This window comes from Phalaenopsis equestris, unplaced genomic scaffold, assembly GCF_001263595.1.
Source record: "Phalaenopsis equestris unplaced genomic scaffold, ASM126359v1 Scaffold000164, whole genome shotgun sequence".
Classification (NCBI taxonomy): Eukaryota; Viridiplantae; Streptophyta; class Magnoliopsida; order Asparagales; family Orchidaceae; genus Phalaenopsis; species Phalaenopsis equestris.
The window spans coordinates 204474-265538 of NW_018164606.1; the positions used below are offsets into that span (position 1 = coordinate 204474).

At 34.3% G+C, this 61065-nt stretch overlaps 2 protein-coding genes across 3 annotated transcripts in view; both read left to right on the plus strand.

The window, feature by feature from the left end:
* The first annotated feature begins 6662 nt into the window (after window positions 1-6662).
* On the plus strand, window positions 6663-39455 carry LOC110022031 (serotonin N-acetyltransferase 1, chloroplastic). 2 transcript variants are annotated; one of them, XR_002293722.1, is made up of 9 exons: window positions 6663-6802; window positions 11161-11240; window positions 13799-13859; window positions 16818-17004; window positions 20027-20120; window positions 20317-20417; window positions 20833-20926; window positions 38799-38949; window positions 39216-39455. XR_002293722.1 is itself a non-coding variant. In XM_020720805.1 (8 exons), exons 1-8 carry the CDS (start codon window positions 6768-6770, stop codon window positions 38873-38875), a joined length of 729 nt encoding a protein of 242 aa, XP_020576464.1. In that variant the 5' UTR covers window positions 6663-6767; the 3' UTR covers window positions 38876-39091. The 2 variants fall into 2 exon arrangements, 1 of the variants encoding a protein (XP_020576464.1); XM_020720805.1 differs by lacking the exon at window positions 39216-39455 and having other exon boundaries at window positions 38799-39091.
* A 13159-nt stretch (window positions 39456-52614) lies between these two features.
* LOC110022033 (probable LRR receptor-like serine/threonine-protein kinase At1g06840) overlaps window positions 52615-61065 on the plus strand; it is a gene marked incomplete at its 3' end in the record, with an annotated part of 57008 nt that continues 48557 nt past the window's right edge. Inside the window, 3 exon segments of the mRNA XM_020720807.1 lie at window positions 52615-52855; window positions 53542-53701; window positions 56471-56618. Of these exon segments, the coding sequence (XP_020576466.1) occupies window positions 53602-53701; window positions 56471-56618 (248 nt within the window).

Sequence of the window (61065 nt, forward strand, 5' to 3'; positions counted from 1 at the left end):
TAACATATTTTAACAAATCAATGATTGAAAGTAAATTAAGATTGAAGTGAAAAGATCATCACAACTTCTTTAACATTCTCATGGCACAACCAATTCAAATCACCATTTCACAAAATCTCAATACAAGGAGAAAGACAGAGAAAACTACTCAGAACTCATGGAGAAGATACGACAAAACTTAGAATTTATATATAAAAGCAAAGTCATACAAACTTTAATAAGTAAATACCACTTATCTCTAATTCCTCCCAAAGCAAACTTCTCGAAGTTCCTCTGATTCTCTTCCTTTCTTTACAACACACAAAATTCTCCTTTGATGCGGTAAGGAGGAAGAAATATCTCACTTTCCTTCCACTCTTACAATCTCTCAAAGAATTCCTCACAATACTAACCCTAAATTACACTCTCTACACTCTAATGGACACACGTGGACACTCCCCTCTCGGCCTCCAAATTGCTTCTTTTAAAGTTGTAGAAGAGTTTTCAAGAGTTGCCCAAGCGTCCCTTCAAAAATCGTCCACATTCAATACATCTGTTGAGAGAACTGACGTGCTCGCTGACGTGCTCGCCATCGGCTCGCTGTCGGCGGCCTCGATGGCACCGTCGACGGCCTTCTAGAATATTTAATTTTGGACTCTCAGAAAAAACCTATTGTCGGCGCCGTCGAGCTCGCCGTCGGCGCCCAAGATCAAATCTTCATATTTTGGTCCTTTTTGTTCCAAATTCGCCTCTTTTTGCTCCAAATTCGCTCCTTTTTGCATCTTTTTGCTCCAATGATCATAACTCAACATACCTGCAACAAAACATCAAAAATACCTTTCTTTAAAGTGCAATATCATCAAAATCAGTGTAAAATAGGTATAAAAATCTTAACATATTTTCCTTTGGTCAGCTAGCTCTTCTGCAGGTTTGGGATTCCCTTCCCTTATCTTTACTATCTACAAAGGATCTGAAGTTTAATATGAGACTTGTGACGAGAAAATTAAGCCACTAAAGCCTATTGGAAAGGCTAATATGGACACATAGGGAAGACCTTAAGGTAAGGCTGCTAATATTTCATCTACTTCTACTTCTAAGCCTTCTACTCTAAGTGTTATTGCTCCACCTCTTGGTATTTAGGAAGAGCTTTAAGATCAAGCACTAGAATTTCAATCTGATATGTTCTTCAATGTTAGCTTCATGATAATGAAGATCATTGGAACCGCTTAGAACAATATATGAGAAGAAAGAGTGATTATGAAGCTAATTTCAACACTTCCTTAGTGAACTTTTTTGCGTGGTGATCATCGAACTTGATCATTGTAAATCTAAATTAGGGAAAATGAAGTTACGAACTTGATTGTTGTAAATTTATAATAGCAGTTCATCGATAATAGTTATAGTCTAGCTATAATGAATATAGTTCTCGGTAATAGCAGGATTCAAGGGCGGAGTCAATTGCAATGGAGGCAGTAGTTTGTCATGAATTTTGTAGAAGGTGGTTATAGTCCCAGATTATCGTATTGACAATAGTTGAAATCCATGGTAGCAGTTGGTCGCCTGGATCACAGATGACTGCTTCAAGAGCATTGATTGACCACAGACGCCGTAGTAGGAAGCTATAGGAGCTATGAGCCTAATAGGTTATAGTTAGTCATGTAAATCATATTGGTGAGCTATGATGTTGTTTTTAGGCTACAGAAACTGGAGTTGGGAGTTGCTGAGTTTTGAGCCACATAGGTTGTAATTGATTATGAAGGTCATTGGGATAAGTTGTGATGATGTTCATAGGCTGCAAGTGCCAAAGTTGGGAGTTGTACGAGTTGTGGACCATGTAGGTCATATTTGGCCAAGTGAGTCGTAGTGGTAATTTATGATGATGTTCATAAGTCATGGGGCCTGGAGTTGGGAGCTACATGAACTGTGTAGACTATGTTGGTCGTAGTGGTCAGCTGTGATGATGTACGTAGGCCGTAGGAGTCAGAGTCAGAAGTTGCATGAGATATGAGCAGCATATGTTGTAGTTGATCGTGTAGGTCATAATGGTGAGCTATGATAATTTATGTAGGTCATAATAGTTGCAGTCGAGAGCTACACAAGTTGTAGACTATGTAGGCCATAATAGTGAGCTATGATGATGTTCGTAGGTCACATAGGCTAGAGTTGAGAGCTGCACAAACCGTAGACCAAGTAGGTGTAGGCTAGAAGGCGAGAGTTAGAAGCTCCATTTAACATGGACCGGGTATGTCGTAGTTTGTCATGTGGGCCACAATTACGAGCTATGATCATGTCATATGGTTGTAAAGGTCAGAGTCGAGAGTTGCACGAGCTATGAACCACGTAAGTCGTAGTTGGTCGCGTAAACCATATTGGTGGGTTGTGATGATGTCTATGGGTTGCAAATGCCAGAGTTGAGAGATGCACAAGCTTTGGGCCACATAGATCGTAGTTGGTCACATAGGCCTTAGTGGTGAGCTATGATGGTGTCCGTAGACCTTGGAGACCAAAATTAAGAGATGAACAAGCTGTGAGCCACATATGTTGTAATTGGTCACATAGGATGTAATGGTGAACTGTATTGATGTCTATAGATTGCACGGGTTAGAGTTAGAAGCTGCATGAGTCATGGAACATGTAGCCATAGTTGTTCACGTAAGCCAAAGCAGTGAGCTAAAATAAGAGAGTTTTATGAGTCCCAAGAAAGTCACAATCATCGGGCTGCAATGTTACACCTTGTTTGGGAGGCATCCTTGCATCGTATGTGGGGTGCATTGTTACACCATTTTCTGGAGGCATCATCACACTATATGTGTTGTTGCACCTTCTTCGGTAGGCGTGTTTGCACCGTAAGTGGGGTGCCTTGTTACACCGTCTTTGGGAGGCACCGTTGCACTATATGTGGGGTGCATTGTTACACTGTTTTTAGAAGGCATTGTCTTACTATATGTGAAGTGCATTATTACACTGTCATTAGGGCGTGTCGTTGCGCTGTATTTGGGATACATTGTTGCACCATCTTTGAGAACCATATCACACCGTATATAGGGTGTGTTGTTATATCGTCATAGGGGTGTGTCGTTGCAGCATATTCAGAATGCATTGTTACACTGCCTTTGAAAGACACTGTCAAATTGTATGTGGGGCGTGTTATTACGTCATCATCAGGATGTTTCGTTGCATCTTATGTATGGTGCATCGTCACACTATCATTGGGAGGCATCATCACACAATATATAGGATGTGTTGTTCTACCATCATTGGGGCGTATTGTTGCATCGAGCACCTTGTTACATCATATTCGGTAGGCATCCTTGTATCGTATGTGGGCGTGTTGTTACACTATCATTTGGGTGTGTTGTTGCACTGTATTTGTGGTGCATTGTTACACGGTATACTAGACGACTTATTCCTCTGTTGAATGCTCTATTGTTCCGCAACATATGTTGTGATTTCACAATGCACAGTGTGACTCCACGAGGAACTTTGTTTCAAGGAGCAGGTGGTGGCAGATGGTGTCTGATAGTAATAGGCATGTGGTGGTCAGAGTTGCCCGAAAGCGGCGACCTATCATTGGGTCCATCTTGTTGAGTTAGTCAATTTCACTGTAAGTTTGCTGAAATCGGAATTTTGGATGACTTCTAATCATTGATCGAACATTACTTCCTAAAAAATGCTCCAAAATTCATGTTAATCTTCCCGAGAATTGTGTCGAATAATGAAAATTTGTTGATGACATATCAGAGCACGCTTAGTTAATAGAAGTTAACAAAAATTACATTTAAAAACTAATGCAATTTATGAAAATTGTAGTAGTTAAAAACAAACATTAATTTTAAATCATAAAAATATTTTTAAAAATGTCTTAAAAGTCTTACATTTTATTTTTAAAATCGATCTACTCTAGCATGAATATCCATATAATATTTAATATAAATATTTATGAGTTAAACTAAGAAAAATCCAATCAATGATTTCAACAAATTTATAATTAAAGTAACATCTTCGATAGTATAAACTACCAAAAAGTGAAACTGATCAATATGATGTTAAACGAGCTCAAATTAAACACTTGAATATAATTCAAAGCATCATAACATGAATTGAAGCTCCAAATAATCTTCGGTTTCAGGTGCTTCACTCAAAATGAATATGCTAATAAGATAAATTTAAAAAGCCTAAATTTATTCTATTTTTGGATAATTTAATATTTAAATATTTAAAGAATAATTTAAATAATTTAAATACATAAATTATGATCTACGAAATTAATATAAACATACAATAAAATATTTTAAGTTGTTTGTCTAAAATATATTAAAATGCCACTCTCATAAACTATGAATGTACCCTGATTTCACCGCATGAATGGACCCAAACTTATTTAAAATTAGGGTCATATTATTTTTTTTCAAAGGGAAAGTCAAAAAAAAAGGAAAAAAAAAAAAAACCAATGATGTGTTCTTTTTCATTTTTTAAATTTCTCAATTAAAAAATAAAATTTGAAAGGTGTGCTCTTTTAGGGGCATTTCGATATATACCATTTAATTATAATATATTTACATATCTAACACCTCAAATTTTATATAAAGATGGATAGTACCTAAATCTTTAATATCACATAAAAAATATTATTATTAACGTGTTTAGAGAACTGGATCGGACCGACTGGTTCGACCCTGAACCAATGGTTGGTCCGGTCCGAGATATATAAATGACCATTTTTGTCCTAGAATCATTGCGAACAGATCAGCGAATCAACCCGCAAATAAGAGAATCGATTTAACCTTTTTAAGAAATTGTATGTATTATTTTATTTTTTATCATCTTGGTTATAGTTCCCACGCGCGACCTTATAATTTAAGAAAAACAAAAGCATTGTCTCGCCCGTATTCCAAATCATGCTTACATATGCAGAACAATTTGGCTTTTTAACCCTCCTGAAATATTAGTTTTGCCTCTCTTGTAATATTAATTTGTCATTCATTATCCTAATCCACCTCACATTAGATCTAGGGAGACAGTTTGTCCCTAAGAGAAAAGCCGATTCTGCCCCTATAAGTATATTATATATAGAGAGTGTGAATTCGGGGGTAGAGAATAGAAATGAGGTTAGAGAGAGAGAGAGAGAGAAAGGGAGAGAGAGAAATATTACGGAATTTTTTTGGGAAAAGAATGGTTTTTTTTTTTTTTTTTTTTTTTTTTTTTTTAGTTTATTTAGAATCTTGGTTTGGGACAAGGAATACAAAACACTAAGAAACTAGGGTTTGTCTAGCTCTAATACAAGATAATACCGTTCTAGATCTCTTAAAAAGTGTTTAGGAAGCGAGTTTTGTAGGGAGGTGATTGTGGGATAACAAGAGAAAGACAATATGCAATTTCGACGATATTTGGACATGGATAAGCATCGTTTAGTGGTTGTCCCGGCTAAAAAAAACAAGGAAAGCTTTGAAACGATAGGCATGGAGCTTAAAGAGGTTCACCACATATTTTTGCACAAGCTACTAACACACCACTTGCAAAAAAAAGAGAATACAACACCCTTAAGGTAGAAATGGAGATTACGATATCCAAAATACTCAAAACAAAACAAAAGTCTATAAAACAATAAAGATCTATATAATTCTCTCAAAGAAAAAACATAACTAAAAATAGAAAAAATAGGAATGAAATAAAAAAGGAAAAAAAGGTATGCCGGAATTTGGAAATCGACGCTCCCCCCGTCTGAGCCACAATTCCGCATATTGTGGTATTACCGCGCTCAAGATTGCGGTATCGCTCACAGGACTGTAGCGGGATGCTCTCGGAATATAACGGGACACTCCTACGTTAGTTAGTTTCCTTATACTCCTTGTAGTCCTAAGTTATGAATCCATAACTCTTATATATTATTTAGTCAAAATTTTTCCCGAGATCACCATATAATTTCGCAAAAAATGAAACCTATTCAAATGATACAATCCAATGGTGAAGGTAAATAAGTAAATTTCTTAACATATGCATTCTTTGCAACAAGATCATGACCTACTATGAAATTAAGTAAAATTTTCATCTTTTTTTATTAACTACTTCATGCAAGCCAATGAACATACCCATACCCCACCTCTATTACAATATATAGATCCATTTAAACTACCCACAATAATTATCATTCTTCACCCTCAAGTGTGCATATAATAGCCACTCAAAAATATTTTATTTATTTTATTTACTTATTTATTTATATTATTATATTTTATTTTATAATTTAAATTATATTTAATTAGTTATTATATTTATTAATTATTACGTCATCCGATTCAACTTCGATCAAATTCATAAATCTTGAACCTTTCATTCTTATGATTGATGATCGATCCCGGTTTTCAAAATCTTAATTATTATTACAATTTGTAAGGAGAAATACATATTTTTAATGCAAACTTTATGATACTAAATTATTATAAATTTAAATATTAATTTTTTTATGTTGGACATGAAAATTCACAAGAATTATGTGATATGCGTATGATTTTCTTACTAGATATTTTGAAAATATGTGGGGCCAGTTTCACAGGATGTCATTAAAATGAAGAAAAAGATGGCAATTCGTCTCTATTCATTTTTTTTAATAAACACTTATGTTTTAAAATAAATAAAAAAAAATGAAAAAAACACACGCCCTTAATTTACGCATATTTTACTCCAAACCAAAATGCCCGGCCCGAACTAGCCGCGCATCCTTTTTTTTTTTTTTCTGTAGCTTTTGTTTTTCTGTCCCAGGACTGAAGCGGAGAATTACAGCGCAGGGGATGCTTTCCCTTACCTCGATGGCGTCTTCTTCCATGTAAAGTGCTCATCCTTGCCTTTTGTCACGAAGTTCCACAGTTTCTCTTCAATTATTCTTTGCTCTTTTGCTTATTTTGTTTTTTAATTTCAAACAATTTGAACTCATGAAGCTTATAATGTCGCTGTTCGGTGCTTGAAATCCATTCCGGAATCGACGTCATAAGTTTTTGTATGGGCACTGGCTCTGCTTGTTTGCTTTCGTTGCTAATCTTTAGAACAGAGTCGTCTGTAGCTCGGTGTACTTACATATTTGCATCAATATAGGATTTTTTTTTTTTTATTTTATCCCGTTTCCCGGATGCCTATCTTGGCGATAGGGCAATTGGGAAGTGATAATTCCTTATGGCTTTGTAATCGCATCCTTTTTTGTCTCAACTCGCTGGCTCTATGTTGAAATTTACTAATTCTTCAAGGTAGGGAGGAAAAAATTGGTGCATCATGCATCTTTTAGGTGCTGTTTTGTAGCGCTATTGATACTGTTATAGGGCTCATGGAAGGTGTGGTAGAACACCTAAAGGTGTAACAGAACACCTAAAGGCGTTAAGGGAAGTTGTAGGATGGGTAAGGGGTGTGGTAGGAAGGATGACAGTTAAACATTGGCGTGCACGGTGGCTGGACAGCGAGCTGGTGGTGGGAAAGCAATGGTTTCTGGTTGGAAATAGCAGGCGACAGCGAGCTGGATGCCTGCCTGGTTTAAAACTGCAAGCGAATAAGCGAGGGTGATCCATCACCTATTCCTAGGGAAGTCCACAGACGCAACATTTGTAGAAAGAATATGCTACAACACTCCAGAGATCAAAATCAGAAAAAAATTTCTCAAATTCATAAAATCAGCAAAAATTGAAATCCAAATAGCCATAATACAATATATCTAAAAGTCTCTTATACTGGAGTTAACCCAAATTACGACCGAACGAAAAATTTTATTTGTGAATTCAAAAGTGATTATGACGGATTCTCAACATAAAACAAGACAAACACATAAAAAACAAGTAACGATGACGACGATGTTGCAAAATAAACTTGAAAACGACATGAAACACATAAATGGCTCCTTAGAGGAGGGCGACAGGCCACAGAAGGAAGGAAGGAAGCGACGACGGTGCTAGAGGGTGGATGGCAATCTGTGGCAGCGACGCTGGATGGCGTAGAAGGGTTGTTGGTGTGGTGGGAGGAGGCTGGCGGCAAGTGTCTGTGGCTTAGAAGTGAGTAGGAGAGGTGGCGAGAGACTGGACAGCTGCAGGAAGTATCGGCGGGGGCGGGGGAGGGGGAGTGCTGGACAACAGGAGGGATCGGTGCCTGGGGCTGCACAACACAAAGAACATGCCCGAGAGGCGCTGACAGCAGCAAGAACTGGCATAGAAGGGCTGGTGGCAGCAAGGACATGCTCTGAGGGGGCTTGTGTCAGCAGGAGCAGGAATAGAAGGGGGCTGGAAGGATAACAACAGGAAGAGGGGCGGAAGGCTTGTGTGGTGTCTCGAAGGACCTGGAGGGTTGGACCCAGGCTGGATGGTAGCGTTATACTGGAAGGCTGGGGAGTAGGGGAGATGGCAGCGAGCAGGTGGAGGGGGATGTGGAAGGATAACTTTCTCCGTAGGATCGAGTTATAGCTGGAGTACCCCTCAAACCGTTGGAGAAAATCAACTCCTTGGACGAGTTGCAGCTAGAGCACCTCCTCACCTTTGGATACAATCCTAGAAGGGAAAACAACTGTCGACAGCAACCTGGACAAAAATTTGAAATTAGAAAGACCAAAAGAACATGTTCGAAAGGCACTGACAACAGCAAGAACTGGCCTAGAAGAGCTAGCGACAACAAGGACGGGATCTGAGGGGCTTGTGTCAGCGGGAACAAGAATAGAAGATGGCTGGAAGCACGGATAACAACAAGAAGAGGGGCGGAAGGCTTCTGTGGTGTCTCGAAGGAGCCCGGAGGGTTGGATGGTAGCGTAATACTGGAAGGTTGGGGCATAGGGGAGATGGCAGCGAGCAGGTGGATGCGGATGTGGAATGATAACTTTCCCCGTATGATTGAGTTATAGCTGGAGTACCCCTCGAACCGTTGGAGAAAATCAACACCTAGGACGACTTGCAGCTAGAGCACCTCCTCGTTGTTGGATGCAACCCTAGAAGGGAAAAAAGCTGTTGACGACAAGCTGGACAAAAATTTGAAATCAGGAAGACCAAACACTGCACCCAAAGACAACAAACAATATATTTATAATAGATATTAGTAGTTAGAATAGGAAGGAAATATAATTAGGAAGGGAATAGAAAAAGGCAAGGAAGGAATAGAAATAGAAAAGGAAGAGAAATATGTAAGGACTAGAAATAGGAAAGGAAGAGAAATAGGCAAGGACTATAAATAGGAAAGGAATGGGTGGCTACAAATTTAGAAAGAGAGGATTCTCTTTTTTTGGGTGTCAGCGGAACTGTAGCAACTATAGTACCACGTCTCGGTAAGCTCCTGCATCAGTCTCTTAATAGAAAATAATTTAATTATAAAATATGAAACCGGGAAAGAACCATAAAAGGAAGAAACTAAAGACGGAAACTTGCTAAAAATAAAAGAGAAAAAAAAAGGAAAATCGTCTTGTTATTCCCACGATTTCGGGAGTTGCAAGTTGTGGCTTGTGATATCATGGCAACTTCCTCATCCCACGTTAGCCTTTCTAATAATATTACTCTCAATTTATAGAGTTAGGGTAAATCCAACCAAATAGTTAAATGTGCACGCATAAATTCCGAGTTTCTTCTTGTTTTGCCTATAACTCTGAATCACTACATTCAATAGTTTGACGGATTTAATAAATCCGGATTCACAAGATCCAATTCACGTTAAATCTTGCTGGCAAACAAGCAACCCTCTAAAGTTCTCTTGTTTATACCGACCTTATGCTATTAAACTAACTAAAATGGATTTCATGTTTGGTAGAAAACTCTTAGATTGAGCTAGTGATCAACAAGATTAAATTTCATGAAGCATCAAATTGTTGACTTTGTATTCTACAAAATCATGTATAGACATGCCAATACTTATTAACTTGAAAATCTGCAAAAACAAAATAAGTAGACTTTTATTATATTCATGCCGTTTCTTTTTGGAGTACACTCAATGGTGCTGAGAGCTGAATCTATTATTTCGAACTTTATGACTTGGGGGCATTACCATCAGAATGCTAGTACTCATTGATGGATCATTCTCTCAATTGATTCATATTTTGTATCTTTTTTTTTAATTGATCCATTCTTGCGGTATTTGAAGAGGGTAACTTCCCTTCTATAGCATATTTTTTTTCTTAGCTCAATGCATTTTAAGTATGATGTTTAGATGGCTCTAGATTCATGACATGACATTCAAGGTTCGAATAAATTAACTGAAAGGGAGGGGAGTGATCGCCGCGTCAAAGACCTAGACAAGTAACAGTTCTTGGTAGGCTTTTATGATGATAGGCTTTTAGGAGATGAGAGGCAGGACGGGGCAGGGTGGGGGTGGAGAAGGGGGAAGATGGGTAAATTTGTGGGGTTTATACTACTATGTGAAAAGCTATAACAAAGCAAATATTACATTAGGTGCGGGCGAAATTGTTATATTTGGTGTTAGAGTTTGACTTCCAGTTTAAATCCTAAGGTGATAGTTTAAAGAGGGTGGGGGTGATTGCGAGAGCAAAAGTCTGGACAGGAAGTAGCTTTTTTTAGGATTTTATGATAACTGAGTTTTTGAAAAAAAGTGAATCAAAGCCCAATTGAGATGGGAGAAAAAATAATGGGGTTTGACCAAGTGCATGTGGTGCAGTAGTTAGATTTCTTTGGGAACTCTATAGTTAAGTGTGCTCATTTTCGCACTCTCAGAATGGGTGCTCACTTTCAAAATTGTATAAAGAAGCATAAAATTATGAGGTTTATATTTTTCTGAGGCATACTATATTAAAGTGTATACCTCATCTTGTATGTGCTGCGTCATTCCACATAACTTTATATTCATTTCATGCATCTATGCTATTTTTATCAGTTTTTGTAAAAAAAAAATATTTTTATTCAATATCTAGTATTTGTTTTAGTTTCTGCCTGTTAGCTTTGCTGTTGGGTTTGAGGTAGTCCATAGTGGTAACCAGTCTTTTGTGTTCTCTATAAGGACATTTGCATACATAGTACACAATTCTTATGTATTTACATATCTCACACCTAAGCTTTCATTTTTACGAACGTAACACTTTTGTGCTTTAAACCTATGCATGAAAAGGCACATTTTACTTTTAAAATGTGAAATACACCTTTTCATGCAGTATTACCTTCTCTATATTGTATTGTGTAGTCCATTTGATTTCGAATTTATGTGCTTTTTATCTTTCTTCAGAAGACTAATTCATCTTGTTGATTGGCATTTTCAAATATCTGAGCACGGACCACCTAAAGGTTACATTGGACGAAAGCCAGGTTGGCATTCTTTTGCTTCATAAACTATAATTTTCATTCTACGTTGTTTTACAGGGGCATTAAGTATCAAGGGTAATCATAAGAAATAAATTGGTTATAAACTTATCATAGCATTAGACTTAGTTATTCATATGGGGAGTAATTCATTTATGAGATTGTAACATTAGTCGGTAGGTTTAATTGGGAGAAAAAACCTAGCTACAAAACTGATAATAAGGCTAGTAACTTTAATTAAAGAACACTTTGGGGCATTTTAAAGGATCATTCATACCCCTAGCATAGCACAACCAATCAGTAGACATACGCACCTACAATTATCATTGGTGTAGGGATCCTATTCTTATGTGGCTATTGCTTGTATTTTCAGACAATAGCTTGAATATGCACAATTAATTCATTGCCCCAAAGGGTGTTTAAAGTGGGGAAAAATAAAAACCATAGTTAATTTTTAAAGTATATTTAGTATTATTCCTCGAGAATGAAGTACATATTATCTTTAAGGAAGATTTACTTATACACCACTTAATTCCTATGTATTTACATGTCTAACACCTATACTTCAATTTTTTCTTTTATGCCATCTTACATATGCATAAAAAGGCGTATTTCATTTTTTTGAAGTTAAAATGGTGGCATTTTTGATGTGATATGAAAGATTTAGGTGGTGTAAATGTAAAAAGTAAAGGCGTTTGATGTGTAAACGCATAAGAATTGGGTGGTATATACATGTAAATTCCACTATCTTTAAGCATTTATATTTACAAGCTTGATTGAGATCTTACATAAAGGATGGCTAAGAAAGTCTGGTCTAGGGCAGCAATTGCTTTTGGGATTTACATGAATCAGAAATTTAATTTCTTTAACTAAATTGGCTCATCTTTCTATACGTAAGTGCGGGCCTAGAGCATGATTAGGTGCTTTCATTACGATTTGTGTTCGTGAATTTGAATTATGAAACAAGTTTTTCTCCATTAAAAGGGCAAGATTGCATATATATCAAGCTCTTCCCAAAAATTTAATGCTAGGTTACTTCACAACTAAATTTGACTAATTTTTTTTACTCGAGGATGAGCCTAGAGCTTCATTAGCTGTCCATGGCTTCATGGCCTCACCTTTAGAATGTAAGGCCCGAACATAAAAGTGGATATTTTAGTCACTGTAAATATATTTTATGCTGACAAGGATAACTGCTCTAGCATATAGATCTAGTCCATAAAATTCCAAATAAAAATAACTAATGTCGTGGGCAAGTAAATTTTATTGGTCTATTCTTCTAACGATTCATTGAAAAACTCTCAGGCCAACATCTAGTTGAAAAACCATATTTTTTGGATGTTCTCACCTATAAGAGACGTTGTTAAAGCTGGGCGGGACCTGTTGATTCGACCAAGAACAGGTCATATTGCCTGTCCAATTAGCCTGTGAGAACATTTGCCCCAACATCAAACTGGCGATTCGACCGGTGAATTGTTAAACAAGTCCGATTTTGTAAATCCGTCCAGTTCATTTTGCATGAATATAATCACCGTGAATCAGTGATATAGTAGCTACAAACAAACCAAGCATGTTAAGCTTAAAATATAGTATTTTAATTTCTTTTAAATATTTTAAAAATTCTATACATGATGGAAAAACATGTTTAACAAACAAACTGAATAACCAACATGCCTAGCGACTAAGTGAGCTACTAGCTCCAACTATGAATCTCTTTCTTTTCAATTCAATTTTTACAATATTAACACTTTTATATTGTGAGATTAAATGTGCTATGTGAATGACTATAGAAATGGGAGATTGGGCTGGGGTGTGAGAATTGAGGTGTTGAAATAGACAAACATATTATAAAAATATTTATATCTATATATTTATTATTATTATATATAACATGTGACATTATTCTATATTATTTTAATTCATATTAACATGGTTTTAATATTTATTACATCATCGGGTTCAACCTTCGATTAAACCCCTATTCAACTCTAAAATTTTCAATTACTTCTTTTTATTCAATGTCTGGTCCAGTTTTCAAAACCTTGCCTAGAAGTTAAAATTTTGCGTTGCAAACAAAAATTACTTTGAACTCGCACGTTCTAAGCAAATCTTCTCTGTTCAGCAATCTGGAGTGTCCAACTTATATAATGAGAGGGCAAATATAAATATTTCAGAACTTGTTGTAAACTTCAGCCTTTTTTCTTTTTTTTGAATGGCAGAATTTTTTCTTAAAACAGACATCGTGAGCAATGAAGTGATGGAAGGTATCTGATCATGCAAGCAATTTATCTCATCACAATAATAGCACATAAAGTTTTCAAACTTAAGAATTCTATTAGTCTGTTCTTTTAACACTTAGTAAGTATTGATGTTTCTGTATCTGTGAACTATATGAAAAAGGAATCCTAATCAACCCTTGGCCTATTGTATGAACATGTTTTTTTTTAATTTTTAATGTTCTCATTTATTTAAATTCCAGCTTTCTTTCTTTCACAGAGTAGTTATGTCGCCCAATGATATTTTTTTTCTACTCAATAGTTCACACATTTTATTTTATTTTGTAGGAAAAAGAAAGGTTGAAGTTTGTCCACGGAGGGCTAGCTTATGGGATTCATTCAGATCCGGGTAACTGAAAAATGTACATTGACAATTTCATTGTTAATGCAATTCAATGATTGGATAAGAACTGTAATTCCTATTTTTTTCCAGCTTGTTTTTTAGTTCCTGGCTCTACTAAAAAAAAAACAATTTGACCATGTATTTTAGCATTTTACAGGTTATTATTTTGAATTTCAAGAAATTTAAAGGGCACATGTTTAGGTTCTGTTGCCATTTTTAAGAGAAAACTAAAATAAAATAATTTACAATGTTTTATTAGGAACACAGTTTTTCACATTTCCTACACTCTCAAGTGACATTGAAAGAGTTTATATTCTTTAGTGGTACATGTTACTACTTGCCTACCACGCCTTTCCATTCGAGAAGAGAAATAAATTCTTAGTTTTGCCGCTTCATAACAAGACTGACATTTCCAACGTGCTAGAAGCATGCATTCTCTAACTCTTTTCTTAAGACTAGAGAATTAATGCCTTGAAAAATCATAAAATCAAAATGTGTGATTTTAGAAGAAAAAACTCATTTGGTGAAATCTGCTGTTACGCTATAGCAAGAAATGGAGCATGCAAAATGCACTATGACCAAATGTGAATATGGCGGCACGTTTATCATTAACAATAGCAATATAAATTAACGAGCCATCATCTTTGTGTAGGGTAAGCATATATGGGCATAACACCTAATTCTTATTTATTTCCATAACTAACACCTATACTTTGCTTTTTTACATTTATACCAATCAAATTTTTCATATTACAGAAAATACCACTATTTTAAGTTTTTAAAAGTGAAATACACCTTTTCGTGCATAGGTAAGGTACCGTATGTGAAATTTGAAATTTAGGTGTTAGATTTGTAAATACATTCCTCTACTAATTGGTTAGTATAGGAGGTAATGTGCCATCTTATACAATATATGTTAAAGGCAACCAAGCACTCAATATGTGTGTAATTAAATGGTGTCAGTAGTCAATTTAGACATACCTATCTATCAGTGAATAATATTGTTGTGTCATTCTCTCATGTTAAACTGGGATATCAATAGGAGAGACTTCACCAACAGAATGGAGTCCATTGGCCCCTCTCTAGAGTCATCACTCAGAAAAGTAGGCATGCTTGCGAGGTTAGCTTGAATAAGGCATTAATAGATTATCACCGTTATATATATAACCAATCAAGCTCAAGCAAACAATAAGTTATTTTTTGTGGTTTATAAAACTACGTTAGGAAGGTTATCGAATTTGAAGAATGATTTATGTTAATTCTAATGTGTTTTCTTTCACATTGTATTCATTTCTTTATAAATAATGCGGGGCTTTATTGAGAACACACATTATCTTTGCCTTTAGCATTGGATAAATTTTGTTCATACCGTCCTGTCTTGTTGAGATTTTGGGATACCTTTACAGATTCTTGAGGAGGATATCATATTTAAGGTTACTTCTGATGTTGTCATTGGAACGAAGAAAATTTTGGTTGGATTTTAGATATTGAGCGAGTTAATCTGTAAATGAATTATTTTGTCACAAATCCTTTATGAACTTTTTTCTTCAGCTGGTGATCATTATTTGAATCTAAATTGGGTTTGATTTGGCATCCAATTGTTAGTGCTGCAATGCCTGTGAAAATTTTAGTCATGCATTTCTTAGTGTTCTGGGATTTCTATAGTTTTGCAAAGTTGCATACTCCTGTTACTCGTATGATTAAGCTGTTTATTTATGCTTGGGAAAATTTGGGCAATTGGGTTTGCTTTGGACGTCCATGGATTCTGATTTTACTCTTTGTACTTTGGTTTGGTTTTTTTTGGAAATTGTGACTTTAATTTCAGTATGATTATTTGGAAAATGCATGAGCAAATTTCGTCTATTATGAGCTTTGGTTTACTTAATAACAATTCATTTTGGGTGAATTTATGAGCTGTGGGTATTTCAGGGTTTTTATGATATCAAAGATTGATTTAGTCTGGTAAGTAAAGATGTGTGTGTGAATTTAAGCTTATTGCTGATGGTTGTGCTAAAGCTTATTTTGGGGAAGCGGCCTAGGGTGGGCAGGTTTGCATTTTTGAAGCAATATTTTGATTGAAGTTGATGCTTTGGTTGTTGGGAATGTCATCTAAGTAACAAATAACAATTTTTGAAAGGTTTTTATCTCATTATGAAGATTAACCGATTGTTGTCTCACTTTAATTTCTCATTTGGGTATAGTTGGCATGAAGGAAATTTTGGTACTGCTTGACTTTGCTAATGAACGTTGCAATTTGAAAACTCTTAGGTTAAGTCTGCTTCATAAATACACGGTTTACTGATTGGGATTATCAGATTGGGTAGTTGTGACTTCTCTTATTTTACGGGCTCATATTTTTGTGGTCTCGTTTTTTTTTAATTTTGTATTTTTATTCCTCTTTTTATTTTGCGCTCAAGGTACTTTTTTCCATCATGTTGAAGATACCGAGTATTATATCTCTTATTCTTGTGAATAAACTACTGCCGCCTCTACCCACCCATCTAGCGGATTTTTGTTTTTTAAAGTTTTTTGATGTTTCAAGATTAATAACTTCCTTTTCATCAGAAATTGCTCATTTGTTTTATAGTTTGATCGCATTGAAATCAACATTGTATGACTTATCCTAGAATGTCCTACATTTGATTTTGTAGAAAGTTTAATTTTGAACTGTAATGCTATGGCAACGTCACGTAATCATACTATAATAATTGGTTTTATTCCCTGAAAATCAATGAATAAAATGCATATTTTGGAGTCAACCCTCTACAACAATACTAAATCTACTTTTCAACGTGATTGAGGTTATGGTATGCATTCTCCACATTTATATATAGTTTACCACTTTACCATACACTTTAGCTTGTCTCATGCATATATTTGTCTGTATATATAACATCATCACGCAATAGCTTCTTGTGGCGTTTCTAACATACAAAATACCTCCCCTTTTTTCTAAATTTTCAGTTTCTTGAAGAATAATATATCCCAAGTGATTGAGCCCCCTTCAAGCGTAGCAGAGGAGGAAGAAGTGCCTCAGCAGCAAGAGGTGGTACTTCTTGAAAGGGCTCAAAGTGATGGAACTTCTGAGAAAATAATATTTTCTTCTGCCGCAGATGTTGATGTATATGAGCTACAGGCCTTATGTGATAAGGTAAAAATTATATAGCGTTACTTGAATGTAAAACCTGTGAATTGTCTCTTCCTTCTCAAATCAGCAAGAATATGCATGGTCTGAACTTTAAATGCTTCGTTTGCTCTTTTTTTTTCTCTTTAAGATATAGAAGGAAGTCATTCTATGTATTTTCAGTGATATTAACTGTAGTCATCTTATATCCTAAAAGATCCAACACCACAATCATTAACCTCATCCCATCCATTTGAGTAGGGTTTGAGTTCTACTTTTCAGTTCATTTATTGCGAGTGTTAATGTGATGTTAATTTTAGTTTACACAAGGTTTTTTTCCTTAAATTTTTGCCATGCTATGTTTAAATTGCATGTTCTTATATTCCATTCGTATTATTTGTTTGTCATCAGTTTACTGGTGAATTTATGACCCCTTATCATATATTCTCAGAGCGCTTAATTTTTTTTTACAATCTTATTTCAATTATGTTATAATCCATCTCTTGTTTAATTATAACTGTTTCTCACACTTTTCGTCCAATTTTATGATGAATATTGATAACAAAAATTTCCTTAATTGATTAATAATCCCTTATCCCAATCATCATATCAACGTGTAGGCTAATAGATGTAACTATACTCATGTCATCACCGTCATCATTATGGGCTTTGAAAATCCAAAGAGTATATTAGTTTCGTGAGTGCAGAAGTATTTTTATCCGAGATAATCTTGGTAAATATATGGAGTATCTTTGATATGTATAGCTACATTATGGTTCATCTATTGTAATAATTTCATCGATACATATAGCTCCTTATATATTTTCTTGGGAGTTATATTTATTTTGATTTGTCCATCCTAAAATATTTGGATTGGAACAAAATTTTTCGAAGTTACAACATTCAGCAAGAATAGCTGCAGTAGCTATGTTGCTATTAAGAATTTGTTGATTTTGAATTATTCTGAGACCTAATTCATGAATGTTAGAAGTACTTTCTGTGCTTTACAATTTTTTATTTCTAGATTGAATTATTTTGTTGAAGAGTTTAATTTTTTGCTAACTGGTTTTGGTTTAATTCCATAGATTAACGAATCCATTAGATATAATTTCAGAGTATAATCCTAATTCAAATTATTGTTTTAAAATCATATAAATTAATATAATTCATTCATTTGAATTTCCTAACGGAGATTTGATATGAAAAATTTGTTCATTTTGAAAGACTTCTAATTGTTTATTTTTTATATTTATTTGGAGTAATTCACAAATTCTGTTAAATTCTTTTTCGAGATAGAATTTATTCAATATTTAATTTGTCAGAAATATTTTCTCTAAGTTCTTCTAAGAGTAATTGCCTTTTTAACTCTTTTTCTTCTCTCATTTGAGATTCGTAAGAAGAAAAATTAGATGCATAAGTCCATGAAGATGTGCAGAAGAAATTAATATGTTTTGGACATATATATATGTAGCAGTCTGCTGATCGTCAGACTCTGATACCATTTTTGAGGCCTTTGATGATCTAGATGCTTTAGATAATTTTTTAACATTTGTTTTTTCTAATAATAAATTATATTTTAGTTTATATTTTAATTTTTCAATCTCTCTAATATCATTTTTAATTTTTTTCTTTAGATTTTTTATTCCTATTTCTAACTTATTTATATCATCTTCCATAGTTAACAAATTCTTCTTACTCATCTGTCTTTTATATGATTTAAAATAGTCGAGTTCATTATGCTTCCTATTAAGAGTTTAACATAATATTATTTTACTTTGATTCTTTCTATTCGAGGGTTTGACCTTAAAATCTCAGGTTCATTTTATACTTTTTTTCGTGGATTTTTGAAAAAAATTAGGGTTTGACAAGTTCATTCAAATCTTTAACAGACCACAACCTTTTATATATATATATATATATATATATACTTCAGAGATTCAAAGCAAAGCATTACTTCGTTTCTCACACTAAGCATAACTAGAAGAGGTAAAATCAAATTAACATGGTAATATTTAAACAAACTGTACTAACACACATAATAAACATAAACGCGCTCGCTTACACAAAAACTTAAAGAAGAACAAGAAGAACAAGAAGAAGAAATGCTAAATCCGCTCTGCCTCAAAGAAGATAAATGAGAGAAATATATAGACTAGAGAGAAATACATTTCCGTCACTGATGACACATTTGATAAGTGGAGGTAATAATTGATATACTAATATCAATCAAACCTTGCAAAATAAAAAATAACAGCTCTAAGCATTTGTAATATTTGCTATCAAAAGTTCTTTTATGACATCTTATCAGATGACAAAATATTATATCTAGATATGTATTTTTACAAATTACTTACCATACAATATTTTATGTTGATTATGTTGATTCTAGGACCATTTTTGGATGATTTGCTCATTTGTTTGATTAAAGATAATCATTTGAGTTATTTGTAGATTTAGAACAATAGTTTAAAATTGTTCTTTAGTTTATCTTTACAGATGAAAACATGTGTGCAAATATGTTTCGCAAATCAAAATTCATAAGATAAACAAATCATATTATTAAATATATCATTTATGTTGATTGACTTGACCTATAACTAACGAGGTTGGACAGCCTTGATAGAAAATGAAACATGGAATATGGTTTTGTCCTCCCTGACTAAATCGTGTAACCAGAGAAGTATGCCAGCATCAATGGAGTCACTAAGTAGAAGGAGCTGTCCACGCTTAGCTAAGTTACATTTTTTGGTTCTTTTGAAGCCAACTAGATAACCATATAATTCAAGGATTTGCCCATATTTTGATTGAAATTAATATGGATTCATAGAGTTTGTGGATGAAGGTAAATACTTTCACAGTAATAGTGTTAATTTCCTGCAACAAAAATTCAAAAAATACCAAACACACACAAATTCCTTCCTGTACCTTCTGCAGATTTGTAGCATATATTTTCCTTCAATTTCTGGTAAAAAGTTCAGGTCTTTCGGCATTTTTTTTTTCTGTAAATCGTATGCTGTAACAGTGTTGAAGTAAAACTTTGTCTGGATAGGTTGGATGGCCTCGTAGACCATTAACGAAAGTGGTAGCATCTTTGAGGAATAGCTACATGGTTGCTACCTTGCATTCAATAACTACATCTCATGGTTAGGATAATTCAACGCTCAGTCAATTTTTTGTAGTTATTTGCTAATGTTGAACTGTTTATCTTTTATCTTTGAAATTAGGAAAAACAAACAAATCTATTTATCTTATATTGTATTCATTCAGGACAATTTGTGTTTGCTACTCATTTTATAAAGCAAAGAACATCTTAGCATACTTATAAAAGCTTTCTAACAGAGGGAGAAGAGAGAAAACAACTCATAGGCATGGCTCGTGCCACATCTGATCATGCCTTTAATGCTACAATTTGGGATGTCCTCGTCGATCCTTCCTATCAGGTTAGAGAAATTTTGCTTGGTGCTTTATGGGCACTTAAACTTCTTGGTTAATTTAGCAAAATTTTGGCCATATTATTGTATTGTCTGTGAGCAAAAGATTTAGGACTTGTTTGTGATTAATTTTATATTTTATTTTTATTTTTTCCTATGTTTTTATAAACAGATTTTCTTAGTTTGTTCTTACATGTTCTAATTTTTTGCTCTAAAAATAAATTAATATTTTTCAGAAAATACTCAATACAACTTTCATTTCTAATTTTTTGTTTTAAAAATTAATCGTAATCAAACATGTTTTCTTTCAAATGAAAATATAAATATAATAAAATTTTAAAAAAAATAGAAAACATAGTTACATAAGACAATAGTGATCCCAGATCTTAATGTTTCACTCTTGTAAGATTTTGTTGTTCTATAGGGCCAGGGTCTTGGAAAGGCACTTGTTGAACAGATAATACGAGCATTACTACGGCAGGATATCGGCAACATCACATTATTTGCAGATAACAAAGGTGTGTCTATTCATTCCCTTCTCAGGATTAACTTTTAGATTCAATATATTTGAAGCATGATGAGATATGAAATTTACCTTTGTGTTGTTGGCATCACCATCATCTGCATTTAATGAACGATTGAGCATATGATTTATGGATTTGTAGTGGCTAATTAAATCATCCTGGGGGCTTTCATGATCACTTTTTTGTGTTTTAAAAATTAGTTTGGCCATTGATTAAGCATTTTTAAATTTATTATTAATAAACAGCCTTGATAGCATGCTACTTAGTTTGTGTAGAAGAAGTTACTTATATTTGATTTAACGTTTTGGTGTGATTTTATATTGAAAGTTTTTTTCTTTTTTTTTTTTTTGAAAATAATTGTTAATCAACGATGATTATTTGCCATCTTCTTAGATCACCTTTGCTTTCTCTTTTCTTCTATGCTACTTGGCTTGTAAAAGAGTGATTAAAAATTCACAAAGTTTGTTTTTCGATGGAGTTCTAGTGGTATAGATCTATACAACTGAGCTTGTTTTTTGTATTAATGACTTTGAAATTAAAATCTTCTTTTTCCAATTCTCTCAGTTTGTGCACATGCACATGTAAAGATATATGGTGTCACAACCCAACTTGAGAGCTTGGAATACCAATGTTGGATTAGTCAGTAGGATTATAATTTGATTTTCTTTTGTTAACATTATAACTAATAAGACAATGACATTTTCAATAAATTTTGTTCAAATATAAATCAAGCATAAATCAGTTTTGTCTCTTACATTCTAAACAAAATAACTGAAAACAAATACATATCATCTTTAAAAAACTATTCTCTTAGGCTGATATTATCGTGAATGCAAGTTCTCTTCTTTCAACCATTTAATTTAAAGATTTTTCCTTTTTTGAAAATGAATATCAACTAATGTGTTGAGTTAGAGAATAGAAATTCTATGCATATAAATCATCATGAGTAAATGTTTACAATTCTTTTTATCATGAACTTAATACATACATATTTGTAATCTATTCAAGAAGAGAAAAGAGTCACGACCCGACCTGATAGTTTAGAATTAACCGAATCAGAAATTGCGGTTGGATGATATGAAGTTTTTTTTTAATACAATAAAGCATCATAACTTCCAATAATTGAAAGAACCATTAAAAAAATCATTAAGTACACTAAACAATAATTAAATTCAACTAAAACAACAGCATAGTCTGAAGTTAAAGTAATATCGCAATCCAACCAACAACAGTACAACGTTACTCGAAAAGTAATAATATAAAAAGTTGGTACCATAATAAACAATCTACTACCTAATGTCGGAAGTCATTCTCTTTAAAACAAATAATAGACTAATAGTAATATATTATTATTATTATTAATTTTTATATATTATATGTTTATAGGATTTAATTTTTTAAAATATGATGATTTCCATTTTAAAAAATTTAATGAAATATACTTTATAATATTTAATTTTAGCGGTTGTGTCATTCGAATAAACTTACTGTCTTATTGAGGTGTTATTACTGTGTTATTGTAGTGTTATTTAGGTGTTGTTCGAGTGTTATTCCGGTGTTGCTTGAGGTAACCCGCGGTATTATTAGAGTGTTATTCTTGTGTTGTTTGAGGTAACCCGCAGTGTTGTTGGCGTATTTGTGCGGGGTGTTATTCAAGTTAATTTGCAGTATTATTGAGGTGTTATTGATGTATTATTGCGGTGTTATTTGAGATAAGTCGCGATATTATTGACGTGTTTTCGGTTGTGGTGTTATTCGAGTAAATTTGAGGTGTTATTGCCGCCAAAAACACGTAAATAACACAGCTGCCGCAAATAACATTTTGTTAGTCGAAGCATCGAGGTGGTTCAGGTCGGATCAGACGATTAAATTTGGGTGGTATTTATGTAATATATTTGTTTATATAAGTAATAAACTAATATTAATATATTATTATTATTAATTTCTTATATATTAGCAATTTATAGAATTTAATTTTTTTAATATGATAATTTTTTATTTAAAAAAATTTAATTAATTAAACTTTGTAATATTTAATTTTTGCAGCATGTATTGTAATATTTATGTGTTTTTCGAAGGACTTCGTGGGATTCAATAATGTTGATGGGAAAAGAAAACGACGAAAAGTTGCTTTTTGGAAGCTTGGGAGAGTTCGGGGCGGGTCACATGTTTTGAAAATGTTTTTTTTTTACCTGTGGGACCCATATTTACATGCAAATTTGCGTCTGATGTCCGAGCCGAATAATTGGAGTGATTTTTGCGTATGTTGTCTTGATACACTTGATTGCGACATATTTTTTTCTCTGTAACAGTCGGGAAAAAATATTACATCAGTACTATGCATGTAGAGTAACGTGCGTAGTTAATGAAATCACGTCACGACACTCCACGCGATAGAGAAAAAAAAACGGCGCAGTAACACTAGGAATATTCCTCCCCCTCCCCCCACCCCCCGTGTTATTTATGTGTTATTGTGTATTATTCATGTTGGTATTATAATAACACAATAACACATGAATAACACACAATAACACATGAATAACACAGGAGGGAATATTCTCCCATATTACCGCTTTATTTTTTTCCTTGTCAGGAATATTCTCCCGTGTTATTATAGTGTTATTGTGTGTTATTCATGTGTTATTGTGTCCTAAGAATATTCTTGGTGTTCCAATAACACAATAACACATCAGTAACACATGAATATTCTTCTTCATGGATGAATCATCATGATACAATCAAATCAAGATGGCTCCTGAAGATGCAACCCTCACAGCCTTTAGAACACCAATTAGAATTTTCTGCTACACAGTTACGTCATTTGGATTAAAGAACTCTGGAGCAACATATCAACGAGCAATGACGAAGATTTTTAACGACCTCATCTATAATTAAGTGGAATGTTACGTGGATGATTTGGTCATCAAAAGTAAATAGAAAATAAACCATTTGTATGATTTGTGGATCGTGTTCGAACGATTACGACAATACAATCTCAAGATGAATCCCTTAAAGTATGCCTTTGGCGTTACATCCGGGAAATTTCTAGGATTCGTTGTCCGTCATCGGGGAATCGAAATCGACCCGGAGAAGATTAAAGCTATGTTGGAAATGTTTCATCCTAAAACTTTAAAGCAGCTACGTTCCTTCCAAGGGAAGTTGACATATCTGAGACGCTATATTTTTAATCTCTCATGTAGGTGTCAGCCCTTTGTAGGTGTCACTCTCATGTAGGTGTCAGCCCTTCTCGGCATTAATTAAAAATGACGTCAAATGAGTTTGGGAAGAGAAATGTCAGCGGGCTTTCGAGGACGTTAAACAATATTTAATGACACCTTCTGTTTTGACAGCCCCTATCTCAGACAGCCTCTATCTCAGGGAAACTGTTGATACTTTATACCGCGGCCTTAGACGACTCTCTCGGAGCCCTGTTAGCTCAGGTCCTACTGCTTAAGTCAACGTCTAATACCGACTGAAGTAAAATATCCGTCTATCGAGAAGCATTGTCTAGCTTTGATTTCGCCGCTCAAAAGCTTAGACACTACATGTTTTCTCATAGGATAACTCTGATTTCGAAAGTCAATCTGTTGTAATATTTGATGACCCGACCAACACTTTTCGAACGTTTAACGAGGTGTTCAATGACTTTATTGCAATTTGATATAACTTTTGTTCCCCTCCGCGCTACCAAAGAACAAATTTTAGCAGACTTTCTCGCTGCGCACTCACTTCCACTAGGTCTCCGCTCAATGATGAGTTACCAGATGAACAACTATTACAAATAGAATTCTCCAGTGCGCAACGCTGGGAGATGTACTTTGACGATTCTTCGTCAGCCAAAAAAGACAAAGGATCAAGCACAGTTTATACAAGGCAAGTCAGGGATTGGGTTGGTCTTCATCACACCAGATATGGCTATGCTAAGATTCTCCTACCACTTGATAGAGTCGTGCACCAACAACGAGGCTGAGTATGAAGCCTTGATCATTGGATTAGAATTGACAATCCCAATGGATATAACTGATATCGCCATATACGGTGACTCTCAGCTTATCCTTCAGTAAATCGTCGGGCAATACAGGATCTTGAAGCCAAGATTGGCAGAATACCATCAGTATGCAATGAAGTTACTGGAACAGATTCCTGATTCCTAGTGTGACTTTCTATCGAATTCCTCGGGTAGATAATGGCATGCCGACGCTCTAGCAAAACTCGCTAAGGAATTGACATGTCCCCCGGAGGATTCCAAAGGATTCCATAAAAATTACAGTACGATGAAGACAATTTTTGTCTCAGATCGACCTGGAGACTCTACACAAACTTGGGAAAGAGAAGACAATAAATACAGTTGTCGATATCAACGAAGATTTGCGTAAACCATTTATAGAATATTTGCAAACTATAAGATTACCCGAGGACAAGTCAGCTGCATATCACATCACGAGAAGAGTCATGTCGTACGCTCTAATTGGTGACGTTCTCTACAGGAGATTGTTCGATCAAATGTGATTGCGGTGTCTTAGCAGACCAGAAGCACAAAATATCGTTAAAGAGATACATGTCGGATTGTGTGGTGCTCACCAGTCTGGGCCCAAGATGAAAATGAAGATTAAGAGACTCGGATATTATTGGTCAACAATGATGTCTGGACATAGCCAGAAAGTGTCACCAGTGCCAAGTGCATGGGGTGTTCTTACACCAACCTCCGGATGTGCTACACCCAACTGTTGCTTTGTTGTCATTTGAGTGTTGGGATACAGACATAATAGGATCGATAGACCCTCCATCCTCTAAGGGACACAAATTTATCCTCGCAGCTACAGATTACTTCTCTAAATTTACTTCTCTAAATGGGCAAAATGGGCAAAGGCAGTGCCGCTACGAGAGGTTACAGCACAGCAGGTTCTTCAATTTTTCAAGAGTCATATTGTTTATTGTTTCTGTGTACCACGCAGAGTAATCTCCAATAATGAGACAGCGTTCAAAAGTACCAAAATCAAAAACTTCGTCAGATGACACGAGATAGATTGGAGATATTTAACAATCTACTATCCCAGGGCAAATGGCCTAGCCGAGACCTTCAACAAAATATTGGTACAAATTTTGAAGAAAACACTAGAGATAAATAAAAGTGATTGGCACGACAAGTTGTTAGAAGCTTTATGGGCCTACCAGACAACGTTCAGAGCTCCTACTAGGTGCACACCCTACGTTCTCGTATATGGGTCCGAAGCCGTGCTACCATTAGAAGTTTAAACGCCTTCTCTCAGAATCGTTGTCGCTAATCAGCTCACAACAGAAGAATGTGCGAAGCTTAGACTTGAAGAATTAGAAAGTCTCGAAGGAAAGCGATTAGAAGCACAACAGCATTTAGAGTTTTATCGAGCAAAGATGGTGCAAGCTCATGACAAGTTGGTCCGCCCGAGATCGTTCAAAGTTGGTGACCTCGTTCTCGTTCTCGAAAGACCTATTCTTGCAAGCGCAAAATAGGTGGAAAATTTGAGCCAACCTGGGAGGGACCATTTATTGTAGAGAAAGTCTATTTAGAGGGAGCTTACCAGCTGGTGAATTTTCGGGGCGAAATACACATGTTGTCGATCAACGGACGATACTTGAAGATATATTACGCAGCTTGACAGCGCTTGAACTGAAATTTTGAGATTTTGATTATCCTATGGTTATTTATTTTGCCGAAATATCTGTAACCGGGTTCAATAAAATGGAAACTTTTGAAACTCTATATTTCAATTTTCTTCTCTCTACCTTCAGACTTTATATTTTATCAAATGAAACAAAACATAAATAAATGAGCTATTCTTCGATTTTAACTGAATTTTTCTCTAATAAAACGCAAAACACATTTTTTTTGTTCTTGTTCACGTCAAATTTCAGCTCACTAATGGTTTTCCTGCGTCTGCAGGAAGATGTCTGGTCAGAGGCTGATCTTCGCCAGTAAGGACGACTGAAACCTCACACTTAACGAGGAGATGGCGCCGCAGGGCGACACAATTGATTTCAACATGGAGTTTGACGAGGTCAACATGGATTACTACGGTCCTTTGATGGATGTCGTCCACCCGCAAGAAAAGAAGGGGTTGCCCTCACTTCTCAGGTTCAGTACCAAAAACGAAAGGGAACGAGGTGATGATATAGCCAGACCCAATGGAAGGGACCAGCTGCCTACCCTCCATGGCAGCTACACCAGCTAGAAGATTAATTGCTGCAAACGAGGAAAGGGTACCGTTCGCTCTACTGCGAAGGACCATACGCAGAAATACCAGTCGACGCAGACAGCGAGCTCTCCTACGAGAGGAGAGGAGGCGCCAACAGGATACAGATTACTTACTCGACCCTATTCCAGAGCGGTATATCTACGAACCAGGTATGAAAGAGAGTTCGTCCAGCCTGCCTACTTCGGATGCCGAGTCCAGGATTGTTCCAGAGACGATACCACTGCCAGCTTCAGATGCTCTTTGACCGGGTTGCCCTACCTGCAACGCCGAAATACTCGTCCGTGCTTCAGCTGCGAGGGCCTTGCCTTCGTAAAGTGCCCAGACTGCAATGATGATAATTCTCAGACCGTCAAGTACCAGATGGAGGAAGCCTATGGTCTGCTAAATACAAAAGGATACGTCCCACGGGGTACCGAACCGTATGTTCGAATGGAGACCGAGTTTTACATTCCGCTGGAAACAAAATCAGCGCCAGTTTGGGTTCCCGTCAATGTTGAATTTAGGGAATACCCCCGACAGCCACCGTTTCCCAGCACGATGGAATATCACAGGATGAGCAAGGCGAATAAAGGAAATTTTGAGTTCTACGAAGAGGAGCTAAGGAAACTCATCAACATCCTAGAGGGATTAGAGCTACACACCAGAGTCTTCTCAGAGAATGACGAACGGAAATGGCGAACGGAAAATCCTTGACTGCATTTTTTATCTGAAAGACAGAGGTCAAGCAGGCTTGTTGATGGAGAGGACTTACTCCGAGCCAAGAAAATGGATGAGAGAGAAAGGCAGGATCACGATACAATGTGGTTAATGCTATAATTTTATAAGAGATAGACAAGGGAATTCTCCCGAGATCCTCAGATATGATCAAGTGGACCCGTTACCGCCAATGATCAAATGGATGGTTACGAGAATGGTTCGATAGAACATGCTTCCTGCGGATTGCATTCTAAACAGCTGCATCATTAATATCTATGATGAGGGAGATTGCATACCTCCACATACTGATCATCATGACTTCGTAAGACCCTTCTGTACAGTCTCATTGATGAGCAGAAGAAACATCCTGTTTGGGACAAAGATTGATGTCATCGGCCCCGGAGAGTTCAGAGGATCCGTGGAGATTCCTCTATCGGTTGGTTCAGTACTTGTCCTTAAAGGCAACGGTGCAGATATAGCTAAGCATTGCATTCCGGGGGTGCGATGCACCATAGTTTCAATAACTTTTTGGAGGATGGACAACGACAAGATACCGCATGGTTTTCAGCCAGATCCAGAGCTAGAGGAGTTATTGTCTTACGAGCTATGAGGGTTGCATTGCTAGGCATGTGCAAAGGGAACTCTTATCCTGGAGCACGACTTAGAAGGTCAGCTTGATCAAGAGCTTGCTACACCAGCAACGGATGTCCATAGTTTCCCTATCTTCTTGGACTACGTGTCATTTCAGCGTATATGATATGCAACGAATATGTTCAGCCTATGATGAGTACTTGGCATGACGTATTTTGGATGTATTTTGATGCAGTCTGCATATTGTTTTTTTCAAGGCTTCAGCCTGTGTTTGATTTGTAATTCCTGTTTGAAACAGATGAATGAAACTTCTTTCAGAATTTTGTCTGTTTGTATGATTTGTCCCCTTTGGTGCAATGGATAAAAGCCATAGAACCATACATTGGTTCGCAACTACAGTGAACAAGGAACATAACAATGAAAACCCGATAAAAATATATGTATAAATAAATGATACTCTTTTTGAAAATCCACCAACAAAATCAAATTTTAAAAACATATTTTCATAATTAAAACAAGAAAAGAAAATGACTTTCCTGAGTTTGTTAATCTCGAGCTCGAGATTTCTTACTCTTTGTTTGCGTAGCGTGACTGTTCCGGTCCATACCAGTCTTCTTCACATCCCCTCGGGATTACATACTCTGCATAGAATCTCATCGAACTCTACACGTCTTCCTTACCAATGTCAACCTTATCACATGACACATATCGTTGATTTCAACATCACAATTTCTTTATTAATTTTTAAATTTCAATTATCCTTTCAAATTAGTACCTAAATTCTAATTCTTATCTTTCAAGGTCGATACCTAAATTTTGACTCTCTTCTTGAATTGATACTTAAATTTTAATTTTTCTTTCGAATCAGTACCGAAATTCTGATTCATATCTTTTTTAGGTCGGTACCTAAATTCCGACTCTCTTCTTGAGTTTATACCTAAATTTCAATTCTTATTTTCGAATCAGTACCTAAATTCTGATTCCTATCTTTCGAGATCGGTACCTAAATTCCGACTGTCTCTTCTTGAATTGATACCTAAATTTTAATTTTTTTTCGAATCAGTATCTAAATTTTGATTCCTATCTTTTTGAGGTCGATACCCAAATTCCGACTCTTCTTAAATTGATACCTAAATTTCAATTCTCCTTTCGAATCAGTACCTAAATTCTGATTCTTATATTTCGAGGTTAATATCTAAATTTTGATTTCTTCCTGAGATTAATACCTAAATTTCAATTCACCTTTCGGATCAGTACCTAAATTCTGATTCTCATTTTTCGAGATCGATACCTAAATTTCGACTCTCTTCCTGAGATTGATACCTAAATTTCAATTCTCATTTTCGGATCAGTACCTAAATTCTGATTCTCACCTTTCGAGGTCGTCGATCTCACCTTTCGAGGTCGATACCTAAATTCCGACTCTCTTCTTGAATTGATACATAAATTTCAATTCTCCTTTAGGATCAGTACCTAAATTCTGATTCCTTTCTTTCGAGATCGTACCTAAATTCCGACTCTCTTCTTAAATTGATACCTAAATTTCAATTCTCCTTTCGGATCAGTACCTAAATTCTGATTTCTATCTTTTTGAGGTCGGTACCTAAATTTCGACTCTCTTCTTGAATTGAATACCCAAATTTCAACTTTAAATTCTCTTTTTTGCGTCAGTATCTAAATTCTAATTCTCATGTTTCGAGGTCGATACCTAAATTTCGACTCTCTTCCTGAGATTGATACTTAAATTTCGACTCTCTTTTTGAGATTGATACCTAAATTTCAATTCTCCTTCCGGATCAGTACCTAAATTTTGATTTTCATATTTCGAGATCGGTACTTAAATTCGGACTCTCTTTTTTAAGATTAATATCTAAATTTCGATTCCCACCTTAGGGTCAGCACCTAAATACTGATTCCTATCCTCGACAAACATTGGAAATTTGATGACTCCAAATCCACAGTGAGAGTTTCTGATCAACGATTTTAATTGAATGTTCACTTGCTAATTCCCCAGCAGGATTAGCACTCAATTCTACGCTTCTTTCTAGGCCTGTTGGCTTAGAAATCTGTATTGGTCATGTTGATCTCGTCGGTCAACGCCAATATGCGCGGTGTGCTCGCCCAACACATCACACTTATTAGGGGTTCGTTTGGTGATCTTGCTTTCAGTCGAGGTGCAGTTTTCCTCTTCTTAGTAGCCTAGGATCAAGCCGTAGGACCTTTCTGCCAACTACTCCTAGAAAACTAGTGAAGGAGCCCTCCTCGTTAGTAATTCTGAATTTTTATTCGCTCGACTTGACGTTCCATATAGTAGTTTTGACCGTTATTACTTAGCACGTAAGGCTACTCCGAAGGAACTCAGAGAGTATTTCTATAGGACTGTCGGCCTTAGGATTGACTGTACTCGTTGATTTGGCGCCGTCGTCCTCTACACCGTTCTGTTTGATTGAACTCATACCGGAAATTTGATAGGATTCGGCCCGCGACGCGTTTTTTACCCGATCGACGACGAGGTGCCCGGACGACTCCGGATGACGAAACGGACTGCGTCGATGCGTCCGGAACACCGATTTTGCCTAGGGGGAACGTTCGTTTCATTGCGACGGCGCGTCTTGAGAAAAATACACATTTAAATGTTAATTATAATAATAAACAATATTTTATTATTATTATTATTATAATTAATAATTTATATTAAAAATCCTTAACCTAATTTCATTTTCCCCTCTCCCATTTCTTCCTCTCGCGCTCGTGGACCTCTGCCTTAGTCGCGGTTCGCTCGGTTTCGCTTGGCCCACTCCTTCGTGCCGTTGGAGTCTCGCTCCTGCGCTCGTTCCTCTCGCACGCGAGGCAATCTCGCAGACGACCCATCCCCTTATCATTGCCGAGGATCCTATCCTCTGCGAGGATTTTATCCTCTGTTCTCGACTCTCCTTGCCGCAAAGCGTGGCCTCTGCGAGGATCCTATCCTCTGCCCTCGATTCCTCTGTCTTATCTTCTTAATCATTCTTCTCCTTTTTTATTAAAAGCTCTTTTTGTAGCCTTGAAGAGGGGAAAAATTTTTCTGAGGAAACCCTGCCATTTTTTTCTCTCCTCACTTTGTTCTTTTTTTTCTTGTTTCTTGGTTCGGTTTTTGATGCTTATGTCTGATACATAAGTATCCACGTATAGTCTTTTGCTATACGTGAAACCATCAAGCAAGGTCGCAAGTAGGTCGGTTTTGTTTTGGGGCTTAAGGCGATGATGACAAAGGCACACCGGAGATAGAGCAGAATGATATGTCATCCTACGACATCGGGATCTGATTCAGGAACCCATCAGGATCTGATTCAGGAACCCGGTGAGCTATAGGATGACAGTATCACTCACCGACACAAGACTAGCAGGAGTTGACCTGAACCTTCTTCAGTTGTTGGTAGTCTTATGCCCGACAACGCAATCAACTCGTGGACAACTACTTTTCAAAATTGATAAAAATAAATTTGATAAGAACAAATACACATTTTTCTAAAACAAAAATGTATTTTTTTGCTAAAAATAAAATTGATACAGCCCACTTTTTGCATGTTTGAAACTTATGTGCATACTGAAAATATAAATTTTAAATACATTTTAAACATCGGTTGTCCACCTGTTGATCACTTGTTTAGGCTAAGGAGTACCCTCCTGAGTTAGGTTCGATAGGACACTCTTCTAATTGAGTGACGGGCTTTATACATCTGGGTGATCGAATAGCCTTCGACGACCCTAGAATATTAATATAGTTGAGCCTAGCCCCGCCCTGAGTGCTTGCGGTTCCCCTCTTTTCGGACTTTTTCATATGTTTTTCTTGGAATTTTTGGACAAAGCACTCGTAGTCTCTTTTCGGGATTTTCCCGTGTTTTCTATGATTTTAATTGATTTGTCGATTTCCTCGCATTTCTCTTGTCGTGAGTTTTTTGACGATTTTTCTCAAGATTTCTGGACGATGTTTCTTTATTTTCGTTTATATAAAGCATTTCAGTCAGTTTCTCCAAGTTTTGTTGTTTGTACCTGTTGCATCAATTACACTTAAGGAACAGCAGACCTCCCAGATATACAGGTTTGTTTTATGTTTACAGCATGTTACTTTTTTGCAAATCACCTACCTGCTGTATTTTTTTTTTTACTTCTCCTTTACCCCGCATGTTGTACTGTTCTCTCTACTGCATACTCTACTGTCTGTCTTGTGCTACATATTCTACTGTTATGCTATACATTATACAACTTTAACATGTTTTCTATAAAATATCTGGAGAACTACAACCATAGGGCCGCTGGATTTGACATTATAATCTGATACCCTAGAAAACTTAAATTCGTCACGACAAGGAGCTTGGAACTAGCGCGGTGGGCAGCACGACCATCTTTAACAGCAGAACATATTCATTTTCTAGAAATTAAAACAACAATCCATAGGATTTCGTGGTTATTCGTCTAGCGCAACATAAATCCTCAACCTTTCCTTTAGGCATTTGTATAGCTCTGTTGTACGATCTAAGCCCTAACTCATTTTAGGATTCTGAGGTTGTCGTTCGTTACACCTAAATCCTCACTTCTTTTAGAATGTAAGCCCTAATTAAATAAAATTGTCAGGATGAAACACTTGAATAATTTCTCCTCGAAACTGAAGTCAAACCATAGGGTAGACTAGGAAGTCACCGAGGTTCTCCTTCGGATCTATGACATCCCCTAGTTCTTCCTCTTTTGGATTCTACAATAAATGTTTCATGTTTGAACCATTCCCCTTTGCACATCTCTTTGTCCGATTTAGTTGAAAAATCTCATCTTTTTGAAGTCTTTGAAGATAATTTTCTCTGGTTTTTATCAAGAGTATTTTTAAGTGACTTCGGTCATTTAATATGTAATTAACTATAGGGGTTTGCCCTTATAGGAAGCTTTTCCGAACCCAGCTTAAAATAAACTCTATTAATTTTTCATATTAAATAGAAAAATTTGTCGGCAAATAAAATGGTTTCGCAGACTAAACGAACGTCATATATTTCTACGTCATATATTTCTTACGTCATATATTTCTTAGTTTATTTGATCGAATCTCATCCTCAAGTCTTGTGTTTATCCCTCGATATAGTACAAGGTTGAGATAGACTGCTCTTTCATTTAAACTGTGAAAATTATGGGGTCAATTTGATTTCAGATTTTTCTAAACTTAAATCTATATGTAAATTAAAGCGTCCTTCCAAAGCGGGCGACGGGATTTCGATTCCGATGACCAACTGTTTCTTACGGTCAACTCACCACACACCCCTATTTTTTTATCGCTGACACCAGCCTTACCATAAATAAAGTCTTTTGTCTTAAGTTTCTTTGAATTCGGCCAAAAACCACCGTGTTCTTTTCGCACAGTAAATCCAATATGATTTGCATATAAACAATACTGTTCATAGGCTTCCTTCTCGTTGTTGACCACTGCATGAAGTAATTTCTCTGCCTCAGGTGACTGCAAATTTAAACATCATTAATACAATGTTACAATACATAAATAATTAATACAATGTTACAATACATAAATAACACGATAATAATACCATATATAACTCAAATAATGCCATGACAATGCCAATATAACATGCCGAACAACTGTTGTTAAGAAATGTTACTAGCCTCATGAAAGAAAACCAAGTCAGCAGATCCAATATTACATTAATAACACTGTGATACTACCAAAATAACATCAAATCCCCACGACATTAACGTTACAGTGTGATACTACCAGAATAACACCAAACCCCCACTAATACTATAACGAACAATTAGAAATGAAAAACAACTGCAATAATAACAAGTGTATCACCGTGATATTACCTAAATAACACCACATCCCACCCTTGTCGAAACTTAGCGTTACACGTCATATAAAAGCAGAGCAAACTTCATTAACAATAAAATTATTCCTTAAAACTTAGAACTGCATTCAAACAAGTCCCCAATGTATCTGTCGATGTCCTTCTGCCGCATCTAAACTCTGCTCATTATCATTATTCTCGAAAATATTCTGAGATTTCAGCTCATTGTTATGTTTCTCGCAAGTATTTTGATATTTCAACAACATTTTTTCGTCAATAATTATTTCCATCGAACTAGGTCCAGCGAATAAGAGGCAACGAAATGAGAATATCCCGAATCCCTAAACCCTAAAGGAGACAAAATACCACTTTTATTTAATGGGGGGAATCAAAAATGACAAAAAAGAGTTTTTTTTTTTTTTACGGGATTCGGGTCGGGTAGGGCATAATATGACAGAGTTTTTAAATTGAAAAATTCACGTGGCATCGAATTCCACGTGACCGTTTTTAATTCGGTATCGCATGCAGGCCTTCATGCAGTACATGCACCGAATAAAAATTCTCCTTCCTTTTTTCCTTCACGCGCAAGTCCGAAACCACTTATTGGCCTGCTCAATATTGCCTTTCGGCTTCTTTCACGCACGCGGTTTGCGCTAGGGTTACACACAAGGCTCATCTTCCTCCTGCTCACATCGGCATTGGATACGCACGATGCTTCCTCCTTTGGCTTCGACTTCTTCTGCACGCGATGAAATCCTCAGCATCGATTCAACGTTAACAAACATCTTCTTCCATGCGTCCAAATTGATTCCTCCATCACTAGGGTTATAAACTTGACCGTCTTCCTCTCTGTCGTTCTTTTTCATTGCCTTGCCTTCTTCTCCCATTCATGCCTTTGATTTCTTCCCTTCAATTTTAAAGAGGTGTTCGATACTTGTAGAACCCAATCATGACAACAATTGGTTTGAACGGACAAGGATCCATCAAAATCCATGATATATCTGCAAAAAGATATTTTCCTATGGAGGAGTACACAACATAATTTGATCTACTTAAATTAAAATATGAGTTGGTTAAACTAGAGAAGCACACTGTGCTAATATATCTTGGATGGCTAGATCATCTATCAAGAATGTCGTGTAGTTGCAACTGTATTGGTCCCTAATCAATGTCTAAACTCTAACTTTAATGGTGGAGAAACAATATTACCAAGTGATTGCCGCATCTTTCAGGTTGAACTCACCTTTCAGGTAGTGTTTAACCCCACGATCAGGCAGCAAAAGTATACTCTATGGAGCATTCTAGCCAACCCTGCCAGAGGAGAAACCCACACAGAGTGAAGAAAAGGTAGAGACCACCAATACTTTGTTATGTTGACACCTAAGGGCAATTTAGTCTTTTATTATTTATTATTGTGAGGTATAAATAGGATTTATCGTGCCTAGGGCTAGGTTATGCTATGAGAATGTGGTCTTTGAGTCTTAGGTTTAGGCTTTGATAGAAATTTCCCACCTCCCAAATTACTGGTGTTGGGAGAGATCGTTAACCTCTCGAATCGTAGGTGCTTATCTTTATCTATTCGGATTGCAGTATTTTGTTTTGATGAAATAAAATATTTCGTTGCCCTAATTTCTGTGAAGAAAATTGGCTCTGATTCATACCAAATTGGTATCATCAATTCTTCTTCACCACGATTTCTCTGGGAAGCCAAAGAGGATATTGCAATTTATGTGGTAAGCTGACGGCATCAAACTCCTTCACTTGGAAGCCACTCAAGATCACATCTCCTACGTTCTTCGAAACAAGAATGAACAAATCGTGGCTAGTTTTGGGAAATGTCGGTTTGCCACTGTGACCTAATATTGCGATACAATTGTAATTGGAGCTACTAGGAAACAATGTTAGGATCGCGGTGTATAGGGTCACAAATAGACAGGATTGTGGCGACCAAACCTCACGATACTATCCGATATGAGCTGGCTAAGAAGCCAACGACAGGAGCACGTAAGGAAGTTCTGCAATTCTAGCTATGGGGAAAGCAAGGACATGGTCATTGCTTATGACCCCTCGATACAGTCGTGAGTCGGGCTACCTAGAAAGACAACAATGAAGGGATTTCAGCGTGCAGGATGGCAACAAGGAAAGTGGATGCTTTTAAGAGATATTGGAAGGAAAAGTAGGACAACTTAAATACGGGATAGAGAAAAGCTTCTCAACCATAGACGAAAGGTTTTCTTCCATTAAAAATTGATTCGAGAGCATGGAGGAGATGAGGGAGAGGCATATTGAGATGCAATCCAAGATCTAAATGACTGCAGAATTCTTGGCAATATCTGAAGGGAAAAAGACCGGATCAGAGAAACATGAGGAGGAAAGCATCCACTATCAAGAACCTCCTCCTAGGACTTTGATGTGGGATGGATTAGAGATTTCCGATAGAAGCGTTTTGGGTTGAAACATCGAAAAGGGGTTATGCGAAGGGTGTGGAGAAGCACAAAGATGGAAGGAGATAAGTCGGGATGGGGTATGCTATGATTAAAGGATGGCTCTAATTACATAGGGGGAACATGGGGGGCGGTGGAGATGATTAAGTTGAAGATGCCGATCTTCGAGGGGGAAGATGCTCATGGGTGGATTTACTAGGTGGAGCGATATTTTATGGTGAATGGGCAGGAGAAACCTGTCCACCGGAACATCTCCGATTCGTAGTTGCCTTTGCTGTTTTAAGCCGGGACAGCTGCCGACATCATCAACCCTGCTGTCTAATAGTAGATTTATCCTCGCCATTTTTTCCAAACTCCGTCAGCAAGAATTATTGTCCTTCACTCACTATTCCACAATCACCTCCCCACAAAATCTATTTACCAAATACATTTTAGGAGCTATAGAAATGTATGTGACGATCTAGGTGAAACTGTCTTAGAGTCTGAGAGAACTTCAAGCTCACTCACAACAGTGAAGGAACAAATTGGGCACACAAGGAAAGATAGTATTTATTAAGCTATTTCAAGCAAAATTGAATCCGCAACAGATAACTTCACAGGTAGGGATTCTACTGCTATCGGATGTAGGAATTTACATTAGAGCAAATCAAGCTGATCATTACTTATAGCAGAGAATCTGACAGAAGCGGAAAAAACAAAAAAGAAAAATGACATTTACTTTTTGTTTGTGCTACTTCAGGCAAGACGCAGCAACAACTTGCGCAGAGTGGGGGACTGAGATGGTGTGCATGGGATCAATGAGGAAAGCAGAGTTGTGTGGTAGACGAGCTTGCGAAGGAAGGAGAGCTTCGGTCGAACAATTCCACAGGGTTTTGGTGTTATAGCGCCAAATTCCTTAATAACGACTTATGAACAGCTCCCGCCAGCCATGCTTGCCCTGTATTGTCGATTTCAATATCATTTTAGTGAGTACCGGGTAGAGCGTCTTGTAGGTACTCATCAACATAGAATTTGTAGTCAATATCATGTGCAACTGTATAACATTGTCGAGCGAACATTTGGTTTCTAAAAGAGAGATTTCAAGTTTCAACATATATGTGACAATTTTCTAAGAGTATTTAGTCCGATATTGTCATTGCTTGTGTTGTGCTACATAATTTTGTCCGTATGTACCACAATCATAATATATATTTCAACATGTCACAAATTATAGAATGCACAGGTAATGCATTATATTTTCTAAACTAATTGTAACTATTTTTACAACTTATAATTTAATGACACGTCATTTCTACTGCTGGAGATTGAACAAACTTGCTGCTGAACTTGAATGTTTGGTTTTAATCTTGTGGATTATAAGAGGGACGTGTTGTTTCATTTTGAGTTGCTATATTTGCCTTTTTTTTACTAATGTGATGTGTACTTGTTCTTCAATATGAAATAGATAAATTACAAGTTTTAATTTTCTGAGTAATATTATAACTACATGTGATGATTTTTTTTTTCTCTTCATTAAACCATGATTTATAACTTATATTATAAAAAATAAAAAATAATTTAACGCAAATTATACTAACAGGCTTAAATCTTCAAAGAACTTACCAAAGATTTTTATGGAATTTCATTAGATTTATTATAGCTCATGCCAAACAGTTTATGGGATTTAATCACTCCAGGATTGACTAAATCATATTTTATAAGATTTACTAAATTCACTGGAGTGAAAGCCTAGAAGTTTCTGTACAGCTTCTAAATCACTAGATCTAGCAATTGAGGCAGTCTGCAATATTTGAACTAAATCTGAACCTAAATAAATTTAGTTAAGAGTTATGCATCTTTCTATTTACCTTGAAAAAATAGTCAGCCTCGTATAGATTTTTTTTTTCCCCCCTGTGCGAAGCTTTACAGGTGGTAAAAGAGAAAACTCTTCTGTACATTTGTATGCTATGCAACAATATTAAAAAAAAAAGGTAAAAAGTGCAGCAGTGCTGAAAATAATCGCAAATTGCATAAAAAAATGCACTTTCACAGTAATTATTATTGCTTGCTGATAAGATCTTTTTGTTGCCATATGCAGTTGTGGATTTTTACAGAAATTTGGGATTTGAAGCTGATCCTGATGGCATTAAGGGCATGTTCTGGTATCCAAGATAGTGGTTAGCAACTTCTCTTTTTGATGCTGCAGTTTGTATGTGCTGTAAAATGCTCTGCACCTTATGACTATTGAGGTGATAATTGTTTTAATATGATGTAAAACTATCCTCTACCTTGTTATATATCTTTCATATTTGTTTGTAATCACATAATTTATATGGACAGTGGCTTTTTAGGGTTGATTCATATTATTAATTATTTCCTTAGCTTTGCTAAAAAAAATTTACAATTCACCGCAATGAGGCCTCGATTGTTTCTGTTATTTTTTCATCTCTTCACTATTTTTTACTTGGAGTGTATCAAAGGGCATTAGTTTAAGCAGTATATTTGTTGAATCCAGATCTATCTGATCATGCCCAAGGGATTGAGCATACGGACCGAAGGAGAGAAAGAGGAAGAGAGAGGGAGATGCAGGAGAGAATGACTTCCCCTATATGGGCAAATGGGTTATTTCATGAATGTGTTCATTATCAGAGAGGGGAACCAAAAGCCACTAATAAATCAAAGAGTCTTATTTATAGATGATAGGAGGACAAAAATAAAATTATATTATTGTCCTTGCTAAAGAGGGGGTAGTACTAGTGGGGTCGTATTTTATATGGACTTTTAGATTTACTCAAGATCTGTGTAGATCAATTTTTTATGCAAATATTAAGTTTCCTGATTTTCTTGCTCCGTAACAACATCAACTACAATATTGACAAGAAAATTTATAAATTAAATAAAATATGATTACATGAATCATTGATGATACTCTCTGTTTATGCTCTCTTTGTGCTTCGTTCTGACATCTTCTGTGTTATCTCACCGGCTTCGAAGCATTTTTCCCCGAATCGACTCTTTCAGAGGTATTGTCAACCAGCTGGCTTGGCTCATTTATCAGTTTGATCTGACGCTTAGAGTACATTTTTATTTTTTCTTATTTTTATTTGCAAAGTGTAACAAACCTTTGTAAAAAAGTTTTTTGTAAGAAAAAATGATTTATAATGAAACTCTATACGTTTTTGTGTATGGAAAGAGATTAAAATTTAGGTCGGTCCGACCTTTTACCTTTTACGCGCTATTTACTTGCGATATTGTTTTTTATGAATATTAATATTGGTTGATGACTCGGATCTTCGGAAAGATCATTGGCCGTTCTTGATGTATTTACTGCCCGACACAAGTCTTATAATGCCTACGTCTCATTTGCTTGGTTGGATCATCGGATCAGTCGACCGCACCTTTTGCCAGGTTTTATGTGATTCTTGTCACTGTCTTTGTAGAGGTAACTGCCGAAACTAGCTTGTAGGGTGATTTTTGTCGTATCCTTCATGGAGCTTGTTGTTATTGGGCATAGAATCACCTCCAGAGCTTTATTCATGTTGAGTATAGAAACAAGCTCTTTTAAGTTTGGCGTTGAAAACCGGCGCTAGGACTAACCGGACGAACTTGGTGTCGTGGTCGATCTTTTTTATTTGACCGAGTGGCTTATGTCGCAATCGATATGCATTTGAGGCATTGAACCGGATTCTAACCTTTCACTTGTGTGGGTCTCAATCTCTTGGTGGGAACTTCATCTAAGATTGTGTTAAAGTCAAGAATATTATGGGGACATCTATTTATTACACCTTTGTCAAGTCTTTCCGCATTCTAGGCTTGGATTTACATGGGGTTTGGAATTATTTAGTGAAACCTTCATATTCTTTTTTTTTTTTTATGGAGGCTTCTATGGAGGCTTCTTCATAGGATTAGGGTTATTCCTACTGATAATATTTTAGGGCTTAAAGAAATTAAGGTGGTTTATGGATGCTCTCTTTGTAAGATGTAGGAAGAAGAGATCGAGCATCTTTTTTGTAATTATTCTTATGCTAAGAATATCTGAAATATGGTTCTTTCTCTGTTAAAGGTTTAGTTGAATTGGAATTTTGTTTCATCCATTAGTGATGTGATTAATTTTTAGAGAAGCAAAGGTGAAAAGTTCTATCATACTATTCCGATTATTGTTCCTTGGTTTCTTTGGACAGTAAGGAATGAAATCAGGCATTCTGATAAGGTTATTTTTGAAATTACATGTTAATAAGAGCTTGTTGAACATTTTTCATATGTTCAATGTGTCGATTGTTAATAAAGATAAGATGCATACTAATATTATTGTTTGGCATAAATCGAATAAAGTGGTTGTTAAAATTAATATTGATGGAAGTTGGAAAAGAGCTTTAACGGGCGATGGTTCTGCTAGTATCGGTGGTTTAGGAATCATTTTTGGTAATTGCTTATGTTGGTTTTATGCACCTTCTTTGCGGCTAATCCTCTTATGACTGAGGCGGATGTGATAATAAATGCTATGAAATTAACCATTAGATGCTGTTGGAATAATATTATAATTGAGATAGAATCGTCGGTTCTCTGGAATTTTGCAATCATCTTAAGAAGTATCCTTGGTTTATTAATAATTATATGAAGAATTTTTTTACTTGCCAAAGTATTTTGCATGTGCAGTGGTTCTTTATTTATCGTGAGGGTAATCAATGCGCAAATTGGACAGCTAAGCAAGGTTTGGATTTGCAAAAAGTTAATGTTTCCAACAATATTCCAAGGAGCTTTCTCGGCTGCTTCATGGTGATTGTTTGGATCTTCCTTTCATTAATGTAAATAAGTTATCGTTATTTATTTTGTTTGTGCGAGTTATGTTGTGATCTTAAGTTCCCAAGTTTTTTTTTTTTATGTTGTGAAACTTTTGGCCACCTTGATATAAATTTTATTTCGGAGCAATAAAGTTTTCTACGGAATTCATTAAAAAATAAATTATAAACGCCCTTAGTTTTATTTTAATTTATTTTATTTTTGTGCTTAGAAATTGCTCAAATTTGGCAAATATTTATTTTTTCATGTATATATTTTGATGTGATTTAAAAACTGAAGTAAATTTAAAGATATCAAATATATAATAAACATACAAAAATCAGTGTCATGTTTGAAAAATTCTCCTAATGCTGTCAAATAAAAGACTTGGTATAGGGAATGACTACCCTTTTCTTCAAAATAAAATACAGAAAAATAAATGAACTAATGGCATAGGGATGATTGGAGGTGGCTGTCAACTTCTGTGCCTTGAATTTAGAACAATCGCTTTTAGCCATATATACCATGAAGGTATTGTCATTCTCAAATTTGAGATGAACAGTTTTGCAACCTACCATTAAATTTTAGGAAGATTTACAATACACTCCACCTCAACTTTCAACTTTTACGTACATACCAAATTGCCTATGCTTGGAATGATGTATTCTACTTTTTAAAAGTTAAAATGGTGACATTTTTGACGTGATATGAAAGATTTGAGTAATATAAATATAAAAATTAATGTTTAGATATTAGATATGTAAATACATAGGAACTGGTTCGTATTTATGTAAATGCCCCTAAATTTTATTTCTGAGAGTGAAATAGATTGCAAGACATATTTATTACGATCGTATCTCTAGGATTTGAATAATTGATAATTTGAGGATACTAGCACCTATAAAAACTAAGGAGTTATAGATAAGAAAAACTCGAACTTAGAAGGATGATCAATAATTTAAGGACGTCGATAACTCAGTAAAATAAGGTGGAAAAGAAGAAACACAATAAAAGTAAACTTCTATCTTATTTTCATTTCTCAATGTGGACCAAAGTGGATTTATTTATTGATTATAATTCTACTAATTCCTTGCTAATTAATTTTTTTACTAATTAATAACTCTTAATCGCTTAACATAAGATATTAAGCATCTTATGTTCTAAGTTCTCTAGCGCATGATGTGTATAAAAATCTCAAATCATAATTTGGAAAATTTCAGTGTAAAATCTTGACTAGAAAGTTTATGATATGGATGGATATAATATAAATTATTTATATATTAAACTTATTAAATATGTATATAATTATGTTGAGATCCATTTTATTTAAAATATTGATGGGATGTCTGGAGGACCTGATTCAGTCTTTTCCCAATAATTCAGGTTGAGAAATACAACAGTAGATAGGGCTGTCAGAACGGTTCGTTGTTCGCAAACATCTTGTGTTCTACTCGCTAAGAAGCTTGTGTTCGGCTCGTTTGCTAAGTTAAAGAGCCAAGCATGAACAACACAATATTTGTTCGTTCGTGTTCGGATCGTTTTTGGCTTGAAATATTACTAATCAATTATTTATATAACTTTGATGAGAAGTCTTTTTTAAAAACTTAATCGACTACAAGGCTGCAAAGATTTATAATCAATTAAAAGTATTAATGAAGAAAATAGAATAAAAATTATTAAATTAGATTCAAATTATGTTTTAAATCTTGTCCCAATCATTATCGTTTGATGGCTACGTGATTAGGGTTGTCAAAATGACACTTTGTTCGTGAACGGCTCATGTTCGACTCCCTAAGCAAACGAGCCGAGCACGAACACATTTTTTGAGCTCAAAATATAAACGAGCAGAACACGAGATGAGCGCGGGCTTGCTCATGGTCAGTTCTTTTACACCCCTAAATATATTTTCCCAAAATTTGACCTATAAAACGCGATCCAGATAAAATTTAATAAACTATGGTCCATATATCTGCAGCGTTTAATGAACGGCAATATCTTGCGAAGAGTCAAATTGCAAGTCAGCATCCATTTACCGAAAGTTTAACGTTACATGAGAGTTATTTTGATAAATGTTAAAAAGGATTATTTACATACATACCATTTAATTCTTATGTATTTAGGCTTTAGGGTTTTAAATGTAAATATTAAACTTTAGGTGTTAGATATGTAAATACATAAGAATTACATGACATGTATGTAAATTTCTCGATTAAAAAAGAGGAAAAGTATGTGATAAGAAAATATTATGAATTCTAAATATTCAATTTTTCACAAATAAATTGAATGAAAGCTATTTTATTATGATGGAGTCCAATGAGGCATTTAACGCTAATAATTTTTTTTTTTTTTGTTGAGAAATTAAAAAAAGATTTTATTTTCTTAAAATATTGTTTTGATATCATGACTTGTTTATGCAATCAATGAGACATTAATGACTATGAAGTTAGGTAATAGAATTCCATTCAAAATTCTCTTAATTAAGTTCAGAAAAATGTAGGCTATTTTTATTTGTTTATTTGTAGTGCGACATCTCTTCCTTATTTTAATGATATTATTTTTGCAAAATCTTTAAATTATGTAAAATTTGACGAAGAAATATTGCACCAGGACTCCGCACATAGAGTTACGTGCGGAGTCCAATGAAATCACGTCACGTGAAGGTGACAGGAAAAAAAAATCAACATGGTAACACGGGAGAGTATTCCCCCCTTGTTTTTTCTTGTTATTTAGGTGTTATTGCAAGTTATTCACGTGTTATTATGTTCTGAGAATATTTCCGGAGTTATAATAACACAATAACACATCAATGATACTTGAATAACACATAATAACACCTGAGTAACACACAATAAAATTTAAATAACATGGGAGGAATATTCTCTTGCGTTATCGAGCAGATTTCATTTTATTTTTTCTGTCACCCCGCCACGTGGCGTGGTGTGATTTCATTGGACTCCGCACCTAACTCTACGTGCAGAGTAGAGTCCTGATGCAATATTTTCTTTCTCAAATTCGACACATTCGTAAACATATTAATTCATAATTAAATTTACATCAATCCACCTTTGATTGGCAAAGTAATCGGATAGAGCCTTACTCTAGAGCCATATTTTTCCAACCTTTTATTGAAAGCTCAAAATTAAAATATATTTACCTCTTCAAAAGATTCACTTGATCACATAAGAAAAACGATGAATTTAAAAATTAAAAATTTTAGATTTCGACATTAATAACTTTATAATTAAACTGAATATATCAATACGATAAATTCAAAAACATCAAAGTATATTCTATTTGAGCCCAAATGAGTCTAAATAAAGCATCTAAGGTATAGTTAAAAAAATTTAGAATGTTACTCAGAGAAACAACTGGTCTTCAAATTTTCAAACTTATAGCTAAATCAAGTTTCTCGATGAGATGTATCCGATGAGCCTAATATTACTTAATTTTAACATGAAATTTAATTTATTTGTCATTCTGACTAATTGAGTTTGGTCGTAGTTTGTTTAAAATAATGATATTTGAGTCATTATTGAGTAGATTAATGATTATTTTTTATGTTATAATCAAATGGGTCTTATTGAACAAGCTAATGAGTAGTATGATGAATCGATTTATTTTCCAATTAAATAAGCTTTATTGAGCTCATAAATGAGCTATTTGTTGAACTTATAAAAAAAATTGTTTTTAAATGAGCGAGCTATTGAATGAATAACTAAAATAAACATATAAATGCATAAAATTAATGAACAACTAACAAAATAAATATCTTGTTGAATGTACTGTGAATTAAAATTTAATTTAATTAAATATAAATGAGCTTTTTGTTGAGCTTTAATTATTCACAAGCTTTAAATTAAGTTTCAATAAATCTTATTCATAAGCATTAAGGCATGTCAGAAGATCTGCAATAACAGAGTGATTATTTATTGTCTATGAAGTTAAACGAAAACCCAACACACACTAAAGTAATTAAACAGAAGTTGGAGAAAACACCTCAATTTTTATGTGGAAAACCCTAAAAAGGGGAAAAATCATATGGTTTAGCCCAATTGAAATAATTCACTATGAATAGTGAATATACATATGCACACTTCTCCCAAATAAGGGAATATGATGTTACAAAGATGATCATTGTAAATGTATAATAGTAGTTTATCGATAATGGTTATAATATGGTTGTAATGAACACAATTCTCAGTGATAGCAGACAATAAAAGATATAGTCTATTGTTATGGTGGTAGTAATTCACCGTGAATGTTGTAGACCATAGTTGAAAGCCATGATATTAGATCAGTTGGCCATAGGGACCGTTGTAGGAAGATGTAGAAGTTGTGAGCCACATAGATTATAGTTAATCAGATACACTATAATAGTGAGCTGCGATAATGTCAGTACGCCACAGGGAATGAAGTTGGGAGGCATGAGCTGTAAGCCACATAGGCTACAGTTTGTCACATAGGTCATACTTGGTCACATATGTTGCAGTGGTGAGTCGTGATAATGTTTGTAGGCTATAAGGGCTAGAGTCGGGAGCTGCACATGTTGTCAGCCATGTATGTCATAGTTGGTCACATAAGTCATAATGGTGAGATGTCAAAGTCTGGAGTTGTATGAGTTGTAAGCCACTTAGGTTGTAGTGGCGAGATGTGATGAAGTTCATAATTAGTATGGGTCGAAGTCGTGTTGCACGAGCTATAAGCCATGTAGGTCGTAGGTCATCACGCAGGCTATAGTTCTGAGTTGTGATAATGTTTATAGACCACAAACGCTAGAGTTGGGAACTGCATTAGCTGTAAGCCATATATATCATAGTTACTTACGAAGGCCATAGTGTTGAATTGTAATGATATATATAGGCCACATAGGTCAGAGTTGGAAGTTGCACGAACTATAAGCCACATAGACCATAACTGGCCACATAGGTTGTATTGATAAGTTATGATGATATTTGTAGACTGCAAGGGTTGAAGTTAGAAGTTGTACGAGTTGTAAGGCACAAAGATCATAGTTATGGGACGTGATAATGTGTAGGTCGCAAGGGTCAGAGTCAAGAACTGCACGAACTGTAATCTGCATAGACCGTAGTTGGTCGCAGTGGTGAGTTGTGCTGATGTTAGTATGTTGTACGACCCGAGTCGAGAGCTTCACGAGATGTAAGCCACAAAAGTCGTAGTAGTGAGTTGTGATGACTTTCTTAGGCCATAGGGCTTAGAGTCGAGAGCTACAGGAACTGTAACCAATCAAGTAAGCATGATTGCTCACATAGGATATAGTGATGAGTTGTAAAAATTGTTTGTAGGCTGCTGGAGGCGAAGTTGGGAGCTACACATGACGTAAACCACATAGATTGTAGTTTGTCACATAGGTCGTGATGAGTCGTTCGACGTTTGTATAGGGTCACCGCATGTAGGGCACATTCTTGCATCATATTAGAGGTATGTTCTTGCACAGTATAAGGTCACCACATGTAGGGGGCGTTCTTGCAAAATATTCTTACTCAAACTATAGATGTTATAATATGAATGAAAGTTTAACTCTTTTTTTAAATTTTTTGATAATTGAAAGTAAAAGTAAACAACTAACTAAATTTAACTAGATATTTGTAAGATTAAACCAATATAAATAAAATATCTTTTTATTTATCACAAATCAATAACAAGTATATGAATTTTGTTATGGAAGTATTCAAATTGTGTTGTGTCAAATAGAAGCAATAATATTATTTATCCTTACTAGAGATGCTATAAAGAATATTGACTAGTTTAAAGTTTGAATAGTCTTGAATACGGGCTAGGTAGGGAAGATATTAGCTCTTATTCTAGAGTTCTCTTTCTCTCTTCTCTCTCCACATAGGGGATAACATCTCTTATCAAAACCTAAAACTACAAATCTATATGGGGGCTTTAGCCTGTCACTCTAAAGTCCTCTTATTCTACACCCTTCAAAGTTTATTTTCTTATTTATTTGCACTCAATCATATGAATTACATTCTCATCCATACGATCTCATGTGATTCATAGCATTATTTGACTGAAACAATACCATCTCAGATCTTACATGTTCTCACAATAAATATTAATATCTTAATAGGCCAAATTAAGAAATAAATTAAGTATAAGGTTTAAAATCATCACAACTTATTCCAAAATTAAAGATTAATACTTCACACAACTTCCATCCAATACTTAATCACTTATCATTTTAAGAAAAAAGATAAATAAAACTATTAAGAATTCATGGAGAAAAAACAAACACACTTAAGTTTGAAAGTAGTAATAATGCAAATAAACAAGAAGTCTAAATTAAAACCAAATATAGTCACAAAGATAAAAAATTATCTCAAATTCTCTCCACCAAACTCTTAAAGTTTCTTTGACTCTTAAAGTTTCTTTGAATCTCATCTCTTCTCTTCCTTTCTCTTACAATACTCTCTACTCACTCACTACAACTTATCTCTTCATCTCTCTAAAAGTATCCTATTTAATTTAAGAGAGAGAGAGAGGCATCAACGGTTTCTAGAGGGGGGGCAACAGCTCTAGAGTGGTTAGGGGGAGGCGTCGGAGAGAGCCCTCTTCAATCCAATCCAAGTCTTTTATAATTTTTCAAAAAGTGTTTTGGTGTCTCTTCAAAATGTGTCCACATTCAATGAATCTTCCAAAAGTTGCCTCATTCCAAAAGCCAATTGAATGTATTTTTGTGTCCATTAACAATTTCCAACGTTTCCATTAACTATTTCCAACGTTTTCACCAATAGTTACTTCAAACACCTCTTCAAAATTCATCCAAATTCATTGAATCACAAAGTAACTACGTATGGTGCTTAAGCGCGAGGCACTTTGCGCTTAGACCCAGTCTTCTTAGTTTTACTGGCACTTAAGCGCCAGTTCTGGGCGCTTAGGTGCCGCAGTTCTTTTGCACACCTTCATTTTTGCTCCAAATTTAATCATTTTTCACTTCTTTCACCATTTTTCATCAATTTAATTGTGACTGAAAGAAAAACACATCAATATCTTTCATTAAAGTGCAATATCACAAAAATAAGTATAAAAATGTGTATATAAAAATTATATATTTTAGGTGTATCACTGCCCTCTCAACCGGTCATAACGAAAGTGAAACACATGTTAGAATCACAAACACCGTGACATTTTAAGTCGGGCTAACGCAACGACCGATGAATGCAACCTTATCAACATTTCGGACTTGTGCATTAACATGTGTTCCGTCAACTGCGCTGATACAGTCCTGATAGCACAAAATTTAGGTAATAAATAACATTGCATCTTAAAAAAAAACCATATTGCTCTCGAGGCATTACTTAAAGAAGGACATATATCGCGCATCATGTAATATCTCAGTAGGTGTCCGTTCGAACTTAGGATCTAAGAGTTTGATGAGATAAGAGGAAACAATAATAAGTGTGCCCAATCTGATTGAGAAGTAACTGTTAATCGTTTCCGATGAGTGTTAAAATCGCTCTATCGCCCCTCGTATTTACTCATTTTAGGATAGTATGTACACTATTATTGCAAGCACTTCACGTGGAGTGGTCCTGGTAAATCCTTGAAGTTTGCGAGCTCCTATGAGCTCTTACAGTAGATCAATGAATACTTTTTGCCACATTCGGAACATATTAATAAATTGTGTTGGGTGCCCTGCAAGCAACTCCCCAACTAATTTGTCGCTAATGTAAGAAGATGTCATGCATGATGATTAATTAATGTACAAGCTATAGTACTTGTAGATCAAGCATATGACAGTCAGTAATATCTTTATGTGCTTTCTTTTCCTTGCATCCATGTTGACTGATACATTTCCTCTTCTATTTGCATCCATGATGAACCGTATGTTGCACTATAAACCCAAAACATTGATGAGTTACTCAAACTTAAATGTTTCAGAAATAAATAAATGAGACATCAACATATAATTAAAAATGTTCTTGTGATGACATATGCATAATAAAAAAAGAAAGAACTAAAGACTTTACAAGTACAATATTAGAAAATTAAAATGAAAAAAAAATTGTTAGATATGTTCTTGCGATGACATATTCCAAAACTCAAATATTCAGACGATCATGAAAACGTCGAAGATATGACACTTTGCGAGCAACAAACATCTTCACAAAGATATCTCTATGTACATGGTCCTTTATCAACTCTATTACGAACAGATACAACACTTCATCCTCATATATTTCACTTGAAGCATATAAGATTTTAAGTGTCTCCTTGATAGTGGTTGAAGGAGAAGTATGCTATTTTGCATTTTAAGTAGACGCCAGCTGGGAAATTTGATTTCTAAGAAAACTAGAACTTGTTTTTCTTCTATTATCTACCCTTGGACACTTGGGATGAGGAGTGGAATCATACTCGTTTTGTTCCGGACTGGGGACTTCAACGAGATCACCTGAACCTCTAGGGGTTCCCAAATCCACGGGATTGGCAGAAAACCCTACATTGCTTGGGCAACATGCACAGTTCCTCATTGCAACCATCCCCCAAACACAAGATCGAGCTTTTCCTCCAATTCAGGTTCAATTCCATAAATCTTAAATTTTTTTGCAACGACACCCCCCAAATATAATTTAGCAGAAACAAAGTTAGAAAAAAAAATTAAAGAGTGACTAATTAACAAATGTTTCGAACAATGCTCACCGTAAATCTTTCAGCCCACCACTCCTCGAGTGCATCTATTTTTCGTTTCACCATATCCCACCCCAATCCTGTTGAGCATCTTTTCAATTCCTTACATATTTTTCAATCATTATTTAGTTAATCTCACTTGTTCTTCAATTGCATATTGTCGTACTCTCTGTCTGTAAGTTCCTTAAACATTTTTGTGATATTTTGCCAGCCTTCTTTGTTGAAAAAAGTTGTTGTCATGTTTCTCTGTTCTATTTCCTTGATGCAAATGTCACAAGAAAATATTTTGATCTCTTTTGCCCATAATGCAGGTGTAGTTGTTTCTTTGGTCTTATTTGACATTTTATTACTACAGAAATCCAATATATTGTTAAATATAAATAAAAAAATAATAGTACAGTCCAAAGTCTTCTTACTAAACAATCTCTTACACCTTTAATAACAAATCAAATACAACACAACTTCGAACCTCTTAAATGTGAAACAATACAACACAAAAACAATGTCTTTCTTGCATAGTGTTATAAATGAACAAAACAAGTATAAACTAATGATTACTACAAAAATGTCCAAATAGAGATGCTTTAACAACAAAGATCCAAATAGCATAAACGGATTCATGGCCATTTAAGAAAATGTTGCACTGAGGCCACCTAACTTTACATATAGCATATTACTTCTATTTTAAGAATTCCGAGAAGAATTTATCCATATGCATTGGACGAAGGTGTGATTTTGATGGAGGAAGATATTGGCAAGTTTGAAAGAGCTTCTAGAACTTGTATTCTTGGAAGAATGAGGCTAATTAAATAACTGTTTAAATCAAGAAATGCACAAAGATATTCTTCACCACCCATGGCTATGATTTGACAAAAACTAAAAAGTTTATGAAAAGGGTTATTCAGCACAATCCAAATGATTGTTATATCTTATGTTTCTATGCTGTCATTTTGGATGACTCCAGGTTCAACTTCAACTTCTCCTTATTAACCCATTTCATTGTTAATGGCATCTCAAGTTTCATCATATCATCAATATTATATGCAATAACCTACTCAACATTTAGTGCCACAATATCCTAAGCAGTCTTAAAAAAGTTGTACATCAATACTGATTGTATGAACATCCATGGTACGCATAAATAAGGTGATGTGTATATAAAAATTAAAATTTAGGTGTTAAATATGTAAATACAGAGGACGTAAATGAAATGTAAGTCTTCTAAATGAAAGAGCTTAGGTCTCAATAGGATTTAACTGATGAAGGACCATATCATTGGGAATATGTAAGAGAGAAAGACAATGATCAAATTATGTGTAATATATTAATAGTAGGATGAAGAAGGTGATATTTTAATAATTTGTAATTGTGTGTGAATATAAAATTTTGAATTTTAAATATAGAATAAAATAATTTTAAGAATCATGCATATTATTAAACATTGTTATCAGGGTTACTTTTTTCTGTTGCTTAGCATTCTGGATTGTAGTAGCCATTCTTTTATTTATCTCTGGTTAGCTTTCTTGTTTTGATTTGGTTGGTTTTTTCACTTTCTTATATTAGATTTTAATCATTCTTTGGAATATTTATATTCCTTATTTTATGAATGGAAATTTAATTTATATGTTATCTATTTCTCTTTATGTTTTTTTTTGCTCTTCTTTGAGTGCGGCTTTATTTTTATTTGTTTTCTGTATCTGTTGGTCTTTATTCTTCAATTTTTCAACTGAGAAATTTTACTGTTCTTTGTTTTTTTGATTGGTTTTTTGTGGTTTATATTTTCCCATGCTATTTATTTTTTTTTCTTAACAATTTTTTGGATTCATTTATATATATATATATTTTTTGCTGATTGTAGTTGTATTTACTTCTCTTGTGGTTTGTGGCTCCTATTAAGATTTATCTGATTTAGATCGGATTATTCACTTGATTTTTCTCTCAATTTCGAGTTTGTTAAGTAATGATGAATTTCAACAATATATTAAATTTTAACCGATCTTTTGAATATTTATGTTCATTTATATTTATATACTTTATTATTTTTGTTTCCAATTTTTATTCTCTTCTCTGTTTGTTTCTTTTTTCTTTCCTGTTTTTTCTTTCTTTTGCAGGTGCAGTCTAGTGTGACTCTTGAATGATCCATCAGCCGTTCGTGGTGCTTTGTCTTGCCTGATGTTTGAGTCAAATCCTTAGAATTTTGTTTTTTATTTTTTTTGTCTTTTTGTTATATTTTTTTTATTGTATTTATTTGTTTCGAGTTATGCTCTAAGTTATTTTTTGTTTTGTGTCATGTAATTCTTGAGTATATATATATATATATATATATGTATATATATATATATATATATTATTTTTTTTGAATAAAATTGGTCGATATCCTCATTAAAAAAAAAAAAGAAAAAAAGAAAAAACAAAGGTAGTGCTTGGATGTGTTTTTTGTGCCCATAGCCGTTATAACCATATATCCCCTCTGACCTCGTCCTCACCCCGCTTCTCCCGTTTCCCATATCCTGTTTTTTTTTATCAAGTTGTAAGAAGCTTTAATAACGAATCATCTTGTGTCGAGCTTACCCGCCGGCCAGGCAAGTATGTTTGAAAATTAAGGAAAGCGTGAAAGGGAAAACCTTCCTTCCTTCATTTTCATGAAATTGCTGATGGCCTTGTTAAACCCTACGTCATCTCACTCTCCTCGAGCTCTGTGCTAGCCCTGCGCTCCGTGAAGTTGTACGTTTGCCGCAATACGATATATTCCTCTAGAATTCTATGGTTTTTTTCTCCCGATAAAACCAAACGTTTTTAGAATAGTTTGGGCTGATTTTGGATCATTGTTGTTTTTTTTTTCTTGAGTAGAAAAGGTTTGCACACAGTCTCTTTGTGATTTGCTTTTTGGCCGTTGTTTTATCTGTTTATGCGGTTGTAAGTGATTGACTTTACCCATAAGGCTAATGAAATGAAACTGAAGATGATCTACTCACAAAGGATTCAAATGATGAGTAGGGTTTACACATCCAATAGAACAGGACAAAGTTTTGCGTGTGCCCTCACAGACTAATCGAAGCCATTTCTTCTATTTGGCTATCTTACAAAACTTACTTGCCGTTTGTTTGACTTTGATGATTGAGGTCCATTTTGAGTATTTTTTGCTTGTTTGATCTGTTTTTTTTTTTAATTCTTTTGGCGGATCTTCACTGTTTTTATTCTGTAATTGTTAATGAAGTTCTGAAGATTGGGTTTTCTCTCATATTTTACTATATTTTACATGTTTTATCCCTTCGCCACATGCGACCTTTTCAGTTTTTTTTTTTTTTTTTTTTTTTGGCGCCATCATTTTAATCTTTCTTTTCCTGATTAATAATTTTCTAGATAGGCTCTTTTGATTTTAATATCTTGTTTTGCTTGGGGGAAAGCAGACTCTGAAGGGCAAATAAGTAGGAGTTCAAGATAACTACAAAGATAGCCTCTGTTGCAAGATGCATGAGTCCAAGTTTACTATTTTTGTAGCTTCTTTTATCGTGCCGTTTTGCTGCTTGCTACAAAATGCTGGGGCACAAGTTACTGATCCAACGGAAGGTATGCTGCTTAAAGTGATTGTTTACAGTACCAGCACTATTGGTACCTTTTGCGTTGATATACTTGATTATATATTGGAAGATTTACATGCTTACCACTCAATTCTTATGTATTTACATTTCTAACACCTGAACTTTAATTTTTACATATATTCCTCCTTACATATGCGTAAAAACGTGTATTTCACCTTTCATGAGTTAAAATAGTGATATTTTTGAGGTGATATGAAAATTTTGAATTATATTTATTGTGCTTTTTTGTATCTATGGTCATCTATGTAGTATCTCAATTGTGTGCAATCCATTATTTTTCTTCATATAATTGTTTACAGGACCTGGAAATTTTTTTCAACTTTCCAGCCGTGGGCATTACTATTTAGAGTAACAGCAGAGTCTGAAAAGTTTTTTAATAACGGCACATAAATGAACTTTAGTGATCTGGTGGGGCTGGGAGTGGGTGAGCATAGGAGAATTGAATGTTCACTTTTGACAAACATCATGGGAACTTACATACATACCACCCAATTCTTATATATTTACACATCTAACACCGAAAGTTTACTTTTTACATTTATACCACCTAAATTTTTCATATCACATCAAAACAATCACTATTTAACTTTTAACAAGTGAAATACACCTTTTAATGCATAGTTAAAACGAAATTTATGCAAAGATTAAAATTTAGGTGTTACATATGTAAATGCATAGTAATTAAGTGGTATGTAAGTAAATATTCCAAACATCAAATTACATTGACATATAAACATGTATTATAAAGACATAAAAAATTAGGTGCACATGCCTCCATATGCCCCTTTAAATTTATCCTTTATTTAATGTGAAATTTATCTTATGTAGCAGCAAAATCTAATAATTTAGAACTTTTATGGTAGAAAAATTAGAATATAAAGAAGATCCATCTTTAATTCTTCTGAAATTAGAAACAATTTTTTTTTTGGAAATCATTAGCATGTTCACCTGGTCAAAACATTAACTTCTTTTTCTTCACTACTAGAAAGTACTTGAGAGTTGGTTTTCAGAGTAGAGTACTAACTGTTGTGATTACCACGGTATTTATATCTTTAACCTTGAATATATTCATAGAACCCTTGATCACAATTTGAATACCTCTGCATTGATTTATTGGGCTTCTTAACAATTTAGCAGTGGGATGGCCTTCTTGACTCAGATGCCAAGCATTCTAAAAAAGTTAGATCTGGTAACTCTTAGGACTGGGATATTGGTAATTTTTTATTTTTTGGGGTATTTACATACATACCATGAATTCTTATGTGTTTACATGCCTAACACCTAAAATTTGATTATTTTATTTATCCCCTTCAAATATTTCATATCACATTAAAATATCACTATTTTAACTTTTAAAAGATGAAATGAACCTTTTCAAACATAAGGTGGCATATATGTAAAAGTTGACGTTTAGATGTTGGATATGTTTATGGATAAGAATTATGTGGTATGCATGTATATCTTTCTTATTTTTTGTAACCATGTAAGGTTGATTGCTATTGTATCAGTTAAAACAATAGAGTTTTCTTTTTGTCTTTCAGGATATCAGTTAGAGATGCATTAATTTAAATTAATCATTTAACAAGTTTTCTATAAAACTTGGCTATGTCATGAAAAATGCGGACATCCAAAATTAACCTAGGGCTTGTTTGGGATCACTTTTGTTTTTTGCTTTTTCTTTTATTTTAAAAACATATTTGTTTAGTGCAATTTTTTTCATGATTTGTATTTTATTTTCAAAAACATATTAACTTTTTTTAAAAGCACTCAAAATATTTTAAAGTTATTTTGAGTGTTTTTAAAAACAACTAAACATGTTAGAACATACCAAATGTGATTTGTTTCAAATTAAAACATAAAAAAAAACATAATAAAAATAAAAAAGAAAAAAAAGAAAAAAAATTCAAAATTGCTTCCAAAATGGCCCCTCAGGTTTTGGCCCATTAGGGATTGTTTTAATTATGATAGGGCCAGCTTCTACTTCCTATTCATAAACTATAAAACCTAGGAATATTCATTGTGGTTGAAAGGTACACTCTTTAATCTTAACAAATAATTTCTCAATTCGGCGCATCTCCAAAGCTAATTATAAGGTGATTTAGTTGGTTTGATTTTGATATCCTATAGACGAGTATGTAATATAGGCCAGTAAGAACTTTGCGGAAAAAAGATCTGTGGCCTACTGCTTGGTTGGAGAACATTGTCTCTTTAAGATTATGAGCTGAAGCCACACATTTTGTAAATTTTTGCTCACTGTTCCAAATAAAGTAAAAAAACAATAAAAAGAACACTGCAACACTTGTTGCAATTATGGGTTCATTAGTCTCATAGGCATTAGCTAATCTATATGATATCAACTATTATCTTTGAGAGCTAAGTTTGTAATCATTCATCTTTTATGTATGGATGTTTGTGAGTGCTTACCTAACTTTACATGCTAAAAAAAGGAAAATTTGCAGCACACAAGTTTAGGTGTGAGATATGTAAATACATAAGAATTGTGTGCTATGTATGCAAATGTCTTGAAAACAAAAGGCCATACATGCTTGAAATGATATGCTTATGCTCAAAATTAAAATTAATAAGTTCTCTTAAGTGATTTTATTTGTAACTATGTAAAGATTTTGAGTATTTGGTGTAAACTATGAATGAAGTAATTTTAAATAAATTTTATTTTGGCTATTTCTTGTCAAATAATTATTAATGATTAAGGATTATCTGCTTTCATGATGTGCAGTTAAGGCACTAAAAGCTCTTAGAAACAGTTTGAATGATCCAATTGGTAATCTCAATTCTTGGAACAGAGGTGACCCATGCACATCAAATTGGAATGGCATATTTTGCTATCCTATTGCAAATAATGGGTACCTACATGTACAGCAGCTGTACGGTCTTTGCTCTTATTCGTTCATTCTAATATTTTTATGTTTATCTTAAATGCTTAATTTTCTGAATTTTTGGCTTCCATCTTAAATGCTTAATAATCAGAAACAATGGAATTGAGCCATTTGCTGTCTATCTTTTGCTCCATTAGGAAATGTTTATTGGTTTTCCATGATTTAAGCATGCAAATAATGCCAAGCAATATTTTCTGTTGAGAAGAAAATCACCTAATGCTCATTTATATGAGGATTTCATACAGCATGCATTATCAGTTGTTAGTAAAACATTTAGTTATGCTATCTTATTGGCCATGATTTATCTTGAATTCTCATCTTGGTAGGGAGATGGCTAAATAAAGGTGCCTACAGATTTTCACACAAATAATGCTTAGGATTTTTCAATCTTTTGAGCTTTTTTTAGAAACAATTCTATCTAGTATATATATACCAATCCAATGAAGGAAAATATGCCAATTTGTTGATCAACATAATATCAACATCATGGTATTTTATTAGAGGTGGTGATTTTATTTTAGGATAAAATGACACGAAATTATTTGAGGAAGTGATTTTGAAAATATTCACCAAATAGAAGACATTAAAAAGGTTTATTGAGTGTTATAAATATAAATATTGTCATGACTCTGTTTAGGGGCTTAGAATCACTAGTTTAGAACGGACAATCGGATTGAAAATTCGAAATTCAAATTTTATCACTAAATTATAAAAGTAACTATCTATTAAATCAAAAGAATCATTGAAAAAAAGAAACCATTTTAAAGTAAAATGATTATAAATTTAGTTATTGTTAACTTATTTGACCACATCTTCTATAAATATTTAATCTTCATTACACTCAATTTCTATCAAGAGATTTTAAAAACATTAGTTAATGTTATGAGGTATCAAGAACTCAGTAAATGCTTATACTAATAAAATTCTAATAATATAATATAAATAAAAAATATTGGGCATGTTTATCAAATACTGTGAATAAATATATAAAAAATTGACAGTTTAGTTATTCAAAAATAATCATTTAAAAATTGTTAGAGTATTCTATTATTCTGTATGATATCTTATGCTATTTATATTATGTTATATATTACATTCATTTTAGGAGTAGTATTAAAAATGTGTGTCATTTGAGTTATCTCAATATTAATATTTTTTTTTTCAGTTTATGTACAGAGGTAACATAGTATCATTAGTTAGTATCATAAGTAGGTGAACTCCATAAGTTAACATGCACATACAAACATTCTATATCTAAAGTAGGTGAACTCCTTCAGTTAACATGCATATACAAGCATTCTATATTAGTTTATTTCACTGACATTTTTATATTATTCAATATATTTTTATAATTGTGTATATATATAATTAAAATATGTTGAGAGAATCTGTCATTCATTTCAATATGAACAATTTATTCAATAGAATAAATAAATCATGAGCACATTTGTGTTATCTATCTATCTAAAAAAGTATCAATATTATCTAATACATTTGTTTTTGATGAATCAACCATAGTACCATAAATTAGAAATATAAGCTCTCACCTTAAGTGTGGTTATAAGCTTTATCGTTTATCTATTTTTTAGACTTGTATTTTTTAACTTGATGTCTATATTGTCAAGTCCCATGATGACAATTTTCATCAGTTGATGCGGGACGTACTGATACGAGTGTGATTTAGTTGAATGAATACACTTTCAATATCAATTATGATATTATTACCAGAATTGATTGAGAGATATGCTCAATCACTAAAATTCACATGAAACAGTACATAAATGTTTATCTTATTTACTCGAATCCAGTGTACTCTAATAATTCAAATTAAGCAAAACAATCTAACTATATCATTAAAATTAAACTCTAGAGCATCTAAAACTCGTAAAATTTTTTAACATAAAATATACAGCTCATCTATTGCCTTGAGTTAAAAGTTTTTTATCATTCCCATTTCTTGTAAAGTATAATAACTGTATAAGAAAATATAATTAAAAAAATAAGTTTGATTCCGCTCAGTCTCAAATTTGTTTATTTATTTATTTTTGTAAGAGTAATCATAACAATCTAATAAGCTATGAGACTTAACAAGTTAATAAATCTAATATAGATCTCAAATATTGAAAAATAGTAAACAAGATGTGTGCTATTCGTTAAAAAAGTATTAAAAAATGAGTATAAGTTATTTACAAATATCAAATTATGTTTTTGCATAATGATTTTTTAATGTATTGAATTTTATTTTAGCTTTAGAATATGTCATGCAATAATCTAAGTTATTGATCATCATAATTCAGCCTAAATGTTACATTATGAAGTTCAATATAAGCAAAGTAAAATCTAGCATTATCAATATTGAACTAGCTTGAGGATCATTTTACCTCTATGGAAGACTCTTTTGTCTGTATCTATACATGTAACATAATCATATCACCGCCAATTTATTCCCAATAACATAATATTTCTTAAATTCCACATATTTTATAATTAGTTATTTTAGTTAACCTGTGATTTTTGTTCAAATCTATTAAATAACAACATATGTAGATGAATAAGTTGCATGCATTAATTACATATCTCTTATACATAGTTTCACCAACTAACAAAATCCAGCATTATCACGATTAAATTAGCTTGAGGATCATTTTTCCTCTATAGAAGACTTTTGTTCCTATCTACACATGTAACATAAACATATCACCGCCAATTTATCCCCCATATGATAATATTTCTTAAACTCCACATATTTCATAATTAGTTATTCTAATAAACATGTGATTCCTGTTGAAATCTATTAAATAGCAACATATGTAAATGTATAAGGTACGTGCATTAATTATATATTTTTTATAAATAATATCACCAACTAACAAAACATAAATACACATACTTGCGTACTTTTATCAACCAAAAAATTTAGGGGTTTTCTTGCTCATGACAAGAGTCTTTAAAAATGCATTCAAGAATATAAAGATTTTATACTATGCATTCAACTATCAATCTACTATTCATATAATTATATGTGCAAAATATTGAAAAAAAATATTTTGTATTTTAAAATCTGTAAATCTCACGATTTTATTATTTACCCTGTCGACAAGGGCTCTTTGGTAAAATTACTACTCATTCAAGTGAAATTAAAAACCTACAATCTTGAATTGAAATCGATTTTTCAAAAGAAACCTAAAAAAATTAATTCTAAATTAAAACTTCTTAACTTTCTTACTCTCTCTTTTCATTTTCTTCCTCATCTTGTTCTTTTCCTTTTCTTATTGTTCTCGTCTTTTTTTTTTCTTCTTCTTCTCTTATTTTATTTTGTTCACATGTTCCTCTACTTGCTCTCCGTTCTAGCCTTTGTTCCAGCTTCCAGAAACTCATTGGAAGAGAATTTAGGGTAGGCTAAATGTTTGGGTAAGTTTAAAATATATGAGAAATTAAGATAATTAAGCACTTATAACCACTGCTGGAAGCTAGATCTACCTACTTTCAACCTAACCAAACTCTCGGTAGCCAGAATACTTGTAGAAAAGGATATTACTTTACCTGATGTTACTAAAGTCTAGCTGGGCACAACCCATAATGGTTATTGACAACAAATCATCATGAAGCACAAGCCCCCATATTTTACCCACTATAAGATGTTTGGTCATGTCCTTGATAAATGCCACAAGTTTCATCCAAATTTGAAATCTAAGGTCAAGTGAATAAGGATGAGTCTAACCCCACTGCTCTGTTTAGTTTAGTTCCACCTAGAGAGGATACTACCAGAGGAGGTGTCTGTTGTGTCTGTTGCCCCTGAGGACCCCCATGACACTGCTGTTACTGTTACTGCGAGTGATGTGATGCTGACACCTTGAAATCATAGAAAACAATACTGATGGCATATTACCTACAAATGATAGTGTTCAGACTGATAATCAGGAGAACCTCGTAGCTCCGCTTCTTCAGAAAGTATCCGGTGTAGAGTCAACTCATACTTCACATATAGTAGAATCTATTGTGGGTAATACGGTTGATATTCCATCTGCTTCAGCTCTATCACCCCATCAGACTGATTCTTCAGATGAGGAATGACAGTCCTATTCCAGGAGGAAGAAGAAGAATGAAGGTCGACTCCAGCTCGGGAACATATTGGATGATACATTAGTTACTACTGACAATGACGATCATCTTACCAGCTCATTAGCTTGCTCCTTCCCTAGAACTATAGGCAAAGACAAGACCAAATTGGGTCGCTCTCTAGCCACCTGATACTATGTATTTCGACACTATTAGGTTTTTTATTTAAGTATCTAAGTTTTTTTTTCTTAAATTTTGGAATCATTTGTGGTTTTTGTGTGGGCAGGGTGCCATGCTTGGGCCTCCCACACATTGTATCTGTATCTTTCTTTCTATTTAATATATTAGCCTTTTTGGGCTTTCAATATATATATAT

What these genes read in the sequence shown, in the direction of transcription:
- LOC110022031 (XM_020720805.1), top strand. Translation starts at nt 6,768, where the DNA reads ATGCTTTCCCTTACCTCGATGGCGTCTTCTTCCAT. An exon ending in TGGGATTCATTCAGATCCGG is followed by an intron (nt 13,860 to 16,817) that starts GTAACTGAAAAA and finishes CTAAATTTTCAG; the next exon opens with TTTCTTGAAGAATAATATAT. An exon ending in TCGTCGATCCTTCCTATCAG is followed by an intron (nt 20,418 to 20,832) that starts GTTAGAGAAATT and finishes GTTGTTCTATAG; the next exon opens with GGCCAGGGTCTTGGAAAGGC.